Source organism: Herpailurus yagouaroundi, unplaced genomic scaffold (genome assembly GCF_014898765.1).
Source record: "Herpailurus yagouaroundi ecotype Mexico unplaced genomic scaffold, PumYag 28, whole genome shotgun sequence".
NCBI classification, from domain to species: Eukaryota; Metazoa; Chordata; class Mammalia; order Carnivora; family Felidae; genus Herpailurus; species Herpailurus yagouaroundi.
Genome location: NW_024412376.1, coordinates 31,810,502 through 31,882,590, shown reverse-complemented (window position 1 = coordinate 31,882,590; position 72,089 = coordinate 31,810,502). Strand labels below are relative to the sequence as shown.

The 72,089-nt window shown below is 38.6% G+C and overlaps 1 protein-coding gene across 2 annotated transcripts; it reads right to left on the bottom strand.

Annotated features, from left to right (window-relative positions):
* Positions 1–14,189: 14,189 nt before the first annotated feature.
* Positions 14,190–63,280, bottom strand: GASK1B (golgi associated kinase 1B). 2 transcript variants are annotated; one of them, XM_040471593.1, is made up of 5 exons: positions 63,167–63,280; positions 60,759–61,897; positions 44,111–44,325; positions 19,606–19,832; positions 14,190–16,744 (listed from the first exon to the last, which is right to left on the bottom strand). In XM_040471593.1, exons 2-5 carry the CDS (start codon positions 61,654–61,656, stop codon positions 16,537–16,539), a joined length of 1,548 nt encoding a protein of 515 aa, XP_040327527.1. In that variant the 5' UTR covers positions 61,657–61,897; positions 63,167–63,280; the 3' UTR covers positions 14,190–16,536. The 2 variants fall into 2 exon arrangements, with proteins under 2 accessions (XP_040327527.1, XP_040327530.1); XM_040471596.1 differs by lacking the exon at positions 63,167–63,280 and adding an exon at positions 62,634–62,820.
* Positions 63,281–72,089: the final 8,809 nt, after the last annotated feature.

Genomic DNA, 72,089 nt, shown 5'->3' with positions numbered 1-72,089 from the left:
TTTCATGCTATCTTCCATAAAGTCATCTTTAAGCTCTTTGATTGCCACCACCTAGTATCTATAATCTGGGATATTTCCTCAGCTCTATTTTCTGTAGCTTAGGTTTCTGCAGAACAAGAAGCTACTATTTAATTTCCATTGCATTTGTAATTTCACTTGTTATAATTGTCTTTTCAAGAATTCCATCTTCTCCTCTTTTTTTCTGTCCTGGAGTCTCATCCTTCTTCTATATTTGTTTTAATATTTTTAATTATTTTCCACATTACTGATTTATAGTCAGCTTTAGGTTGTTTATTGTTTCAAGTGATTAGAGCAATAATTCTCCTGTGTACTGTGCCTATAAATTTTGTTTCATGACAAATGGGTTCTTTATATTTTAATTTTTAATTCAGTACTCCTGGAAAGGGGCTTGGTTTTTGATGGAGTCTTGTTGTTGACCAGTTGTGGGAATGATCCTCTGAGGAAGTTTTGCCTCACTTCTTCTATTTATCCAAAAGGTATCATAAAGACCACCTTTTACGTTACTTTCTCAGCTGGATGATTCTGGCCTTCTCAGATACTCCAAAGTTAGACTCCAACCAAAATGGGACATAACTTTAGGCTTCTGATTGCTTGGAGTAGCCTTTTTCCCAGACACTAGACCAGTATCAGTTTCCTCATCAAATCCTGGGTCATGGGGCAGATATTTATGTCCACCTTTCACTGAAATTTCAGCCTTCCGTGGTTCATACTTTGTGAAAGAGTATTTTTCACAAAGAGTTCTGAACCTTTGCCTTGCACAGTCCATATAGAAAAACTAAAACTCCAGTCCTGTGCTATTTCACAAGGAGTATGGAACCCCTCTAACTCCAGTATCAGGGCCACCACAGCATCAGTTCTATGTTTATTTACTTAAGTTTCATTCTTCTTTATTATTTATTATTATTCTATTGCTTGGATATTTTCTTTCTTTCTATGTTCTCAGTGTTAAATTTGTGATATTGTTCTATTTTATCAAGCATTTCAAACATGGTGGGAGAGTTTCTGCATCTATTTGTTATACCAAAAGGTGGAACTTAAACTCCCTGGGTGATTTCTTTGACCTGAATGGATTTTAAATTCCCTCTATATTCCATTAATTCCCAAAGTATATTGCTAAATTTGTCATTCTGAATTAGTGGTGCTTTTACCCCCAAAGGACATTTGGCAATGTCTTGAGATATTTTGACTGCCATAGCAAGAGGTCAGTGCTATTGGCATCTAGTGGGTAGAGGCCAGAGATGCTGCTAAATGTTCTGCAATTCCCAGGACTTATCTCAGCCCAAATATCTGTAGTGCCAATGTAGAGAGACCCCTGCTGAGCCCATCCGTCTCATTTGTTCTTGACACCTCCACTCGAATGTACATTGACATGTATCCAACCAAGTATTCTTTTTCTTTTTATCCACAAATTTGTTTCTCACTGATCTTTTCCATTTCAGTTAAGGGCAGCATAATGAACCCAATTATTTAAGTTAGAAATGCGGTGGCCATTCTTGAAACCTTTGTTGCCAATCTTGTTGACTATGCCCTCTAAGATGTACCTGACATCACCAGATTTTCATCTCCACTCGCCTCATCATAGTCTACCATCTCTCACTAGAGCTGCTAAATGGTCTTCTAATCTGTATCCCTTCCAAACTTGCCCATCTCTAGTTCTTTTCCACACAGGGTAATCTCATTGCACTCCTAACAAAATTCAAAATCTTTAGCAGGGCCCTCAAGTCAGGTGTTCATGATCTGGGTCCTGCTGATCTCATTAACCACCTTTGTACTATGCCCTGATTCATCACACTTTAGAGAACTTAGCTTTCTCTTTTTTCCTGGAGGATGACGCTTTTTTCACCTCCACAATTCTGCGCACTGTTCCTTCTACCTGGAATGCTTTTCCTCCAATTCTCAGGGTAAATGCTGCTCAATCTACAAATCTGTTTAAATACCTCTCCTCCAGAAGGCCTTAACTTGTGCCCCAAACTGTAACACATCTTCTCTATTATTTCTCACAACATTTATTCAACTTTCAATGTTATTGTTCATATTTTCCCCTAAATGTAAGTCTCATATAATCAAGAACCATGTCTGTTGAGTTCACTCTTTTTTATTGGGCCTGGAATAGGTATGGCAGGCATTCAGAAAATGTTTGTTGAAGGAATTAATGTATACCAGAAATTTAACAGGAATAATTACTTGGCTAACACCAGCTGTAGAGGTTCTGTGAGACTTGAATGTATAAGGACTTCAAGTTTTAGGTGTATGCCTGAATACAGACTACATATGGACAGGGTATGTACAGCCGCTAAATCGTTAATGCATTATATAATATAGATACATATATGCATACAATATACATATATATATTATAAATGTCTGTATATATTATATGCATACATATATACATATGTGCATCCATGTATATAAGATGTATATAACTTATGGGTATATATGTGTATTAAATATATACATGCACATATATAATATAGTATGCATAATATATATAACAATATTTCTAATATAGTGCCTTAAATTCATATTCATATGTATTCCATAATGTAAATATGTTTTATATATTATAATTTGGTTCTAATCTTCAAAACCAATCCTGGAATTAATAAAACTTTTATATGGCTTTGACATCAGAGGCATTTCTTTCCCATATCTTCGTAAATCTTTTACACTTTGATTGTCCCGGTCCCTAAGTGCCTTGCTCACTTTTTTCCTGTTTCATAAAGTCCTACATCCAATGCCAACATCTTCAAAATAATCACTTTATTTCCTAGTCTCTTTCTTTTCTATTTTCCAAAATTCAGGTTTTCATTGTCATTTGTATTTTTACAGCTTTAGGTATTTTGCTACTCTTACCTGGAAACTAGGTGCTCCAAATCCTTTTTAGAATGACATAGAGAAATACATTAATAAAAATAAGTCAATTACCATATAAATGTATGTCTTGATAGATAAAATATAGAGCTTTGTTTTCCAACAATAGCATTTTATAATGGGTTTATTAACTAGTTCTTTGGTAATGGCTTCTCTCTCTCATTTCCACATTATGGCAGTGAAATAGATTTGAGAGACTCTTTTGGCTTTATAAGAAAGAATATGGTATTCTAGGGGTGCCTGGGTGGCTCAGTTGGTTAGGCGTCCGACTTCAGCCCAGGTCATGATCTCACAGTTTGTGGGTTTGAGCCCCGCTTCGGGCTCTATGCTGACAGCTCAGAGCCTGGAGCCTGCTTTGGGTTCTGTGTCTCCCTCTCTCTCTGTCCCTCCCCCACTCTCACTTTGTCTCACTCTGTCTCTCAAAAATAAATAAATGTAATAAAAATGTTTTTTAAAAAAGAAAGAATATGGAATTCTTAAAAAGCATCTCATAACCCCCCCCCAAGGAACTGGGCTGAAGCCATGAATTTCATATTGTTTTGTGTGTCACAATCTCAGATACTCTATTGACTATAAACTTTGAAGCTGCTTCATGCTCATGATGAGACAGCTGCATGGAGAGTCCCAATGTTCTTGAAAAACCGTGCATGCCTATTTATAAAAGGACATGTGTATATTTTACCTCTCAATCTTCCACAATCCTCAATATAAAGTTCCAAAGCTTTATTAAGCCAACCAAATAGATATTTAATTGTTGACCATGTATGTTGAGGACTTACACCATTTTTAAGAGTGCTGTCACTCATACAACTGGAAACAAGAATGCAAAACAATGTTTCAATTGCAGTAATGGTATAAGAGTTTATCAAGTATCACTGTTTGGTCATGGAAATAAGCTTTTGTATATGACTCTAAGTGAAAGTAAGAATTCTTTCCCAGCACAGAGCTGATTTTATAGGAGTTTAAATGTGTTCTTTATTTTTTTTCAATCTCTTGCTTTAAACACACTAACTAATCAGTTGACCAAAGCTCTAATGGCTATTATATCTACTTGCAAACTAGCAAATTCAATTTTCAACATAACAACACAAAGTAAAATGAAGTGGAATGCTGTGATTTTAAGGGGGCTTTGCCCTCCTTTGTTCTGTGAACTTTACTGGCTTTCACACCACAGCAGTCTCACAGCTCTTTGTTCAAACCCAACATCGAATGTAAAGAATGGCTTTACATTGTGATTTTCTTACCAGAGGAATCCAAATGCATCAAGAAAAATGCTCATCAAGGCTTGGAACAGAAAGAGGTATTTATTTTACATGTGTCCTAGTTCTGTGTAACTCAACATCATGACAAATGAATTGAGATGGCAATTGAGAGTTGAAATTCTCTTTGTCTCCTATGAATCATAAAGCCTCAACATATGGCCCAACATAACACTTCTAAATATTAGTTACTGATAGAGGGAAACATGAAGGATCACCATCTCACATACATAAGTAGGACCAGACATGTCTGAAATATTGCAAACTTGAGTGGCTTCTGCTTATCTCTATCAGATGTCTATTAGTCCATTTTTCCACTTAAACACCTGGCCATAGTTTCTGCAGTTCATCTCAGTGTGTATAAGAAAGACAAATTCTATCAGGGAGGTCAGTCACTGTGACAGAGGGGAGAGGGCTCTGGATGGAATTGGGAAGGCAGTGTGGCCTAATCATAACAAGCATACGTGGTAAAGTCACGTAGATTCGGACATGAATTTCAGTTTGGTCCTCTTTGTTCCTGGACAAATTATTAACTCCATTCTTCTATTTCCTCATTTGTCAGATAGAGTCATGAGGACAACATTGGATGGATAATATTTTTAAGTGCATCAAACCATGCCAATTTCATAGTAGGAACCTGTTATGGGTGACTGTTGTTATTAAATTAGAAGAAATACCCTATTTCTTTCATGCCACAACTCTCTGGAACTCACATGTAATCATTTTCAAAATATAAATGAAAAATTTGTACTAAATAACAACCAGATCTCCAACTGCGTCTGTACAATCCAATATTTGCCTCTTGCTTTATCTCATGCTCTTTCAGTTGATTTAAATGGCATCTATACTTATATAAGAAATTTTAAAGTGTTAAAAGATAAGAAAAGCAAGAGTTTTGTAAAGTATTCAGTGAGAACAAAGCTAATTTAGCTGCCATTTGTCTAAGCAGCAGAAACAAAGCTATGAATTTTTTGAGAACAAAAACATAGAGGGGAAAAGTAGATAGGAGTGAGGAAACCATGAGAACAGAAAGAATTCAAATTCTGCATCTCTGTGTCCTAGAGAAAGGGGGAGGGGGAATCAGCATTATTGAAAAAGAGAAAGAGTCACTGGAGATTTTGCAAAAACGATATGGCTGTATATTGCACAAAATTATTCCAATGGCCAGAAATTACATTGAAGAGGCTTCTAGAAAAGATAAGATAGAAGTGGCAATTCTGCCATGAACTTAAAAACAAAATGTGAAGACAGAAAAGAATACTGCTCACAATAGAGCAATGATCTGAGATGCTGAAGGCTCTTGAAAAGGATTATGTTGCAACAAAGGAAAGCAGGCTTAAGGAGGACAGCTTCTTGAACTATGCTGTCTGGTTCCCATTACTCCTACTCTTCAAAAAATGTCATCCATTTCTTTCAGAGGAGAACATTTGGCCAAATACGCTATTTAAATATTGATCGTAGAACATTTCCTTGATTTGAAAGTAGACTACCAAGATTGGCAAAAATCCAAACTCTCTTTCTGTAGTCTTTGTCATGATTGATACAGGTAGTTTTTCCTACCAAGACAAAATGGAAAAAGAGCAGAATGTAAACTGCGCAATACACACAATTCCTGATGATAAAATACATTGGCTGGAGGTATTGTGAACGATATTGGAGATATTACTCGAAAGATTCTGATTATGTACACAAATATATCTGAACAATCATGCTTCTGTTTTTAACAGGAACATTCAAAAGCAGAAAGGAAAGGTTAAGGAAACCCTGTAAAATTAGTTCTTATGTATGCAAAACTTTGGCTGATGCCTCTGATTTCTGTTATACCACATATACACAAATATCAACCATGCAGTTTAATTTTCAAAGGTTTGAAGAAAGAGGGCTGCTAAAGATTCAGGTGCTCACTTATTTTTCTCTCCTGTATCTTAAGACTTAAGGCAGTGTTTGGCACCTACCTGGCACTCAACAAATATTTGTTACATGAATGAATAAATAAAGCCCTAGAGAAGTCAAATTAGCAAATAAACTCTGTAATCATCACCAACTGAGAACTAATTAGGCCAGAACATCCTGAGATATAAATTTGATCTCATAGTTTGGGGCACCCCAACCTGAGTTCCGAGCCTCAATCCTGATAATAGTAAGTAGTTTGGTTTATAATCAACTGAGAAGAGAAATCAGCTTGTTCATTATGGAAAAAGAAACAATCTAGCTCCTTATCTAGATGTATCGCTTCATGTATTTGCCCACATGTTCGTGTGTGTGTGTGTGTGTGTGTGTGTGTGTTGCTTCATCCATCCTTCTGAATGTTTCTGAATAATACAAACTCAAGTGACCTTCTCTAGTTTAGATAGGCCTCTTTAGATAATACTGGGGTGGTGACTATATTTGAAGAAAATACATCTAAAGCCCTAAGCAGCCTGTTTTATGTAGTGTTTCCAGAATATCTTTTCAAGTTGTCTCCAACAGCAATAACATTTTTTCTCAGAATTGTTAGTTAATTCACTTTGAATCTTAAAATATGCAATGGTCCACAATTATGTGTGAAAAATACTTCAAAATTAGACCCATCCTACCTCATCCCTTGATTATCTTATGCCTAAGTAATTTCTAAAACTTCCTAAATTATTTCTCCATGTCTTCCCCACCTTGTCCTCCCAACACACATGCCCATCAACTCTAAGAAACACTTTTATGACATGGCTTCCTTGCCTAAGAACTTATAATGGCCTGTCAGTAAAACATGACAGGAGAAAAATGGCATGACGTTATTCTTAGGACCACTGAAATTAATACAGAAAATTAAAATATGGGAAAGAATGATATATCTTGTAGAAAGCTGTAAAACAACTACCACCAAACCAGAAAGCACTGTGTAGATTTCTTTGAAAATAAGCAATAGGGTTCTCAAAGACCCAATTAAAAGAAAATGGGATTATATAAGCAATGGCATTGCCAGTTTAGACTAAAAGGGACAAGAGAAAGCAGGACAGATGAGAGAAGGCTATCAGGCTGGCTGACTGCAGATCATGAGACTTCTCAACCTCCATTACTGCATGACCAACAAGATGAGACTATAAAGCTGTTGGGCTGTAAATGTGTCCTATTCTCAGAAAGAAAAGGGAACAATGGTGCTGAAGGTGATTCAGAGATCACTGCTATTTTCACCACAGGCCCAGGGGGCAGAGCTGGTTTCTGCTGGTTTCAGCTGCCTCAGGGGAAGGCTGCCCTCCCAGAGAGTCAGGAGGGCAGGTCCCTTGCAGAGAGCCCTGGGGTGATGGCAAACTAAAGGAGCAAGACCAAGCCATGGACCTGTGAGAGTGATGTTGCCACCCCAATGGCCCTGGGAGGTGGGACATCAAACCAAAGAGGATTGTTCTTGATGCTTAAAGGCCAGTGAAATTTGCCTTTGCTTTTTAATTTTTTTCATGTTTATTTATTTATTTTGAAAGAGAGACAGAGCACAAGCAGGGAGAGGGGCATACAGAGAGAGGGAGAGAAAGAACCCAAGCAGGCTCTGTGCTATCAGCTCAGAGCCCAATGCAAGGCTTGATTTCATGAACAGCGAGGTCATGACCTGAGCTGAAATCAAGAGGCAGATACTTAACCAATTGAGCCATCCAGGTGCCCCTAAATTTGCCTTTCTACCTTTGGACTTACTTGGGACCTGTCACCCCTTTCTTCTTTTCTATTTGTCTCTTCTGTAATGGGAATGTTTCTCCCATGCCTGTCCCACCTCTGTATTATGGAAGCACATAACTTGTCTGGTTTCACACGTTCACAGCTGGAGAAGAATTTTGCTTTAGGACAAATCATAGCTCAAGTCTCCCCTCTATGTGATTTAGATGATATTGAGAAGAGACTTTGGACTTTAGATTTTAGAGTTGATGCTGGACAAAGTTAAGACACTTTGGGCTCTTTGGTATAGAATTAATGTATTTTGTGTATGAGAAGGACATGAATTTGGAAGGGCTAGTCCTATGGACTGAAATATGTCACCCTGAAATTCATACCTTGAAGCCCTCGGTGTGATGGTATTTGGAAATGGGGCCTTTTGAAGGTTCAGATGAAGTCATGAAGGTGGAACACTCATTGTGGGTTTAGTACTCATATAAGCAGAGACACCCAAGAATTTGCATTCTCTCTACCACCACACACCAAGGAAAGGCCATGTGAAGACACTATAAAAAGGTGGCCATCTACAACGTAAGCAGAGAGCCCTTTCCAGACACTGGCCCTGCTGGCATCTGGATCTTGAACTTCCACCATCCAGTATTGTGAAAAATATATTCCTGTTATTAAAGCCACCTAGTCTGTGGTGCTTTGTTAAGGCAACCCAAGATAACTAAGACAGGGACCAAAACCCTAACCTAGATATGCTGCCTGGCAGATAAGGTAAGGGAGAAGAATGGGGGGACCAAGAAACTCCTGCTGAAGACAGAAAAAACAAACCCCACCACACAAGAAAATATACAGAGACCTGTGTTCTACAGCAACACCAGCCAACACACTTTTCTACAAAGTTGGAAATGTTCTACATCTGTGCTATCTGATAATATGGTATCCACAAAGCACACATGGTTCCTGAACATCTGACATGTTGCTAGGATGACTGAGGGAATGAACTTTTTAGTTTAATTTAATTTTAATTTTGATAGTTTCAAAATCTATTCCCTACAGTCTCAAAGAATATTTTTAAAAATTCTTTGAAAAACGAGTTCAAATAAAAAACATGAAAAATGAAAAGTCAATAAAGAGTTAATAAAGCAGCAAAAGATCAAAGCTGAGCTCTCCAAAAAGAAATTTGAAGATAATAAAATCATTAGGAGAAATTAAGACTAATGGGAAGCAGGAAGAAGTAGAACAGATGGGGCTGAAATAAAGTCAGAGATAGAAAGGAAACACTTGAGAAAATAGTACATTTTGTTCAAAAAAATACAGAGGTAAGCAAAAAAGGAAAATACAGTTGATTCAGAGCAGAGTCCATACACACATAATAAATCTCTTTACCTGAACACAGAACAAATAGAATAGAACCAAAAAATATTCAAATATATATTGTAAAAATAGTCCTAAAAGAATATATAAATATGTTGATTCTGTTATGTTCCAGAAAAATGTGATGAAGAACGACCAACTTTAAGACACATTCTGAGAATTTATTAAAATTAAAGTTTAAAAAAAAAAAGAATTCAACATACATCAAAACCAGAAAAGCAAATCACCTACTAGTTAGAGGAAAACACACACACACACACACACACACACACACACACACAGTCTGGCTTCTGAAATCTTATCTGCAATGTTTAATGCCAAGTGACAGTGTTATAATGTCTATAGACTTCCAAGGGTATTTTGTTTTGAAAAAAATAAAAAAAAGAAGTGTGGAATCCAAAATTTAAATCACCAGGCTGTTGTTTACCTATATAAACAAAACAGAATGCTATACACAAATAAGCAAGGCTCACTGAATATGGAACTCAGGGGTAAGTCTGTAAAAATCATTTGATGACAAAGCCAGTAGGCAAAGAGATGAATGAAGAAAACAAACAAAACCCTCAAGAATGAAGAAGCTGTAATTGATGGTGGGCAGGAAATCCATTCAAAAATAGAATTAATTCAGCTGTGACAAAGTGAGAACCAGAAAGTAAATATTAAGAAAATTAACATGTAAGCATGATAAATATTTTAGAAGTTTTTTTGCAAAGGAAAGAAGTTGGTGGGGGAGAGTCAGCGAAATTAAGAGCATGAACATCTTTATCTGTCATAGGAAGAACTCATGATATAATTTCTGAAATTGATAAGTTAGAAAAAGACCTAATTACTTTAGAAATTAATTACAGATTTGCCATGCATTGCAATGATCACAAAAGCTATCCACCTAGATTAAGTTGAAACAAAAAGGTGAATTAAGAAAGAACTTCAAGGGGCGCCTGGGTGGCGCAGTCGGTTAAGCGTCCGACTTCAGCCAGGTCACGATCTCGCGCTCCGTGAGTTCGAGCCCCGCGTCGGGCTCTGGGCTGATGGCTCGGAGCCTGGAGCCTGTTTCCGATTCTGTGTCTCCCTCTCTCTCTGCCCCTCCCCCGTTCACGCTCTGTCTCTCTCTGTCCCAAAAATAAATAAACATTGAAAAAAAAAATTAAAAAAAAAAAAAAAGAAAGAACTTCAAGGAAACCAAAAATTGGAAGGGACCTCCAGAGCAACTAACACAAAGGATTAAAAAGGCACCGGACCTCCCCATCTCATCTACCAGCCCCTCTGAGGGTTTCACTTGATCTGTCCTTTTCCTCTACAATTAATTTTCTCCACTCACATAGAGGAAAGTCTAAAATCTCCAGAACATGACCCATAATTGCTTTAGTCCTGGGTCTTGGTTTCTTTTTATCTTTTTCCATTCTAAAATTCTGAGGCAAGTTTTCTGATTGACCTACTTAGGTCAGGTGTTCAATTTTGAACCAGTCGTGACAGAAAACAGTTGAATAGAGGGAGTGTGACTGGCCCAGCATTAAGTCACATGTACATCATTGAACTTATCAACTATGGCCTAAAAGCCCAAGCAGAGGTGAAGTTGGAGGGGGCAGGAAACAGGAGTATCCCCAAAGAAGAGGGTTATTTGATAGACAATAATAGATATAGGATATGTTTGCCTCAAATATAATCAGAACCACCACTGGAAGTTTTCACCATCCTCTGTAGTTACCAATGTTACTTATCAGACAGTTCAAATTTCCCTGCTCTCCAGACTGTTTTTGTCCAGTTAGCTGTGGCAATATGTAAAGCCCTTCAGAACTTTCTTTCACTCTGGTACAGAAGTGGAAACATCCAGGCTGCCTCATCAGGTTGGGTCTCTAGGTGTTTATGCAAAGCAAAGTTTCCTGCCAAGTTGTGGTGGACATAGGCTGTGAGAAATCCACACTTACTGCTTTAAGCCACTGGGATTTGATGGCATTTTGTTACTACAGCATTACTTAGTCTACCCTGTTGATATTCCATTCTTCTACTTCCCACTGTGATTCTTCACCGTCCATTGGCTACTGACTGTATCACAGTGGAACAATTCCACTCCAATGCACTTTGCTACTCTTCTTCCCATCCTGCTAATAAGGAAACACCCTCCATTTCCTTTGACACTGTCAGAGGAGGCTCCCACACAGCTGTCTGGGTCCTGATGAGAGTATGGCTTCTTTATATTCCAGGCAACTTCTCCAAGACCATAGATATGGGCCTCTGGAACAGAGGAAGGTAGAGCAGATTTTCAAGCACTTCTGCCTCAACTACCATCCATTCCAAAAATTAAACCCCGATACTTAATTATATTCTCCTAGATTTATTCTTCACCTAAAATGTTTATTTCAGAGCCCAATATGTCCCTTCCTCCTATTATACGGCTTCTTTTATTGATCTCTTTCTCCAAACCATAGGACCTCTTAGGTCTCTGAGTGATGCCATGCAATGTGGCAATACAGTCTAATACAGGGAATTTGACAGAGAAAACCTTCATTAGCTGAATGCAAAAGGACAAAAAAATTAAAAGGTTTACCATTTGTGGAAGACTTTCTGTCAACGAATGTACTAAAGCACGAAGAACAAATGGTTCTCAACCGCGGAATGGCATTGCCTCCTAAGGGGATAGTTTGCCATATCAGGAGATATTTTTGGTTGTCACAACTTGGAGGGCATTACTGCCCAGGCTAATGTGAAGATTTAATTAGCAATTTATGTCTTTAATTAGGAATTTGCTACACCAGCCACTGCCATGTCACTCATCTTTAAACACAACATGCTATCTCCACTTGCAACCAATAATAAATAAGACAAAGGAAATGATACAATATGAGCAGCAAATAGTATTGTCACAATAGTCACCAAAACTCACGTCCTATATTGTAACTGGCACTTATTACCTGATTAAGAGTGGAAAACTGACACTTACGAGAGGCTATACATTATTTCATCGTTCTCTTAAGAAAGTCCCGAATCTTGCAAGCTTGATGATAATGTATTTCACAAAGTTGGAGAGGATATCTAAATCATAGTTTTTGTTTTATACAAAGTTACTATGAGGAAAAAAAATAAATGTTGACCTCAATTTTAACACCCCTGAGGGCCTGAAACAAGGATACAGAACAAGATCTCTTGTTCTAAACAGAAGTTGAGCCAATAAAATAGGGTACTTTATGAGCCAAATAATGTCTGGTGTCCTGGAGCTAAAGAAAATGTTGGCACATCTTGCAAAATCACAGCTGTTTCGGTCTCATTTAGTGACTGGTCCCACTCTTTGCAGCCCAGTTTGCCTTTTGAAATATAGCCCAGCTAGCTATGCTGCAGCATGTGATTAAAGCCACTGACAAGGGAGGTTTTATTTTTTAGCTCTTTGTCTCAAAAGCTTTAGAAATCTTGACAAGTACTGCTAAGAAATACAGATTACTTTTTTTAGAAAGGAGATGCATAGAGATTTCTTAATGTGCACATAATTGTGCATTTTTTTATCAGTAAACTAAATGCACTTTGGAATCACAATGGTAAAAAGGTAACTTTCTAAGATGGAAAAAAAAATGATTGAACTAAGTTAACCATATGCAATGTTGTTGTAAGAAAAGACTTCTGTGACTTCATTTACTTACCATGTGCATTTTTAGGTTGCAAAACAGTCTGCCAGCAACCCCTCTGAGTCAGACCTTGAACTAGATAATCAGCTGATAATCTTTAAAAAATTAAAAGATTAAAGGAAAATAAGCTCAAAACGCTAAGCACATGATACCCTTCAGTTCTTAAAGTATATAACAATGTTTTGAAAGAGTATTAAAATAACATTTTCAAAAATTTAAAATCATGACTATCAAGCAAACAGAATACGTAGGACTCTAGTCAAAAGTTTATAAAGGCAAAATTTTCAAAAGAATGAAACTGCAATCCTTATGCAAATATAAAATGAACATATGTCAAAGATTTTATTTAAACAATTAAATTAATGAGAAAACCAGTAAGATGGTAAAAACCATTTCAAAAGTATTTCAAAAGCCAAGTATCTACAGGCAATGTTAGGATAAGATTGTTGGACTAGATATAAAACTGGTCAATGTCCAACAGGGTAATAAACTGCAAAACCGTTAGGGTTGTCTTTTCCACCAGGCAGAAATTATTTGCATCTCTATGGGATAAAAATCTACAAGTTGACCTCTGCCCTACAACATTGTTAAATAGACAATTCAATACAAAAGCAAGCCCAGCATTGCACTGAAAGAACACTCAAAAATCTCTTCTGGCTATTTCAAAGTGTCAGATAACTTTTCTAAGAAGTCAAATTGTCTTTCATGAATAAAAGTTCTTAATTCTTGATGATACTAGTTTTCAGAGGAGGGTCTTTATCGTCTTTATTTGACTCATGTGCAATTTCCATATCTTATTTTCAGACTAGTGCTCTAAATGTGCCCTACCTTGTTCTGCGCTGAGATAAACATTAGAATGTCATAAGACACTGTAGATAAATCTATATCCAGGTTATTTTAGTCATTAGATATAATGTAATGTATACATTGTTAAAAAGCAAAGGTGACTAAAATAAACATGTGTTCCTGGACCTTTAATATTAAGCATGTCAGAATAAACAGGCTATTATACAGGCTCAGAGATCATAAATGTTTTGAACATAAGTCTAAGACATTTTATATTTCAATAAATTCCCTGGGTACCTAATAAACTTAATAAATAAGAATGCTCTATGGAAAACCTTAACTCTAATTCTAAGACTCACCCCCAGCAAACAGAAACAAAAACTAACCTCTCACAGTTTGTGACATCTGTTAACTAATTTGCATACCACCTAAAACAATGTTGTATATGCGCCAAGAGAAAGCATGATATCACTAGTAACAATACCAAATATGCATACATAAACACAATCCAATAAAACTCTTAATGGTTCAATTGTTTCTTTCACCATGGGCAACGGTAGCAGTCTTCTAGATTTAACTTCTGAAGAAGAGTAATCTATCAAAAGAAAACCCATTTACAAAACAAAAGGCACACATCTTTAATTTCTAATATTTTTATTATAGATTTTTCAGATATGCATTTATTTGCATATTATCAGCTTAAAGAAAATAAATCACACAACAATCAGCTTTTGTATGTCTGCCAAGGTAAATTGTTTCATTTTAAATTTATCAAGTTATAAATAAACCACATAATATGCTTACGTGAACCAAACCGGGGCATGATCTGAGTGCATTTGAAAGGCTCCGAGTACTCTCATTGTTTCAGTAAGAGAAAAGAGCATTACTTAACATTAAAAGCCTGGCGCTGCAGCTATCCATTATTCAAAAATAATGCATCATGAATTATTCACTGATTATAACACAAACTGCATTGTTAAAAAGCAAAGGTGACTAAAACAAACATGTGTTCCCGGACCTTTCATTTAATATTATGCATGTCAGAATAACTGGAGGGAAATAAGGAAGTCTAGACCCACGTAAGAGTGAACCCGGCTGCCCAAAAGCAGTGTAGCTTGAGACACAAAATTAAAGCTCCTTTCTGAGGAGATGGGAATCCCCGCCATTAATTTCCCAAATTTAGATAAAGATGATATATTCCATAAAAAGCATATGAAAATGCAAACATGCCAGCTTGATAAGGCAAGGTATAAGGCAACCTCACAAAGAGTTCTTTCAAGTCAATGGCTCAATATAAAACCTGGGTCGCCAAACTTTTGTTAGGCCAATTTTTTTAGTAATATACTGATTAATGAGGGAAAGGGGGACTTAAAAAGCCCAAATACATCAGGTAAAAGAGGAGACTCAGGAGAGTCAGAGTTTGCTGAGTGTGTAGAATCAGAGGGAGGAACTCAGAGCTGTAGAGGGAGAATGGCAGAAAAGAATGGTCTGAAGACCACTTCTCCAAAGGTCAACCCAGCAAATAAGGATGCTAGAAAACAGTACATGAATGTGAGCCTAGAAAAGTTATAATTAGATAATCAAATGACCCCTCTCTCCTTGGCCTTACCAAGGTAACTACCTCTTGTAGTTACCATGTTGTTTTGACATTTTGCCTCGACACATTTGTATAAATTGGAATATATAGTTATTTAAAAAAAAAAAAAGTCTTCATTTTAATGCCTTTAATAGTTCTAATTTATGGTGATATTAATTTGCCCTGGATTAGGACACAGAAAATGCAATGGTATCTTGCCAAAACACAAAGACCCAACACATGAAAACTATATGTCCACGCCCCTATGCCTAATTAAAATGAAGGCAGAGGGAGTTTGGGGAGAATTATTTGAGCCTGTATCCAAATTCACAGTTAGTTCTAGTCATTGAAGAGAATTGAAAAGAGTCAGGTTTTAATTTATTTTGTTCATATTTCTCATATTAGAATAAGCCAAACAATATATTTAAATACATTCGCTATCTGGTTCTATTGTCAATATCTGAGCAAGATCAATTAAATCAGTCTAAGTGTAATTAGAACAAATCTAAAGAAATCCACTATTATTAATAAAATATACAAAAACTATAGTGTATCCACTGTAAAAATGACAAAATTTTTCAAAAGAGCATCCATTAAAAAAGGCATTCTAAAATTATATTTCCAAATAGGTAACTTGTACCTTAAAATTATTTAATTTCTAAGCCACTAGACATAAACTGGACTCAAACTGAGAAAGCAAAACTACCTACTATATAAACCGTCAGATTTGGATGATTTCTATAGTGAAAACAAAATAAATTTATTTAAAAAATGGAAAATGTGATTCTTGCTGCTCAGAATCAGAGATGGCTGATCATTTATAGATAAAATAAAATAAAATATATACTGGTGCTTTTGCAAATAACCCACCATTTCTATGTAGAATTATCGCATACCCTGATGTTTTTGCAGATCGCAGCCTCAGGTTTCCAATGCAGAATCGCCTCTGGGTCATATTGAGGCTGCCCTGTTTTAACAATCAGCAGCCAAAGAATATCAAGAGCCATTCCTATCAGTACTCAGTCAGAGCAGTCAATATGGCATAAAATATGCCTTGTTAAAGGAGTCCGCACCTCTGGTTTACGCTGTTCTGTTAAATGGCATGACAAAGCTAACTGGAATAATAATTGCAGCCACCTGTAACCAGATGTTGAGACTCCTATGATGTGATGTTAGAGAAAAATATAAACAAATATTTTTTGAACAGTATGTTTTTTCAAAGGTTTTAAGCCTGCTTATAGAGCTCAGATCCATCATATACACTTGGTCAAATTCATTTCTTTTATGTATTGCTCCACGCTGCCTCATTCCTAAAAGGACTTGAGGTTTGTGTACCTGATTTCAAAACAAAACAAAACAAAGCCAAATGCGAAAATATATCTAGTATTCTAGCCAGAAGATCCTTTCGTTATTCATTCATAGGTAATACTTTGGCCCCATGTGCGTTGATGTAGGTGAGAAGGATTTTGGCTCTCTGTTCTATTACATCAATAAGCTTTTCAATTCCTTGTCTACCTCCTTGACTTTCCCAATAAACTTTATCAAGAAACAGGGACTGAAGGAGTTTCTGCCGCAAGTGCTGGCTCTTCAAAACAGAAACTGCAGATTCGGGAAACCTGAGAAGATAAAATGATATTTCATTCTTAGTAATTGCTTAGAAATATTATGCCTTACCCAATTGCTTTGCCCTTCATTAATCTGGCATAAATCACACTATCAAATGGTACCTGGAGAATGAAAACATTTTTGTCACTGTCAAACTGACATACTGCTCTTAATAATAATATACTAGAAGAATATGTTTCAAGGGAACTGAATTTTCTATGCTGAATTTTCCATTGAGAACTTGACATACTAATGTCTTACTTAAGGTCATTATCTGTAGGCAAAGAGAGGCACAGAATTAAAGAGTTCTGTTAGCTGGGCAAAAATACTTTCCTCCGTCTTAAGCTCCATTTCACCCATGGAAACCTCTTCAATCTGTCAAGTAGAATAGTATCCTCATAAGTGTCAATGTGGGGTTTTATGCAAGAAAATGTGAGAAGCAAAATGCTGACAAACGCACGCCTGAATTTAATGTGAAATAATCCAAAATGTAGGTAGTAAAAAAAGAAAGAAATCATTACATAATGCCCAATTAAATGAAGAATTGCTTCTGATTCAGATTATACTTCAGGAATTCTGAGAATCTGGGAGCATGTCACTAAACTGGAATATTAAATTGTTTTCAAATAAATTTAGCAAAACTCAAGTTTTAGAGCCAAGGCATACTACAATGAACCATCCCTGGAAAACCTGAGGCCAATCCGGAAGGGTCCTTGCTGAACTATGTTAAGAGGGGCAATATGTCCTGCTCTTCTTTTAGAAAGTAAAAACGGAGGGTCTAGCACATACATTATCGGAAGAACTTTGTCAAGTTTCTGATTCAAAATCTTAAGGAATGTTTGAATCTCCCATTGGCCCCATCCAGCTTTCATTCAAATACTGATGAACGCACAATAAAATCATGGGGGTTTAATAGTAATTTTCAAGTAAACTTAGTTGCTCCTTAAAAACGAAAACAAGAATATACACTTGTTTGAGATGTACAAATAGCCCAAAGTTTCAGGCCTCTGAAACACCTTTTCCAAATTTCAATGGAGTGAGCTAGGGGTGGCATTCAAGGGGCATGAGTGCTGCAGAAAGACCAAAGGCCACAATGCTGGACGTGCTTAATGAATCTGAGTAAGAATGGAATTAAATAATGCTGATAAGATGCTCTTAGCTCCCTAGAGACATGTACGATATAATTTAGTGGCCACAGTATTAATTAAGTAAGCATTTTCCTCTATGAAATATTAATAATCCATGATATATAAGTTCTATGACCCCTCAACTAATTTAGCTGTGTCAGAGTGTATGAGATGAAACTGTTAAAATCATGGATCTCGTTAGTGACTAATCCTTTTCATAAAGGAAAATCAAAAAAATTACCTGTCTGTGCATTATATTGATTAATAGGAATAGTCTATGCATAAATCTGGGCTAGCAAAGTCCTCATTTTTGCTTTGCAAAGTGTGATTTACCTATTCAAAGAAAATTTAACTTTAAACTCATTACTCCTCATATTGCATTTAATGTTAAATCTTCTTTGAAAGCATAAATAAAACAGTATTCACATTAATATGAATGTATAGAATGGATGGACCATATTCTCCAGCACTCCTAATTCCTAAAGAAAATTTAGAGATTTAAGAAGACTCCATGACATCAACTCAGTAAGTGATGCATTTTGTAAATTTTTCTACATATAAAATTTCCTTAGTTTAACACTTTAAAGAAAGAATCTGCTATATATTCACCTAAAATCCACAAAGAGATGTGAAAACGAGTATTAACAGGGCAAGACAGGGCAAAAACTCATGAAATTGGGGCTCATGAAACTCTCATAGGAACAGTATTACCTTTAGTCTTGAAAGTACATAAAATGCACATTAGCTGATTCAGAGTGCTAGGAAGAACTAAAGAAATAGGCCTCAGTGTTATTAACAAGAATAAAAATAACAGCATGAACCACACAAGTTACTGCATGAAAATTATTGGACTTGGATTTGGAAAACTGGAGTTCTACCCTCAGTTTTAGACTCATCCATGTGCTCTCTAGAAGTCACTTAGCTTCACATAGCTGGCTCAGTCTTTCACCAATGCACCCCCTTATTTTCAAGTCTCAAACATACCCCAGTGTCCCGGACACTCTGATTTCTGACTAAGGTAGGAAGACCAAGAAGAGTGGCTACAAGCTGGGGCCTGAAATTCAACCTCAGTGGCTGCAGCCAAGGTTGAATAGCCCAGACTCTACAGGAGGGTTCCCGTTAGTTTCCTTTATTTCCAAATAGATAAGCTTAAGATACTTTTCCCCATAGTCTATGCCTACTGGAAAGATTTCTAAATGTTCCAAAACCTTTCTACCTGAATTAAATGGCCGCTGTCCTTTAATACTGTGTCCTAGTCAGCAGATTAGCTCTAATTTCCTACTGCATCCAGAAGTCTCTTGAGTTTATTGCGCCTTTGGACATCCCGCCATGTCAATATCTGCATGCCTGTTAGTTTCCCTGCCCCATGGCCTGATAATGGAGCTTCTGCCACATGCTCATCCATGCTCTGTCAATTCCTATTACAGAGGTCCCTGCATGCTTCCACCCTTACCCACATGGATTTCCACTGAGGGACAAGCAACACGATAGATGTGAAATATAGCAAGAGTTTTCTAGGTTGCATGGGTTGGTGATAGTGACGCCATGACGGTGATCTTGTTTGTTTTGGCTTAGGTCTGTTTCCCATTACGGGACCTCCATTCCCAGATTCCAGATCCACAATGCCATTCAAGGGTTAAATCAGGATTAAATAGGTTAAACAGGATTTAAGTTTTCTTAAAACTGTACTACTTATGTAACAGAAATGTGATGTCCTGCAGATGTTACTATAGCATAAAACTTACTCTTTGATGCCTTCTAACAATTTGAAGTTTAAGTTATCTTCGCTTCTGTCAAAGAAACCCTTGTTGTGTATAAAGACCAAATGCCTTGGGTCATGCTTTCGCTGGATAACGTGTGCTAGAGCCACAGAATCTTGGTTGTCACACTTTGGCCTCAGTCCATTCTGTACACAGGCATCTTCCTTTCGAGGTCTGAATCCACAGCAATTTATATCTAAGCGATTATAAATCTGAAAATGGAAAACGAAAACAATATCCAAGATGCTGAGCAAAAACAAAACTTGGAAAAGCTAGATTTCCAAAGAATTAGTGTTTTCTAAATAGCTGCCTTGCCAGAATCTAATAAGGTCGGGCTCACTTAATTAAAGGCAACTGTCAGAATAAGTCCAGGGTTCATATCCTTCTGACTCAGCCATGGTTAAAAGCATTTCCAGCTTCTAACAGTTCCAAAGTCAGATCATCCAAGTTAGACATCTCCACCCTTAGTATTAAAAATTCCCACTGACATCATATGTAGACACATGGCCAGAAGAATCTCTGACTGTATTCATGACAAAAGATGGAAACCACTGCACTTTCACATAGCTAAAGGCTGTATCTTGTTTTCTTCCTTGGGTTGGGTTATAGAAAACCTGAGTTATCTCAGTGGCTCTAAAAGTTTACTGCATCCCCTAGTTTCTCTGGACTTTAGTATTACACTATCTAACCTGAAATAACATAGAACAAATCTTTGGAAAAGATGTGACATTCAATAATGATAACAAAAAAAACACTGCCTGCGTGGACCCCACAGTTAGATTCTAAATAAGTGAGCAGAATGAACAAAGCTATTGGGCCCAGTGGGGTTTATTACAGGGATAGGGATTCTACCCTACAGAAGAGGTAAATAGATTAATTAGAAAGGGAAAATTGTGTTATTTTCATTTCTTTGGGGCAGGAAAGAAATAATATTTATTAATCAGGGTAAATTAAAGCCTCAGCTTAGGGGCCCCTGGGTGGCTCAATCAGTTAAGCGTCTGACTCTTGATCTTGGCTCAGGTCTTGATCTCACAGGTTGTGAGTTTGAGCCCCACACTGGGCTCTGCACTGGGAGTGAAGTCTACTTAAAAAAAAAAAAAAGCCTCAGTTTAGGAATTAGATAAATTTCAAGTCAAATCTCTGTTCTCACACTTAGCTATGCAATCTTGTGTAGATTCCTTTACGTCACTGACTCTCAACTTAATTACCTGTATAATGGGAATGATACTATTGTACTATACTTTTTACAGTCAGTAAGAAGATTAATTAAAATATGTATACACCCTCCAGCCCTGACGCAGGCACCCAGAAGATATTCAAAAAAAACCTGAAAACAGTTATAATTGTTGAGACACACACACACACACACACACACACACACACACACACACACACTATATGATGTGATTTACCTCAAAACAAGCTTCGAAGACAAAAGGCAATTTCTCCACGCTAATGAAGAAAAACTGAGCCTCAGAGAGGTTAAATAATCTGCTCTTGGTAGAATATACGTAAGTAGCAAAGATTGACACACAACTATATTTGTCTCCAAAATTCCATGATTTCCCCCCTAACACATCATGGTGAACAGTTTAAGGCTAGTCGAAGAAAGTACATATGCTCATGATTCAAAAAACAGCTGGACTGAACGCTGTCACTTTTATTCCTTTGGCAGTCATTCCCATCCTTTCTCTTCCCTTGTGTTTTTGTAGATCCTGTGGGGCTAGCCACTCGAGGAGGCCAATTGCTCGGGAAGGAATGCAGAGAGAGTAGTGTCAAAATTTAGCCTACTTTGAAATGGTCCCCACTCATTCACTCATTCATCCAACAAATGTTTATTGAACACCTTCTACCACCTATCAGTGGGCTGGGCACCAAGGAAAAGAGTTGCCCATGGTCAGTACCTCCCCACCACCACTACTCCCAGATGGAAATGAAGTGGTCATTTATTTTTGTCTCACTACCACAGCAAACTTTAAGAACTGGACGAATGACCTTCCTCTGTTTTCCGCACATAAGTGGACTTTGTATCAAATAGCAAGATTTTGAGAAACAAGGATTAAAAAAGAGGTCAACCTAAGCCAATTTTCTATGACATTTGCATAAAACCAGTAACATGGGACAGGGGTGGTCAGTGAGCCAAGAGGCATGTGGATAGCTCAGGGGGTATACTGCTGATCCACAAGCAACCTACAGATAAAGGGAGGCCTCTGTCAGGATTGGTTCCAGGCAGCTGATCCATGGGGCTATAAGTCTCAGCAATGATTTCTCCAAAAGGTCACAGAGGCCGACTCCAGAGAACAGTAAGTTCCCACTTCTGGTTAAAGTGTATTTGCCTGGCATGAGGACAGGGGTTCCCCAAAGGTGAGCAAGAGTGCCCCAAGCAAATCACTATAGGTTAGATGAAAAAAGCATAGATCAGAAACTATTAGAAAAATATATTGTGCCCTTTCTCTTCACACAGCCTGATTAATTTTGTGTAGTAACTTGACTGCCTTTGAATATAAGAGAAACCAAGTGACATAAAGAGATTGTATCTGATTGGCAATTATTTAAGCTAAGATCAGGGAATCAGGGGGAACATGAAAAATAGGCTTTCTAGAAGCTGCTTCTCATCCAATCTCCCTTTTTTTTTTTGCTACATTAACTATTAATTCTCCAAAACTCTCTATACCATTGTCCCCTCATCATCATATGTTTATATGCGATTATAATGGCATACACGGGTAAAAATATAATACATGGGAAAAAAATAAATCCTATTTACTTTTGACTACAACATCAAGGTCTGTTATGTTGGATAAATGGTTTAGAACTGAAGTTATAAGGACTAATCTATCAAACTCTTCACAAATGGTGTCCTGAACCCTGAGCTCTCTTCGTTTTTGATTTCACACCAGTGAAGAAAGGACTAAGACCTATAGCTACATTTCTGTCATTTCTACAACAAAGCCATGAGTATCAAATATATTAGTGTTAAACGATAAGCACTTTAGAGTTTAGACCCCAACTTTCGGTACTTCTATAAATATTATACTTTTCTATTTTTAAACTACAAGGAAGCATTAAAAGTTAGAGGTGGAAAAGACCAAGTTAGGTCATTTTTTTATTGACTTCCCAGCATGAGATTGTTTCCTACAGTGTATTTTTAAAGTGCTTTATCTGATCTAATTTTGAATCACTCAACAGTCTGTGATGATTTCACCACTTCCCCGACAGACTGTTGTGCCATTCAAGTCTAACAGACCTTATTATTAAAAACGGGTGTGTGTGTTCAACTCAACTCCTCTTCCATAAGATGTTTACCCCTCCTTTTATTCAGATTTACACTTGAAGTCGGTGGGTACAGTAACACGTGTTGAGTGTGTGTATGTGTGTATGTGTTTGTGTGTACACCTACAGATACAGAACCAGTCTGTAAGGCCTAAATAATCTGGGTTTTACTTTGTCTTTCTTATCCTCTAACTATAGTAAATTATGTCTTTGTATTATTGCCCTTGTCTAGCAAGGGCTTACGTAGCTCTTAAATCTTGTTCCCTAGCTCTTCTCAGAATTTTGTTTATAGTCTTCCTTTTGAATTCACATTCAATATACCCAAAATAATTTGACCACAAAACCGTCATCCACTCCCTTAAATTCAGTGCCATGTGCCTGGCATTTAATTTAGTTATATATTGAATATATATCTGCTTACTGCCAAGAGAGTGTACCTATTTTTAAAGCCTGATAAAGCATATCCTAGATAGCTATGAAGCCATAATATGGTGCTAATATACTTTTCAGTGCACACATTAAAACAATCATTTCATTTAACTATCGCATAATTAAGCACTGTAGTTCACATGAACATGTCTGCATCCTTAGATAATTATCCTACAAAGAAGGCTCACTGGGGGTAAATTGTATCAGGTAAGTGACTATGAGCATTGATCATCATCTCTGCAACTTGTTCAAATTCACAACCTCTCACCCTTTAAACAAGGAAAATCTTTTACAAAATTGAACTTCTGAATCAGAAGATTACTGCCAACCATCATTTTCCATAAAATTACTCTGTCCTCTTTTAGGAAAATATATCTTTTCAATGTTTACCTAACTAAAATTATACTCAGAAAAAATCCAGGTGTTCCAGCCAAATTTTTTTTTGGTTGGTCGTGGCAATATTTTTAGATAGACTGCCTTCTCCTAAAGTTTCTTTTTTTAATTCCATTTTCCTTTTGGTGGTGTTACTTTTGCCTGCATGAAAACATCTCCTGAGTGACTCAGTTATGTTTACAGAGCCTAAACAAGGATGCCTGCACCGCACTGACTAGCTCTCCAGAGCCCCTTAGGAATCTACAGAAATCCAATGACTTTCCACCCTTTTGCACACCACCCATTCTAGCTGTGCCTTCAAAATGTGGGTCTATCAAAGCAATTGAGGTACTTTCTTCACATTTTCTTTTTCCTCAAAATAATGGGATTAAATGACGAATTTCAGGCAATGCCTGAACAAAAGCAAGAAAAAAATATTCTAAAAGTGCTCCTAATATTAATGAAAAACATAACAGCAGTCATTTACTGAGTATTTACTCTGTGCCAGGAACTGTGCGCTGAATGCTTTACACGTGTTGCTTCATTTAATCCTCAGAGCAACCTGAAGATATGGGTGCTACCCACAGTCTCATCTGATAAGCAAAGACAGAGAGGCACAAGGAGGCTGGTTGACTGACCCAAGGTCCCTGTGTTCATAAATGACAGAACTCAGGATTCTAACCCAGATGTCTATGATCTCAAAGTCCATGCTCCTTCCCATCCTGGTTGTATCTCTCAGGTGTAGCCAAGGTGGCAGGCACTGCAAAAAAGCCAAGTGCCTTTGTATAGAATAGTAAATGTTACTGCATTCAGCAAATGCTGGTTATAAGCTTTCAGCAGAAGTACGAAGAACTGCAGTGTAGGAGTTTAGGTAAAAATGCATGAAGGAGGGGCGCCTGGGTGGCACAGTCGGTTAAGCGTCCGACTTCAGCCAGGTCACGATCTCGCGGTCCGTGAGTTCGAGCCCCGCGTCAGGCTCTGGGCTGATGGCTCAGAGCCTGGAGCCTGTTTCCAATTCTGTGTCTCCCTCTCTCTCTGCTCCTCCCCCGTTCATGCTCTGTCTCTCTCTGTCCCAAAAATAAATAAACGTTGAAAAAAAATTTAAAAAAAAATGCATGAAGGAGAAGATATTACAGTTGTGTTTTGAGAGACAGGAAGTCTTAGCTAAAAAAATAAGCAAAGGCGTGAAAATAGGAAATCAAGACACCTTTAGAAAAACTGAGAGTACATTAGACCAGCGCTTCTCAGACTGTCTGTAGTGAAAGACCAAGCGGTTTTGATTTTTCTTTCCCTCAGCCCCACAATTCACATGGGTTGTCGTCTGTTAAATAATAATAATAGGGGCACCTGGGTGGCTCAGTTGGTTAAGCTCATCTGATTCTGGGTTTGGGCTCAGGTCGTGATCTCATGGTTGGTGGGATTGAGCTCTGAGTCCCACATCAGGACCTCGCTGACAGCATGAAGCCTGCCTGGGATTCTCTCTCTCTCTCCTTCTCTCTCTGCCCCTCCCCTGCTTGCGCTTGTGCTCTCACTCTCTGTCAAAATAAATAAATAAACTTAAAAATAATAATTTATTACTAGAGAAAATTTTAGTTTATTTATTTTGAGAGAGAGTGAGCGTGAGTGGAGTAGGGGCAGAGAGAGAGAGATGGAGAAACAGAGAGAGAGAGAGAGAGAGAGAGTGAGAGAGAATCCCGAGCAGGCTCCATGCTCATGGCACAGGGCTGGATGGGCCTCAATCCCACGCAAGATCATGTCCTGAGCTCAAGCCAAGAGTCAGATGCTTAACCGACTGTGCCACCCAGGCACCCTCAGAGAAATAAAATTTTTAAAAGTACAAAATACCAGCCAAATAGTTTGTTAGAATCAACAGATGAAATTACTTTACCAAACTGCTACCAAAGTTTCTAAGTGTTGACTTGCAATTTTTGTACTTGTCACAGACTAGTCAATCAGCAGGGTCCTTGAATCACACTTTGAGTGGCATAGTGCAAGACTACACTGTCGCTAAGGTGAAGGTGAAGGCAGGTAGCAGAGGAAAAGCTGAGGGAGAGGACTGTACCGATAAGGGAAGCCAAAAAATCTGATGTGTCTTCACGTTTCACTATCATTTTCTCATGTAGAGCTGGAAGAAAGGTAAAAGGCAAAGAACAGGGCATCGAGGGAAATGTTAAAAGAACAAAAACTAAAGGGAACCCAGGCAAGCTGAAGAGAGAATAAAATGAAGATGTTCTTCCTAATCTACATGAGAAATTCCTCTGATCCAGATATTTTCCTCACTCAACTTTTTTAGTTAAATTACATAACCCTGTAAATTTTTTCCACCTCAGTTTCCGCATACCTCTTAAAGGGTCTCAGTGAGCATATGTGTGTATGTACGTGTGTTTCTGATTGGGAAGTCAATATCACCATCTCTTTTCAAGCTGTTTGCTTTTTTAACCACTTAAAAACAGAACCTTTATAAAGAAAACTGCATTTTTAGAGAAAGAGTTTAAGAAATACAATAAGACATGGAATAGATGGAATTTCACAATTTACCATAGTAACTCATCCAAGGCCTGGCACCTAGTAGGCACTGGATAAATGTCTATTATGAAAAGAACTATTGAAAGTTGGCATTCACTTTGTTTTTGTTTTTGTTTTTTATGTTTATTTATCTGTTTTGAGAGAGAGAGAGAGAGAGAGAGTGTGCATATATGGGCGGGGGAAGGGCAGAGAGAGAAGGAGAGATAGACTCACAAGCAGTCTCCACACTGTCAGTATGGAGCCCAATGTGGGGCCAAGAACCATGAGTCATGACTGAGCTGAGATCAAGAGTCAAACACTTAACCCGACTGAGCTACCCAGGTGCTCCTGAAATGCAAAAAGACAGTGAGAATTGCTACCATTAACAGCCCCACCCTAGGTACAGAGAAACACAAAAACATATAGACTTACTTACAAGCTATTAACTCACATTGGAAAATCCTTCTATATGAATTTGTCTTGATGTGAACCAGGGTATGATTGCCATGCTATCAGTGAAAAACTAGATGGATCCCTGTAGTGTAATGAACGTGTGAAGGTAGACCAGATCATAAAGAGGAACTTCAAACAAATCCTACAGTCCCCGTGGTAGGATAATACAGTCTTGTTATTACAGACTTAGTGTCTTACCTTGGGAACTACACACAAGCAAAATCAAAAGTGGTCTCACCAACCTACACCGGTATCACTTGGGAACTCTCACCTCATAAAATAATAGGTTTCATTTTTGTTCTGTGCTGCCATGGCAACAGGTGCCTGTTAAATTACTACACATGTAAACGTGACTAGCAGAACATTTGATGAACAATGAGAAAAGTAAAATGAGTTTGCAATACATACATCTAACAGTGGCCACAGGCTCTCTTTTGCCTCTGCCTCTGTGAATAGCAGCCATTGCTCTATACTACCTAATCTTAGAATTCCATAAAGATACCTATCAATATGAACCAAGTGAATGCAGAATCTCTAGTTTCTTCCATGTTACTGAATCATAAGTAAAGAAATAACAGTATTTACACACAAAAGCATTTTTTAAGGCTGCAATATATTTGGATCTATTTCTATGGATGCATGTTTAGAATCCATATACTGTACCTCAGAAAAAGTACCTGAAGTCAAACATCATTCTGCCACATTAAGACTCTGGAGAGAGTCACCAAACAAGTGATTATCTCTTTTTAGACAAAGAAAATTCCCTTTCTGTAATCTGCACAAGCAGGGCTGCAAGGAAGCAGCCTCTGCCAAAGACACACCCACTTTCCTATAAAGATTTATAAAGAACATTCAGACTACGGAAAACAATAATTTTTATGTTTCATGAAGTTCTGATTTATGGAATGAGTTTATATTAAACAAAGAAATGTAAACCAAAAACAAAGTAACCTTGGTATAAGTAAAATGTTTAATTTTTTTTTTCAACGTTTATTTATTTTTGGGACAGAGAGAGACAGAGCATGAACGGGGGAGGGGCAGAGAGAGAGGGAGACACAGAATCGGAAACAGGCTCCAGACTCTGAGCCATCAGCCAGCGGGTTCAGCGGGGCTCGAACTCATGGACCGCGAGATCGTGACCTGGCTGAAGTCGGACGCTTAACCGACTGCGCCACCCAGGCGCCCCAAATGTTTAAAAAGTGCTTTCTTTTGAGGAAATGAAACACCATTTTTAACAATTTAACGTTAAATAGAGTTGTAAACAAGCTTAAGATTACGAACATTTACATCTGAGGAAATACTGTTACTGAAAACTTTTTGCTTGACTTGACTGTACTAGCTTTTAGTATTTTTATGGAATTTCTATCAATTTTAGTTTCCCCAATAATGTGGTATTTTATTATAAGGAGATTGGCAAAAACAAGATCATCTAAATGACTACGCGAAAACACAATTCTGATTACAGTGACAAAGATTCTTTGCTTGATGTAACTTTAGTCAGGCTCCTGAAACTTTCTCTCTGGCCTTCCATATTTTGATATAGTTTTAGCAAAACCCTGTAAATCAGTTTAACCAGAAGCCCCCCACCACTGATACCTGATAACTCTCAATATCTCATCTTCCTCATCTTCCACTGACCCCAGGGCGATGTCTGATCACCCTGGTCTGATCACCCAGCAAGAATATGGTTAGGCCATTTAAACTAGAACTCCTCTTACCCCTGGTGTTTCCTCTTCATAATTTGCCATCCACTGACCCCTATCCTGCTCCTTGGCTACACATTCACACTTGACTATGCTGTATTCAGATTGGAGCCTTATCTGTCTCCCCCACTAGAAAATCCCATTGCAATGGTTCCTATCCCTACAAGGATCATCTTGAATAGTCTTCCTTACTATCTTTAACAGGTGTCACTGACTCTTTCTTTAACCATGATTAACACAAGCTAATATAGCATATCCCAAAGCTATTTAAACTCATATCTTTCAATGGAAATTGGTTCTTTTTATAAAAAGCTAATTAATTCTGACAGATGGATTATTCTCTGGTTATTGAAAAATAAGTACTGCTTGAATGTAGAGTGGTGGTTGCCAAGGGCTGGAAAGTGGGAAGATGAAAGGATGTTGGTCAAAGGGTACAAACTTTGAGCTGCAAGAGGGATAAGTTCTGAGGCTCAGACTATAGATAATAATACTATATTACATACTTGTTGGGAAAAAAGTAAATAAATAAATTCTGCTTTCCTAAATTAAACTTTTTTCAAAGACTATTGCTACATGTACACACAGAAGTTCCTATTTGAAGATAGATTTGCTTTTATGCTCCTTGAGTTAGCAAATAGCTATAAAATAAAGCCCTTTATGGAACTTGGATACAAAACCCAAGTTTATATCATAAAGTCTTTATCAAAATAACCTAAAAGGATACATATCAGTTTTTCCCCACATTACAAGTAAGAAAAAAGCTGAGATCCTAAGTAACTTGTCCAAGGAGATACAACTAGTGTATGACGTGAATTTCTACCAACTTCTGCCTGACTCATCATACTGCCACCTGAGGTAGAAAAGACAAGTTTCTTGTTTTCATGGAGATTACAATCTGGATGCTTCTAAGTATGATTCACTGTGTATCCTCCACATCGATCAATATCACATCTTGCACCGTGCACATACTCAAACTGTTGAAAAAATGAAGGAATGATTGCCGGCTTCACTCAGCTCACCTATTGAAGCCTATCTAATGCAGATAGCTAACTAACAAAAAACCTCTCCTTAGACAAGACCTTCATGTTTTCCTCTATCCATTTTATTGTAAAAAGCTCAGGATCTTAAAATCAAAATCACAGAATCTTAGAATCACAGAGCTGTAATACTTGTGAAGTTATAAGCTACTGATACAAAGGGAAGTTTATTTCAGAACAATGACCCTAGGCCACGCTTCTCAAAGTTTCTTTAAGAACCTTTGACACATACAGTCATTGAAGACACCAAAAGGGATTAATTTATGTGGGCTAATTACTATATAGAATTTAAACATAAAAAACATTAACTACCTATGTATTAATTCATTTAAAAATAACACTGGGGGGCACTTGTGATGAGCACTGGGTATTATATGTAAGTGATGAATCACTAAATTCTGCTCTTAAAACCAACATTACACTATATGTTAACTAACTAGAATTTAAATAAAAGCTTTAAAAATAACAAATAAATAATTTTTGAAAAAAATTAAAATTAAAAATAACACTGATACATCCACCAAATGTTAAACTGTTTGAAAGAAATTGCTACACTTTCCAACAAAATTAATAAGAGAAATGGAATTGTTTTATCAAGTTATAATGGTGTTTAATGAAAAAAGCAGCTAGTTCAGCTCACAATTCAAACAATTGCATAAGCAGTTTTCCTCAAGACAAACATTGCACTGTGGGAGGCATTACAAGTGCCTTAGGCATTCTTCCCATGTTACCACACAGAATTTTTAAAAGATGCATATTTACAGTAGAGATTTAAGAAAATCAATAGTTTTGTTGCTTCATCAAGGAAATTCTTAAGTGAATCAGGCATTTTTTTCCTGTATTTTTTCATGTGAGCACAGTGGCAATGAAGAGTAGGACAGCTGTTGGTACAATTTGGTGCCAGCTTTGATTCATGCTGAGGCACCAACAGATTCACCCACTACTGAGAATATCCACATAATGAAAAAAGCAAAAAACAGTCTCAACATTATTATGGAAATAGTGTTGACCTCACGGACCCCCTGAAATAGCCACAAGAAAGCCATTGCCCTAAACAATCCCATCTGGTAATAATTTTTTTAAGTTCCATTTATCTCTTAGTTATTTATGTCCATAAACAAACACTTGAATATGGTTGCCAAGGGCATGGAACTAACAGCATCTTTATGCACCAGCTCTCACTTAACCCTCTCTGAATCTACTTCATTGGGCAAAATTATTTTTTTTTCATGTTTACTTATTTATTTTGAGAGACGAGAGAGAGAGAGAGACAGAGACAGAGAGGGAGAGAGAATCTCAAGCAGGCTCTGCACCGACAGTGCAGAGCCCAATGTGGGGCTCGAACTCATGGACAGTGAGATCATGACCTGAGCTGAAATCACTTAACCGACTAAACCACCCAGGCACCCGTGGGCAAAATTGTTTTCAAAATAAATCTTTTAAAAATAATTACATCAAAAAACATTGAGCCAGATGAACATCTGCCTGTCCTCTCAAGTGTTCCTATGAAAATATAATTTATATTGAGTTTTCCATGCTTTTCTTATTTGCTTCCTGGTGGCTTTATGCAGGTCCGGTGCTTAGACCTCCTATTTTCCTGGAACACAGCAGTTAAGGTTGGTTTCAAATTGTCTGTGGTTCAGTGGCATAGGATTAGTGGCGAAGCCAATCCCAAAGCTAGCTCAAATGATGCATTAAACAATCTTTGAATATTGAAAGGTTGTTATGGAATCACACAGGCTGCCTCAAATCATTGATCTCTCCAGCCCAGCTATGTATACAAGATTTAGGATTGAGACATAGTAATTATGCACTAATCAATTTCAGCCCAGTCTATAAATTCCATGGCAAGGGTTGAAATAAGTAAAAATGGCATATCATTAAATAACATATACTGTGCTTTTGATTAATAATTAAATTAGAATTGACCCCAGAATGCTCAGTTGGTTGTCACTTAGCAATATGAAGCTTATGAATATAACTTACCTGACCAGACATTTTCCCCTTTGATTCAGACTGATAAAAGAGCAGACTCTGTGAGTCAATTTCCTAGTCCACGTTTTATGCAAATTAGGCTTTAAGTATAATCAATGCCAGAAATCTCTGAGAATAAATGCTAGACAGTAGGCGGAAAGAATATATAAAATTCTAAAAGCTTTTAAGTTGGAAGCAGACATCTGAGGAACCCGTATGATCCTTAACAGGAGGGATATGCTTTGAAACACAGAGCAGTCTTAACGCAGGAAGTGGACCAGGATCCAGAGAAATGCATTCTTGTTGTAAAGGCCAGGTAGCTAATAAGCCATGCTTCTGTGATAAACCAGGGTCAGTATGGCTAGACAACTGTTTCTCTTCAAAGTTGTCTCCATGAAAAATCAAAAATAATAGCTTAAATGCTGTGAAGTAAGAGAACACAGTTTCTAAAAGTCAGGCCTTCACTAGAACAATGATGTCAAAGCCCAAAACAGAGATTCACAGGCCAGTGCCTTTGTGTTTACTTTCTCAATCCTGTCATATTGCTGTAGAAAGTTTTTAGCAGCAGACGTACATTCCACTTGAAGGTCAGAAAAAGTGAAACTATTTGCCTTTTGAAGTACAGGCCAATACAATTCTACTTTCGGTTTCATAATCTCTCCAAGGTTTTGAGGCCTAACTGCTAAGGGGACAGGTACAAGCTAGCAGGTCAGTTTCTTCAGTGAGGGGGACAGATTTCACAGACTTCCAAAGACTTTTATCAGACTGTCTTTGGAAGACAGGATTCTGAAGGAGCGAGCATGTGTAAATGGGATGTATTCCATGAATAGTCAAAGGGGAATTGACTGTGTGGATTAACCAAGAGGACATCTGGAGAGGAATTACACTGAGAAACAAGAGTACAATAGTTCCCAGGCATAGAAATGACATTGTGTCAGATTCAAAGCCAAGTCTCAAAATCTCAAATGATGACTGAGCCTCACAGATTGATTAGGAATTGTCTAGACAGAACACAGAAATTCCTCAATTCAAGTGTGTTGAATTGAATTGAACCTCAAAAGTAGAATCCTGTATGCTTATAATTCCTGGGTTTTGTTTATAAAGTAAAATAAAAAGTACTATGCTATGCAAACAGGAAACAGAACAAATGGTTATAAAGCAAACTATTTAAATAAAACTGCTCCGAAGCCAAGAAAGCCTTTCACATGATGTTGAAGTGGCCAAAAGCAACAAATAAATGCCTTAAGGTATTTGTTACATTAAGAGGCTGTTTCAACCTAGGGAATATTTCTTGGCTTCTGACCTTTACATCGATGTTCTCAGGAATAGAATCTTTCTAATATCCACCTCCCACACCACCCCTTTTATTGGCATCATAAAACCACAGAGAACCCTGCCTCTCTCGAATTTTTAAAAGTATAGGAGTAATATGTGGTCAACTGCATTTAAAGTATCTAAGTTTTTAAAAACACACAAATATCCACTTACTATGCATATAAAATTATTTTTCAATTGGCTGAAAACATGCACACTCATCTCATGACTGTGATCATCTGTTTGGAGAAAGTGCAGGAAGGGGACTTGAAGACATGGCCAAAGGGGACTTGAAGTATTTTTAATGTGTTTATATTTTTAAAGTAAATTATAAAAGCAAATATGCAAAAAAAAAAAGTTGACAGGATAATCCTAAAAGGTGGAAACATTGTGTTTGTTATGTTAGTCTTTGTTCTTTGAGGTGTTTTTGTTTTGTTTTGTTTTGTTTTGTTTTGTTTTGTTATCATTGTCTCAACAAAGGGAATGGAGACATTGAGGAACAGAATCTCAGAATATAATCCCAACTAGTTTCCCAGGTTCTGTAGCCTGAGAACCTTTCAGTTAACAGACATGTAAGGAGGTTTTCCTGAAGTTCCCCCATCTGTGCAAAAAATGACAAGCCTTTTACCCCAACTTGACCTGAGCAGCAGGTCCATGGAAACAACCTCATAGGATTACATGGTTTCCTACAGCATCAAATGCTATATAGTGAGCTGCTCTTTATTGCAGACAATTCACAGAAAAACCTACATGAGCCCTACTACTAAAGACTTGCAGTATTTGGAGATTCAAGAAATCATAGCTATGTGTACATATATACATTCAAATTCTTATAAACAGGGTGATTCTAGATGATATCTGAGCTGATCGAGTACTTGCTATCTGCCAGTGCCTTAGTCCATGTACACTTCCTTAACAAAATACCACAGTCTGGGTAGTTCATAAACATTCATTTCTCACAGTTCTGGAGGCTGGAAGTGTGACAACAGGGTGCCAACATCATCTCTTTTGGGTCAAGGTCCTCTTCCCAATTGCAAACTGCCAACATCTCACCCTGTCCCAGAGACTTGGGAGTTCTGTCAAGACTCTTTTACAACAGTACTAATCCCACTCATAGGGCTCTGCCCTCATGACCTCGTCACCTCCCAAAGGCCCTACCTCCTAATATCATCACCATGGGGGCTGAGATTCAACATATGAATTTTGGTGAGACACAAACATTCAGACCATAGGGAGGCAGGTACCATGATAAGCATTTCATGTGATAAGCATTTCATTTCACATCAGTCTCCAACTAAAGTCACCTTTCTCCATTTAAGTAATAAAGAAAGCAAAGCTCAGAGATTTTGAACTTGCCCAAGATTACAGAGCTAACTATTGAAGAAGCTGGGATTTGAAGCCAACATTATATCAGTACTATTGTTTTACATCATTACTATTCTATGTTGCTGCCCTGTGAATTTAATGTACTCAAAACTTGTGGAAATTTTTTAGAATGATATTGAACATTCAGAGGAAAGAGGAAGCTTAATACGACTGAATTAGTTCCAGAAGACTTTGCAAAGAAGGGATTTGATTGGAGTGTGACGGACAGGCTGCATATTAGCTGAGAGAGCAGAAGCAGTGGCACAGTGGTGAGTAAAGCATGGCGGAGGGTTGGGGAGGGGTCCAATAGACAGTAAATTAACCAAACTATAACACAGACACATGCACACATAACCCTGCAGTTAACCCTTCAGCCTACAGTGCAGAAGTACACATAAGAGATGGAAGATAAGAATGGAAAGGAAGTTAGGAGGTCAAAGCATGGTGCTTTTTTTTTATTATTATTATTATTCTTTTTAAGTTTATTTATCGATTTTGAAAGAGAAAGAGAAAGAGAAAGAGAAAGAGAGAGGCAGAAAGAGTGAGAGGGAGAGAGAGAATCTCAATCAAACTCTGCACTGTCAGCACAGACCACAATGTGAGGCTCGAAACCGCAAATCATGAATCATGACCTGAGCCGAAACTAAGAGTTGGACGCTCAACCAAGAGAGCCACCCAGGTGCCCCAGGTCATAGTGTTTCTTAAAAGTGGTGTTAATATTTTTCTAGATAAATGGTACCACTAGACAACCAGGTATTATGTCAGCCATACCAACTATAACTAGATAAGAGATGAAGGGAAATTACTCCTTAGAGAAGTACTCCAGCTAATAAAGGAAGAAGAGATGAGGAATTAAAATATCTCTGTCTCTCAATGCCTACTGAATTGATGGATCAACATTGAGCATCAGTAGCTGCTACCATTGCAAAAAAAGAAAGACCAAAAGACATTATCTCTCCCAGCAGAAGAACACATGACTATCTATGAAGAAGTCTTGAGAAAATAAGTGAAATCTAAATGTGATCAAGTCTATAAACTCCATACCAGTGTATATGGGATACACATGACAGGAGGACAAATAAGGACACCAGAGAAGTGTTAATTGGCAAACTCCAAAATCTAGAACTTGTAGAAAACAAGACATATGCTTTCTTCAATAAGTAGGCTAATAGGGGGGGAAAAATAAGAGGGGGGGGTGGAATCCATAGATTAAAAGACATATCAACTGATCACAAAGTCTAGGCTTTCTTTGACTCCTGATTCAAAGAAACAACCTGAAATAATAAATACATAAGCAAGCAAGCAAACAAATAAATAAATAAATAATTTATAAGACAAAAACTTGAACATTGACTGGATATGTGACTGGCATTATTGTTAATTTTTCTTTTGGGTGTGTTTTATTTTCTAGTGATACAAACTGAAATATTTACAGATGAAAGAATATGATGTCTGGGATTTGCTCCAAATTAATGTGGGCTTGGGAAGTAGCGTGAGATACAGCTAAAACAAGCCTGGTTATGAATTGATTAATGGTTGAATTTGGATGACAGGTACCTGAGGGTTCATTTATTTTTGTATATGTTTAAATTTCTCCAGTAAGGCACGAAGGCATTTAAAATTTATTTTCCAATCCAATGGAAGTCTTCTGAGTTTTATTTATTTATTTATTTATTCATTCATTCATTCATTCATTCATTCTTGTGAGAAGCAATTAGTACAATTAAAAGGAAAGTAGGAAAAAATAAACTCAGCAATAATTTGCACAGCAAATCGCAGTTGGGGAAGATAGAGACAAGGAGATCAGCTAGAAGTCCCTTACAACATCTGGACCTATATTGATAAGAATCTGATTAGAAAGTATTGGGGCGCCTGGGTGGCGCAGTCGGTTAAGCGTCCGACTTCAGCCAGGTCACGATCTCGCGGTCCGTGAGTTCGAGCCCCGCGTCGGGCTCTGGGCTGATTGATGGCTCAGAGCCTGGAGCCTGTTTCCGATTCTGTGTCTCCCTCTCTCTCTGCCCCTCCCCCGTTCATGCTCTGTCTCTCTCTGTCCCAAAAATAAATAAACGTTGAAAAAAAAAATTTTTATAAAAAAAGAAAGTATTAATAGAGATAAAAAGAAAACCATAATTGGAGTGATTTTGAGGAACAGACACTTGAATTTCATTTTAACGGGCATACTTAGCTTTATACAATTAAAATTCTCTAGAAACCATAATGTTTCAGTTCTTAGCACGCCTACACCTTCAAAGTTTAGAGTTGGTCATTTTTAATGCTTAGAATAAGACACTCCCATGTCTTTTACCTTAGCAAGATATTCTCTGTAATCAAGTGAACAACTGTGATTCTCATCATAAAGAGAAATTGTGAAGATTTTTCAACAAAGAATAAAAAGCAGTAACATATATTTTCCAAACCTTTGGGCCTTGGCCATCTTTGCTCCTTAGGTCCCTGCCAATTCAGCATGTCAACCAGTATTGCCAAAGCTAATCCCAGACTTTCTTCACTACTTGAAGACAAGACAGTATCTGACTTACATCATCTCTTTGTTTGCTAGCAAATGAACAAAAAACTATATTAATTGCTTGCTTGGACTTACCAATAAATACAAGGCTACCAGTCACCAATGTCCTAGTTCATCAAGAAACATGATCAGCAATGTCACTGATCAATGTTTTTCTAACAGTTGATAGATCTGAGCACTCCCATGTGTCTCCAATATCACCGATCACACTATTTTCATCACCAGTGTCTCCTTAACAATGACTTTGGTCACTTGTCTTCAGTCACCAACATCTCTAACCAATAATGTGCCTGATAACCAATGTCACTGATCATGGGATCCTCTTCTATCAAATTTTCTTGACTGTCCGTGTCATTAGCAGTATGCTACTTCTGCAAAACAATAGAACTGATCCAAACTCTTAGAAATCCCAGTGTCCAAGACCCTGGATTGGTATGTCTCTTGTTGTCAGAGCACCTGTCTATGAGTGATCTCTGAAAGTCAGAGGTGAGATCTTTGATCACTGAGTAGTAGGGATAAAAGGTGGGGGATGCTTGGAAGACTCTCATAATCTATCATGGCGGCTACAATGGGAATCTTTCTTTGCCTAGCATTTGGATACTCCTACAGAACAAAATATTCTTTTAGTGAGAACTTATATTTCTCTTGTTTAGGTGATAGTTGGTTGGAAGTTTTACTTTTACTATTATCACATCATTAAGTGAAAAAAAAAGTGATGCATAGAAAAAAGAGTGGAAGGCAACATGTCAAAGATTAACACCTATTAATCTAATGTGTTATATTCAGGAACTAGATCATTAGAAGCCAGGTAAAAGGTAGAAGAGTTGACTAACAAAAGACAACTCTAGGGGGAAAAGACCTACCAGGTCATATTGTTGTTGTTTGCTGAATTTGTGAACATAAGTTTACTACTCACAGCCACCTGGGAGAAAATTACCTACTGGCACAGGAGGTTTCCATAAGCATAATTTTCCCACTCAACTTTTTCATACTTTTAGCCCTTTGTTAGAATCCCTCTCTCTGAAACTCTCTTCCTATCTCCTATACTCACCTGATACTGCAAGATTTTGTTTCTAGATTAAATGTCACGTTTTTCATCCACATTCTCTACCAATCTATAAGAACCAATAGCATCTTACTTATTTCTAAAGAATTTAACATTCAATTATGATGCCTGATACATTTTATTATGATTTTCTATTAATGCTATTAGACTGTATAACTCTTGAGGTCGGGGACACTGTCTCACCCATCTTATCACCAGCACTAAACCTGCCAAGTGTCTAGAACAGAATAGGGACCAAAAAAAGTCTTCAAGTGCAAGTGCAAAGAAATATGTATAACTTATTTGGTTGAAGGTAGAAGCAAACATCTCCCCAAACACATCTCTGCTAGTCCTCCTCTGTCTAAACACTCCTTAATTTCTCATCAAATAAATAGCTATTCTTAGAAAATACAAGTACAGAAAGAACTTCATTAAATAGTAAAAATACTTAATATTTTCTATTCATTTGATTTTTTATTTTCTAAACTTCTAATTCTCTTAACAAACCTTGTTTCTCTATTTCAATTACACTTTTATTTCTTTCACTTCTGACATATTTAATTTGACACTTTTGATTTAATATTTTAATATAACTAGGTAGTTTTCTTTGGCCAAAAATATAACGCCCTGAGTGTGACATTTTCAGATACTCTGCTATTAACTGGAAGGTTACAGAGCTGGATAAGACAGGGACTTGCCCTTGAGAAATTCACAGCTTATTAAAAAAACAGACTAGTCAAAAATAATTAAAACTTAATAGGATAAGATCTATAATATAAGTATGGAAGTCCATAAGAGTAGAAAAAATTAATGATTTGGGAATTACTTAAAATTTAATGAATAAAAATAATGATAAAATATTTTAATTCTTATATTGGTATTGACCTCTACTATTATTTCTGGATGATCACTTTCTTAATATGTAATACTCACTGAACCTATCATGTATAGGCATTATTCTAAATCCTTCATGTGTATAAAAGTATTGAATTCTCTCAATGGCCCCTATATAAACAATATAATTATTCCTGAGGAAACCGAGGCAGAGAGAGATTAAGTAACTTTTCAATGTTAAAAAATTAGTATTGGTAATCAGGGTGGAAATGTAGAAGGCTGGCTCCAGAATCTCAGTTCCTAACCATTATACAGACTATCTCTGAGCTCAAAAAGCAAGTTTTCTATCTCCTAAATCTTTTCCTGTTATTTTATATGAACTTTTGATAGAAATTTCCCAATCTTAGAAATTCAAATGCTCTTTAGAATACTGCCCTTTGTCATCCTCACAGAGGTAAATTTTTGTCTATGTAGTTCATACCCCCACGCTTCAAGAATAAAAGGTTACTTGTGCCTCCGTCACATTTTACAGACCCAGTAAAATGGCATGGCCTTTATGAATGTAGATTTGTTAATTGGGTAAAACAATAAGAATGTTGTGTACAGAAAATTAACAACTGGGTTCTGTACTCTCTTGCCTTGCTGTAGCATCCTAGAACAAGTGATTTTCATTTGCTTCAGGCAGAACTTTCCTAAGATTGTTAACAAAATCCATCCAATGCACTCCCAACACATTCCCAGCCACCATTTAAATGAGGCATATATTTGACTTTAAGGTAAACACTGCAGTGTAATTGATGAGAAGGATTGTTGTAGTAAAGATAATTATTATAGTACTCATGAAAAATGGCCTATGTATGTCCATTTATTCATTTATTTGTTCAGCAAACATTTTCCTTTTTTTTATTTTTAGCAAACATTTTCAACAAACAACTCTCTGTAAACACTGTATAATGCTAAATACAGGAAGTAAAAAGATAAATTAAGATATAATATTATCAGGAGTACCTAGGTGGCTCAGTCGGTTAAGTGTTGGACTTTGGCTTAGGTCATGATCTCGCAGTTCATGGATTCCAGCCCTGTGTTTGGCTCTATGCTGACAGCTCAGAGTTCAGAGCCTGGAGCCTGCTTCGGATTCTGTGTCTTCCTCCCTATCTGCCCTTCCCCTGCTCACACTCTGTCTCTCTCTTTCTCTCTCTCTCAAAAATAAACATAAAAAGATATTTTTAAAGATATAATATTATATGAAAATGTAAAATTTCTCTGGAGTAATATCTACTATGAGAAAAGTCAAATGAAAAACAACAAAGTAAAAAAATTATCTGAGACATACAAGCTTGATAAAGGTTAATTTTCGTGATATACAAAACGTCTTTACAAATCAATAAGGAAAAGCTATGGAATGTAATGAAAAAGGCAATAATTTAAACAGACAACTCACAAAAAAATGAACTGTAAATAATTAATATTTAAAAATATGATATTCTTAATCTCACTTATAATGAAAGAAATAAAAATGTAAACAAGATCTTGTTACCCTCCATTAAATCACTAAAAATATTAATCAGTTTTCCACTTCCCAAGGTTGGCAACACAGAGGGAAATAGACACTCTCACACCTTACTGGTAAAATAATAAAATGCTACAGCACCTATAGGAAATTAGCCTTTTGTCTGTTGCACTTTGGGAAGTAACTAAATATTGGATGAATAAAAAAAAAAAGTAAGTCTATTCTCACAGATGACATCCTCATATGCATAATTTGATATACTCTTTTAGATACTAACCAAATTAACTCTGAACAATCGAATTAACTTCTGACTTTCAGATTCAGTACTTTAGCCGAGCCAAAATTAGAAAGTCCAATCTTGGTGTCATGACTTGAACAGGTTCCAGTAAAGTTTTGCAGAGATCACAGCCTCATGGATTATCAAGAATGTGAAAGACACCCTTACCACCTCCCCCAGGCAGAAGGAGAAAGTAGATAGACTACAAATAGAACTGACCTGCCAATAGAATCAGTTTCTGCAGAGGTAGCAGCAGCCTGATGCCCAATATCTCAAGCCAAATGTGATCTTGCCTCACACAGTTTGAGTGTACTGGAGGGAATCATCCAGGTAATAACTGGCAAAGCCTGAACTAAGATAGGAGCATAAGCCATACCTAAAAGAAGATGGATTGGGTAGATACCAAGGATTTGGTCACTGTATGCACGTGAGGATAAGTATCACGAGGCATATAAATGACTCCCAAATCTTGGCTTGGGAAATTGGAAGATAATAGTGCCATTGTCCTATAAAATGAATGGAAGAAAGCATTGCTTAGAAGTTTGTCTCTTAAGCCAGAACTCATGAGTTGGACTCCAAATTCTATTGGATCCCAGAGATGTGACTCTAGCCAAATTACTTACTTTCTCTTTGTCTTAATTTTCTCAATTCTAAAATATGAATAATAATAATAATAATATCTACTTCATAGAATTGTTATGAGGATTAAATAAGTTAATATCTCAGTGCTTAGTATAGAATGCTTAGAACAGTACCAAGCACATAGAAAGTGTTATATAATAGTTAGATTATTAATAGTTTAAGAACTTAAAATACTTATCTTTGTTGAAAACTTATACTAGTGATGTGCCTAGATTCATCCTAAAGACCACAGACAATGGACATGATGATAGAAGCTGCTGACACACTCAGGAGACCATGGCTCAGTTGGAATTTATTCTCACTCAGTCAAGGTAATGAAGAGAGTGTGACAATGTGAACACACCTTTTGTGAAAAAAAAGCTCTCTTCCTCCGTGATCTATGATCTCTCTTATAGGCAGGGAGTATCACTACTTCCCTAAATGACGCTGTTTCAGACAAATGGTACATTTAGGATGCCCTAAATATCCTATGAACATTACCAACCCCATATTCTTCCTCACATTTGTGTCTATCCTCTTTATCATTTACAGCCTGCAATCTTAGTGAGACTCTTCCCTCTTTACTATTTTATGGCAAAATGCTCTCCCTTGCTAACCTTATAGCAGTAAGAAATTTTATATTATTTCATCCAGCCATTCTTATAGGTATCTATCTTTATTTCATACACTATTCTTTCCTAAGTGATTTAAAAAAAAAAAAAACAGGGATAGGGATGGAGGAATAAACCATCTTTACTAGTTTGCTACCCTGTGTCAATTTCTACAGTATAATGCACGGTAGGAATTGCATAAATACATTATTATTGGTTGAACCATAGTTGTTGTTTCCCTCAGGAGAAAGGAGAATGACAAAAACAGAAGGTAGGTTGAGATTTAGTTGAAGATTCCAGAATTAAAACAAATGTCACTAGAGACAACTTCTAAAGGGTTTGCCCTTTATTCAGTGTAAGTTAGCTCTTAATGTGACTCAGTTGCAAACCTCAGAGTCATTTCTTTCTCATAGACTTCACTTCCAAGCTCATGAATTTCCTCTCCATCCTGCCCCTAGTCATCACCCTCAGGAGCTTCAACATCTATATTGACCACTTCCCAAACACTTGGCCTCATGGTAAATATCTTTACCTACTTAGCCCTAGAAATCTTCACTCATTCTTCATTTTATTGCTAATACATTTTATCACATCAACTCCCTTCATTAACCTAAGGATAACCTGGTAGTTGTCACACAGTAATGGTTAAAAAATACAGAATGTAGCCGAACCTGCTGACCCCAATCTTTGGGAACTTACTAGCTATGTAATACCAAACAAGTTTTAGGTAACTGTTGAGAAACAATTCTCCATTGCAACCTTATGCAATCTGACATCAGATTTTGCTCTGCACTGTCTCTTCAAAGATGTTAGTATAGCAGATAGCCTTGGAAGATATAAAGAGTATCTCCCTCTGATGTGGAAAGCAGATTTGATTTGTCTGCTGACCAAGATAATGTCTCCTTCCAGGGAAAGGTTGGGCAGGTTTGCTAGCAGCCTCTATAAGATTGGGGTTTCCTAAGCTTAGGGTTTCTCTGTAGTGACCCAAACCCACTCTATGCAGCATTCACCAGGGCCACCCTGTATCAACCCAATGGGACTTGAGGGGCAAAGGAACATGAAGCTCATGCCACTTTCTCTACCATGAGTAATGAAGTCATTTGTCTGTCTCTGACCCAGGAATCTTTTGTCACCTGCTAGCATCTATGAACAGGGGGCTGGCTAATTTGTTAGCTTTCAAGAAAGGTAAGATCTCAGATTTTCCACAGTTCTTGATAATAACCTCTTTATGCTTCAGTTTCCTTTTACTCAGCTATAAAATGGAGAAAAGATGCCTATCTCACAGAGTCAGTATGTTAATTAAATGGAATAATGATATATATACAATGCTTAAAACCAGTCTGAGCCTCATAGCTGGACTCAATAACAGTTTTTGGTGACTCTTGACTGCCTCCTTGCCAAATGGCCTGCTCTCTAGGTCAGTTCTCACTGATGGCTTTGCAGAACTGACAACATATATCATCCTCCTCTTGAAAGTTCCTATGCCTTAGACTGTGACTCTGCACTAAACTGGTTTCCTTCTTACAATTTTAACCCTTCTAGTTCCTTCACACACACACACACACACACACACACACACACACACACACACACAGAATTAACAAAAGGAGAGGGGCACCTGCTTTGCTCAGTCCGTTAAGCATCTGACTTTGACTCAGGTCACGATCTCATGGTTCATAGGTTCGAGCCCTACAGTGGGCTCTGTGCTGACAGCTTGGAACCCGGCACCTGCTTTGGATTCTGTGTCTCCCTCTCTCTCTGGCCCTCCCCCACTTGCATTATGTTTCTCTCTAAAAAATAAAGAAAAATTTTAAAAAATTTTTAAGTAAAAAAAATTAAAAACAAAAGGAGAATGTTTTGAAAATGTCCTAAGACAGACCTAAATTTCCACAAAATACTACTTAACAATGCAACAACAGCAGCCAATCAGTTTTTCTAAAATGGAGAAAGGGAAAAGCTGTAATCAGAATGAAGGGATCAAGAGTATTGAGATCCTTATCAAAAGGAGATAAGTTATAAGAAACCTGTAGGATTCTGAGTCATTCAGTTATGTAGATGGCCAATATTTATTACTCTACAATACCCAATCTTAATTAAATATTTGCAAAAAACTACTGGAAAGAACACAAGAGAAATGGTGGCCATAAGCTACATGGCCAAGGGACCAATGAAACACAATGTGGAATGATGGAACTTCAGTGTGGAAAGAAGACAAATTTTTACCATCAACAGATCCCAGGGAAACCCAGTTCCAGCCTCCAGGTTTTAATAGTTGTAAGAACTTGGATGAGTTCCTTGGCCTCATCAAACATCAGTTTATCCACCTCACAAATACGAGAAGACCATTCACCTTGAAGAGCTTTTCATGGGTTTCCTCAACAAATCAGTTCTATGATTATTGCAGAACTGAAGAACTGAAAAATTACTCCTTCGGAAACTAATAAAAGAGCTGAGGGACATTTCTGAATATTTCCCAAAAGAACACAAAATTTTGTAATGTGGTATTATACTTGCCAAATATAGCATTGTAGAACTTAAACTCTGGCTTCACAAAAACTCAAGGTACAGAAAATTCCTTAGTGTCAGACTTCTATAACTCAGTGTCAGTCTTAGATAACCACTAATGTGATTTCATAAACTTACCTGTAACAAAAAATCAAAGAGTGCCAGCTTAGACCACTCATGATGATGTATTTCAGTACAACCCCATTCAGGTTTGGGTACTCGGCCATTCTGCCAGCACTTCTGTTTCAATGACTGTTGGTAAGTTCCCCAGGTGAGCTTAACAGAAGAGTGAGTCTCATTACTTGTTGGAGATAAAGATGAGTCCCAGAGAATGACAGGACAGGGGCGGCCATCTACAGAATCCAAAAAACAAACATACTTTAGCATGATATTAACTCAGTATGTGCCTTCAGACAGTCACTCATAGCTTTAATCTCTCACCTACCAAATGCAGGAGTTTGAGTAGATGATATTTCATGGTCCTTGCTGGACAATGAAAGGAAAGCTTTTTGAAACAGGACGCTTTATAGATATGACCCAGCAATAAGCCACTAATCACCAATAACAACGTCCTCTGGTTAATGTGGTTTTACTCCACATCTAAAAGCCAGCTACCACGAAAAAGGAAAGAAGCCAGGCATTTATAATGGTCTATTCAATGTCTGAGTGGAGCTGCTATTTGTAATAACAACTGTCTGATTTTCTGAGGCCACAGAAAAAGAATTTTTAGAAGTCGCAAATTTAAAAGTGAAATTGTTTGGTTCACATCAGTCACTATATTCTCCAAAGACACAAAAAAGGAGCAAGATGGAAATTTTTTTCTTTTCTGATGGAAACAGCACTCTTCATAATGGACGTTTATTCACACATAACCTCACAAAGTGCTTTTAAGCAAATGTCATTTCTTCAACTGCATCTGTATAGATGATGTTTTCAAAAAAATCTGTCACCCTAATTGCTTTTGTCTCACTCTTGATAGTTTAGAAATTCCACTGCTAAACTATATAAAGAATGATGAGCCTAAGTGAAGTCATCATAAATGGAAAAGACCATGAAGGGTCCATTAAATGACACTTCAAGCTTAAAACCAATAACATCGCTTTCAAGCCCCCGTTTCTGCCAAGTAAAGTCACTGAGAGATGATGTTAAGTGATTTTGCTTATCACTTAAAAATCAGAATGATGCTCTTGGGGAAAAAAAAATAAATAAGTCACAAAGTGCTAAAAAAGCCCACTTAACTCATTCTTAACAGGCCTGGACAAGAGAGGCCTCTGAAATTATGACTGGAATGTCTAAGACACATCACAGGAATTTTTAAAAGCCCTTTCACATAACCTGAGAGATACTCAATCTATAACTGTATTCCTTTTTGTTAAAGACATTTGTTTTACTATCTAGCTTGTTTGCCTTCTTGTAGAGTTCCTATGTCTGTGTGGTCTTTACTACGGGAAACCATCATCTTCTACAACCTCTCTTGAATTTGCTATTACAGTGACCTCAGTAATGTTAGTGGCATTCACTTAATCATTCTGATAACCTGCATTCCAGTTTAGCTCAAAAAAAAGTCTTCCTCCATTTAGCCTGGCAATTTAGTTTAGACCTGGGTATGTAAGAAGTCCTTTAGATTTTGGAAATTATGTAACAGTCATTGACACACAATTTAAAAAAAAATAAATAAACAACATAGATCCAAACTAAGGAACTTCATCTGTAACATCAATCTCCCCTTTTTATTTCCTTTGACTTTCCTAAATGATTTGGGGGCTGCTGGGACCCAACTGTCTTCTTAGATAGAAGATAAATATAATTTTAAATGAATGTACCCCAAATACTGCACCAATGTAAAAAAATCATAGTAATAAAATTCACATAAAAGCAGTCCATCGTGCAGTGGGAGACATGTAGAGACCAGTGTAATCAAATATGAGTGGAAGACACAACATAGCTTTCAAAGACACACGTACTTTAGATTTCTAAAGATAAACACCAAGAAGTTCTAGCCATCAGTGTCCTTAGATAAAAGTTACACAGATAGCACTTTAGATTCTGAGGGCTAGGAAGTACTCAAAAGGGAGTTGAAACCTAATACTGAAGCTCAACAACACAAATCAATACAGGAGACAGGCCAGCAGGTTCCTCAGCAAGTCACAGGAGGCCCTCAGAGAAACACGGAAATGATCTACATAAACAATTGGAACAGTTAACCTTCTGGGCTCTTTTCCTTTCCCTTAGAAACATTTGTTTCTTATTTTTAAAGCAATTAAAAGCAAATCTACTCATTTCAGGAAATGTGGGAAAACATCAAAATGTAAGGCTAAGAAAACAAAAATCATCTATAATCTTCTGTCCCAGTAATTGGTTATATTATTTATATACTGACCTCTGGTATTTTCCCCATCCCTTTCTTTTCACCTAAAAAAATGGAAATTGTTTTTAGAAATTTAAGAAGTATAGCTTATGATCAGAGCCTAGACTCTGGAATCCAACAGATCTTTTGAATTCTGGTCACATTACTTCTTAGCTTTGTAACATTAGACAAGTTAAGCAACCTCTCTAAGCCTTGCTTTTATCCTCTGAAAAAAAGGGGGGTTGGGGGGTGGCGATAACACACCTTCTAAAACTGGCTTTTAGGATGCATTTAAAGTCCTCAACCTGATGCCTAACATATATGCACATCCCAGAAAGCTTTTGCTGTAACTATTATTATTATTACACGTTATTACACATATACATTATAAAATTGCACAGTTCATCAGTCTTCGGCTGCCTTTATTTGTTTTTTGAGTATCTACTGTATGCCAAGCATTGTTCCAGAAACTCCAAATAAGAAAATTAATAAATAAATGCCCATTTCTATTTATTTTCTTAGGGTTTACATTTCCACCAGGAGAAAGAGGCAAACAGGCAAAGAAAATAAACATTTGGGACTGTCTTGTATATACAGTGTGTCACAATTGTTTTACTAAATATTTTACCACAAGAGTTTCTCTTATAATTAAATATTTTTAAGTAGCATCACTTTAACTGCCATACAATAATCTAGCCCAGTGGTCAACAAACTGTCAAAGGTAGATAGTAAAGTATTTTAGGCTTTGACAGCCATCCAGTCTCCATCACAACTATTCCCCCAGCAAGTGTTCAACTCTGCTATAGCACAAAAGCAGTCAAAAACAATATATCAGCAGATGGATGTGACTGTGTTCCAATAAAACTTTATTATTGACATTGAAATTTGCGTTTCATAGAATTTTCAAGTGTCATAGAAATGTTATTATTCTTTTGATTTTTTTCAACCATTTAAAACTGGAGAAAGCATTTGTAGCTCACAGGGCATTCAAAACAGGTGAGGGGCCAGCTTTGGCCCACAGACTGTAGTGAATCAGCCCCTGATCTAGTCTATGAGCATACTGTATTTCATTTACCATTTCTCTACTTTAGCACATCGAATTATTTGAATGATACATTTTCTAAACTATTATTTTAAAAGCTGTTCTCAATCTTCCAAAGGGAGCTTTAAGCTGATAGGAATAATTCATTTTTGATTAGTATTCCGGGTTTTTCTCCACATCCATTCATGTCCCCTCAGCAAAATATTTTGAGTACTGACTATAACATAAAAACATTCCATCCTGCTCTGCTGGAAATCCATGCACCTCAGGCAAGGGGGATTTCTAGAAAGCAAGAAGAAAGTAGGATGAGTAGTACCTCTCAGGCTGAGCGTGGGTGGGGTGGGTCCCATCCACAGACTGGTCTTCTTGCTGAGTCTCTGTGCATATGGCCCTTGAGATAACAGTAGTCAGTATGGCTCCAGATCTCAGGGCTATGAGTACTACTGTGAAAATAATTCCACTTTTTATAAAATATGGCTGTTAAAAGAATTAAATGAACTTTGATAGATCTGAAGGGATGACAGAAAAATAGCCTCTGAAAACAGGAAACTGGTTAAAGCAACTTACCCTGAAGTGTTTCAGAGATGAGGGACATTCATCTCTTCACATTCAGGTTTGTCAAAATGATGCAGTACTGTACTCTCTAGAGAAATCTTAACAGTGAAGAGATAAAATTTTAACTGTCAGAGTGGTGAGAAAGCAGGTTTTCAAAGATATGTGGGTGTTCGTGTGAATTAAAGGTTATACAGCTGCCTTAAAAATGAGACTTGCCAGAAAACTTATTTTTTTCCCCAAAATCTGAATATCTCCTCTACTGCTGGTGTTCTCCCAAGTCATTCTTTATTCGAAAGACAAAGAAGACATTCTTCTGAAAAGATGAACATGAAAATTCACCAAGAATGTGCCATATACAATCTCCTTTGCCTGGATTTATGAAATGCCCTCCACTTGGAACATTGACTGCCTAGTTTTGTTGAACTAAAGGTGAATGCTAAGCACGCTGGGTCAAGTTGTGAGTATCTGTCTGCATTTCTCCCTGGGCAAAAATTAGTAAAGATGTCCTGAGTTCTGAAATCAAAAACCCTTTCTACCATATGGGCCAAGTTCCAAGACTGCTCCAAGGCTCCCCGCAAACAAGGCAAAAAGGGAAGTAGCAATTCGGGTTCAGAGTCCATCATTAAAAATGACGACAAAACCTATCAAAGAAAACAAAGGCCAATCAAAACTTGAGACTCATCTTTGTTATAGGAAATGAATTCTGCCAGATTCCACCACAACTATCCACAACGCATTGAAGACAAACCTCAATGTCTTGGATCTCTAATTGCTAAAAGCAACTGTTGGTGCTGGTGTAATGCCAATGATGATGTAGCAGGTGTCTAGTTGTTAATGATCCCTTAAGTACTGGTTGCTCTAATTTTTTTATCCCAGTAGGGTTTTGGCAATTAAAAATATTAGGCTGAAGGGAAAAAGCAGGTAAGATCTCTTGGCTTAGAGTTGGTCAATGTGAACAAGTCAGTGAATGTGAGGGAGGATAAAACAGGAACACAAGATTCTGGGACAGCCTTGAGGAAGGAGGAAATTTGGAGGATTCGATGAGTCCTTCTGCCCAGGGTTTCAAATGTTGTTAATTTACTTATTCAAAACACAAATTTTTACAATGGTCCCTCAATTGTCCTCAAATAGACCTATTAGTTCATGGGTTTCAGACAGAAAGGATTCAGCGAGGCATAGCAAACACAGAGGACTTGCAAGGTCCCCAGGTCAGGCAAGGCCCAGGCCTCAGACAGTTTAGAGTTTAGTGGAGAAAGACAAGTGTGCACACAAATGACAACCAAACAAAAATATCTGCCAGTTGAATGAGTGTTTGAAGGGAACGAGTGAAGGACTAACATAAAGACTGAGCTTTCAGTGCAAAGAAATGAAGAAAGGCTGTACCCTAGAATAGCTGTGTGCTGAAATGTCACAATTAATAGAGGAAGAGATTTAGCTGAAAAGGAGCTGAGAATACGAGGTGTGGTAGAAAAGGAAATCACAAATGTTGATTCTATCCCTGACTTATCACTGGTCTCCACAGGATGTGAGCCAGGTCCTTCAGTCAGCTTGACTGAGGCACCGAGTTCCCCAAGGTCTGAGAAGAGTACCTTCCAAATCTATCTCAGGGGTGGGTGAGAGTCTAATGATATACTGAAAAATACAGCACTGTCAAATATTTAAAAGAACCAAACTGGGGCGCCTGGGTGGCGCAGTCGGTTAAGCGTCCGACTTCAGCCAGGTCACGATCTCGCGGTCCGTGAGTTCGAGCCCCGCGTCGGGCTCTGGGCTGATTGATGGCTCAGAGCCTGGAGCCTGTTTCCGATTCTGTGTCTCCCTCTCTCTCTGCCCTCCCCCGTTCATGCTCTGTCTCTCTCTGTCGCAACGTTCATGCTCTGTCTCTCTCTGTCGCAAAAATAAATAAACGTTGGAAAAAAAAAAATTAAAAAAAATAAAAAAAAAAAAAGAACCAAACTTAGGTTAGGTTTTTATGATTTAAAAAAAAGAGAGGCAGAAGAAAGGCAGAATTCTTCTGTCTCTCTTTTTTTTTTTTTTTTAAATCATAAAACCTATGCATAGGTACATACATAGGTATAAAACCTAAGTATAGGTTCTCTATAGCCAACCAAATCCTGATTACAGGGACTTGTACCAGAAACAGATTTCTGGGTGATTTGTAACACTCTTATTCAAACAACCAAAAAAGTATTTATTTACTTATATAACTGTTTTTCACTTTATAAGTTGTTTTCTCTAGGTTGGACTGAGTTAAAATAATCTCCGTATTTCCTCAAGAGTTAGCTAAGTGTGAAGCTGAGGAAGCAGGAAAGGAGAATGTCTTGTGACTTCCTCCATCACAAACTACTTAAATAATCTAAATCATCAGTTCTGCTTTAAAAACAAAGTGTCCTTCTCTGTTCTGAACAGACTAATGGACAGGAACTTCTGCTTTCTAGGTCTGCTCTGGACTGCCACTGTATAAATGAAAACTCCCAGAAAATTCCTATCTTGATATTCCATTTAGAAAACAGAAATCAAATGTGACTTCCGGGGCGGGGCAGGTTATGATGGAGCCAGGCTCCACCAACAATCATATTTTGTGAACAAAGTCCTGGTCACATTAGGGTGACCCAGTCCTGGGCAATTTATTAATGTAGATAATAAGGTAGTATTTATTAATGTAGATAAAAGAGCCATGAATTCCTGCCCAGGGTGACCTTCCTACAATGCAAAACTCATCATATCACTCCTCTTCTTCAAACCCTTCAATGATTCCCCATTATCTGCAAGATAAAGTCCATGTCCTTACATGACATAAAACCCAGCCACTCTCCACAGACCACAGCTTTATCTTACTTCATCCCCACCCACAACCCTCCCAAACCCTAGTCTCCTTCTGAACTCTGCAGTTTCCTAAGCACCTCTGCCTTCACAAGTTTTCCACACCTCTATTCTCTCTACCCTTCCAACACCCACCCCATCTCTCACTCCACCCACAGCGACTTAAGATCCAGTTCTGACATTAGCTCTCTGGAAAGTTTTTACAATGCTCCACCCACCACCCTATGCACACATTCTGGGCTAAATTTTCCCTCTCTATGCCTGCAAGTTCTCCTAAAAATATCTCCACTGCAGTCTTATTATACCCATTTTATATGATACATCTGCTTAGCTGTTGCTACCCTCCAAGCTGAGAGAGCTCTGTGAGAACAGGGAATATTTCTTAATCACTTTTGGACCTCCGTCTCTTGACATGATGCCTGCATGAAAGCAAGCATTCAAAAAATGTTAGTGAATGAATGAATGAATTTTTCAGAATCCCTCAAGTTTTATCTATAGCTCTGAAGATCCAAGGAATAGTCAATTGTCTCAGAATCGAAGTTTGGTTGGTGTGATACCCTTGCAGTAAACAGTGATTTCATTGTCCTCACTCTAAATGAGTTAAGAAAGATTAGAGAGAAACCTGAGAAACGGAGGTGAGGATATGCAGAGATTTCCATGACCAGATTCTATCCAGCTTGTGCTCAATAGTCACTCCATGTTTCCATAATCCTGTGAGTCACTGGAATAATGAAAATGGGGGTGGTGGAAAGACCCACCGGCCTCTCTCCTCCTGACCCTGGATCACTGTCGTGAGAAGGGGAATAGTTAAGGCATCACGGCTACATTCAGGAATCAGACTGTGGGACAGTGGGAAAAAGCAGGTTACAATCCCAATGTGTGATTAACTGGGAAAGCCCCAGGCTACAACCTTGGAGACTAACACATGATATGAAGGGCTTATGGGAGATAGTATAGTACAGTGATGAAGAACAAGGTTACGGGGTTCTTCCAACCCCACTACACATGACCTCTCGACCTTTGGAGGACATGTGTTATATTCGGAGCCTCATTTTTTTCCACAGAAAATCTGTCTAATAATATCTGACGCATGGGGCCATTGCGAAATTCAGTGACATAATAAATGTAAAGTGTTCAGTGTTCCCCAGATGGTAGATGTCGTTACAATCCACTGTCAACTCCAAGCACTTTCTTTAAATGACCATGTTAGGTGCCTGTTTACTTAGTTCAAGTAAACATTAATCCAGATAAACAAATTAAGAAAATCTAAGCAAACGCATCACAAAGGGCTAAATCAGCTTTAAACCTGGATGAAAATAAAAGGTAACATGTACTGAGCCTTACGATGTGTTAGGCACTTTTAGAAATATTTTTTTACATGTCAACTCACTTCATTTGCACAACTTCATGAGCTAAGCACTGTCCTCATCATTATTTTCACTCTCATCATCCTTATTATACTAATGAAGAAACAAGGCTCACAGCGATTAAGTTAATTTATCCCAGGTCACACAGCCACTTGATTCACAACTGGTATAGAATCAGGATTCAAACTAGAAGTCTAGATTGCTAGTTATTATGAACTGAATTGTGTTCCTCCAAATTTATATGTTGAAGCTCTCAGTACCTCAAAATGTGATTGTATCTGGAGATAAGGCCTTTACAGAGGTACTTAAACAGTGCCTGGGTGGCTGAGTCAGTTAAGCATCCAACTTTAGCTCAGGTCATGATCTTGTGGTTCATGAGTTTGAGCCCCCCATTGGGCTCTCTGCTGTCAGCGCAGAGCCTGCTTCAGATTCTGTCTCCCTCTTTCTCTGCCCCTTGCCCTCACCCTCTCTCTCTCAAAAGTAAATAAAACATTTTAAAAATATTTTTAAAAAGAGGTAGTTAAGTTAAAGTGAGGCCATATGGTAGACCCTCATCCAAAATGACTGGTATTGTTATAAGAAAATATCAGAATTCAAAGAGACACCAGCGATGGGCACACACAAAGGAAAAGCCATGTGAGAGGGACAAGATAAGGTGGCCATCTGCAAGCCAAGGAGAGAAGTCTCAGAAGAAAGCAAACCTATGGACACCTTGATCTTAGATTACCAGCCTCCAGAACTGTGAGAAAATAAATGTATGTTGTTTAAGCCACCCCGCCTGTGGTATTTTGTGACGGCAGCCCTAGAAAACTAATATGACAATCCACACCCTTAACCACAAAGCTATTTGAATTAGAGAGCTCACAGCTTCTTCCCCATGTTTAGAACAGTGCTTCTAGAAAGTAAATGCTATCAATTACGACTGAATATGACTGCAATATTTGTCCATTCACTGAAATCAGAATGAGGCTGTCTAGTCCTTCTGCACCCATGTGGTCCATAGACCAATCTAAAGATGGAAACAGATTTAGTACTAATGGAAAGATCATAACCTTGAGCTCAGGAAGGTTCTAAGCGGATCCCGAAGGTTCTGAGTGGATCCTGAAATCAGTGGCAAAAGATTCGGGCCACCGAATTCTCACACAGGCCACTGGTGCAGCCCCACAAAGATTCTTGACTTTTGTGTTCACCGATGTAGCCCCCAATGACTAGAAGAGCAGCTGGCACAGAGTAGGTGCTCAATAATGTATTTCTTAAAAGGAGACAAGACGAATGTGAGCAGATTGCGTGGAACTGAGGCACGTGCATGTTTTATGCTGTGGTAACTAGTCATGTCCTTTCTATCGCAGCCATGTGTGGGATCAAGGGACAAGGTGCAGAAGCCTGGCAGACAAGGTTACCAGGTCCCCTCGCTTGTCTGTGAAGGTACGTAGTGAGCAAACAAGAGGACATTGGAACAGAGTGCTGCTTGGAGGGGATGCCAGCAAACTTGTGTTCACCAGTGAATTAAAGTATTAAGCTGACCAGCTCAATTTGATTGCTAACGATAAAACCTTAGGGCTTTTCTGATAAAGAACACAATCTTTTCCATCCAGATTTTTAACAATAAAACGTGATTCCTACACTCCCAAATAAATATTTTAAGGAAGTTGGTACATACGTCCAAGATTTTTAGGATTTAGAGTCCATGTGTTTCCAGGTTGTAGGGACAGCTATATTATGCTCATTACTCCCTACACAATGCTTCTGTCCTCACCTGAGACCCTAAAACCACATGAAATGTGCAGGTGCTGTCCCCCTGCTCTGGCAACTGCCCCATCACTCAGCACATACAGTGCTGTGCACATGGACTCAAAAAGAGAGTGGAAAATACACACTGGATTTCTCCTACTTTATAATAAAATGAGGCAATGCAAGTTGGGAAACAGTGAGCAACTAGGGATCTACAATGAATTTATATGGAAGTTGGTGGGGTGCCTACAGTTTGTCATCTGAGCAGCCTTGACATACAGAATTCCTGGAACCAGGCTACCTTAATTCGGTATGACAGCTCTGTGGCAGTAAGACAGCATTCTAAAAATAAAGCAGACATAATGCATCTTCCATGCTGGGCATGAAAAATAGTATAATGCTTAAATGCTACCAAAATGGTGTCCCTTGGGATTCATTCACATTACTGTGCAGACCGCTAGGGAAGTTTGGGCAAAGCTGCTAAATCGAAGATCACAGAGGGGTGCTGGATCTTCTTATGCTCTTGACTTTTATATGAATGCAGTCTGCTTTTCTAATCTTAGATAAACATTTTAGAATATGTTGTTAAAAAAAATTAAATGTATCAGCACCGTATAGTATCTGGTGACCTTTGAAATGATTTAAGACTTTTGCAATAGTTTGGCAGAAAATACACTACTATGTTCAGTCATGTTTGCATCTACATGATCATTTATGGTAAAACAAGAAAATCTGGTAAGCATTGGTTTGCATTACAAAAAAACAAAAAACAAAAAACAAAAAGCTTGCAGCAATGTTCAGAGTGATATGTCCTACTTTTCTTGCATAAAAATATCATCAATGTTAAATTGTTGAATTGAAGAAAGAAATTAAGTAGACATGTTGGTGTAGTGGCAAATTAGAAATCACCATGCTAAAATTTGCCCATTTTTGCCACTATCCCATAATTATACCAAGTTATATCTGAGAGGCAATATGGGTTAAGAGAATCAACTTGAGGAGGCTTTAGTATCAGAGAGAATGGTTACAAATTCTAGTTCCATTGCTCATTAGCTGTGTGTCCTTGGACAAGTTTCAGAAATCTTGCCAAATTTCAGGATTCCCGTATTTAAAGTATCAGTAGTATCTGCTTTATATAATGGTTAAGTGATACAATAGACATAAGACGCCAAATGCAGTACAGGAATGGTGTGATGCATAACACTAGATTCATTATAAATTCACAATTGAAGAAGGTGTTATTATTTCAGAAAATGATTTTTTAAAGACAGCCCTTTGATGGTATATTCCGATTCAACTGTGCATTTCCCACACAGATAGGCCCAGGATAGGCATCTGCTCCAGGGATAATTGCTAGATTTTGTAGTATGGCACACCACTGGCACGCCCTACCTAATTACAACCTTGCCTTTCCTCAAGTACACTCGTCCTCTTTTCTGGGTTATCTTTGGAGTAGCATCTGTCAAAAACTGGTTGGTATACAGTACAAGGTCAGAGAGTCCACTGATTTCACACACATATTTTTTGTATTCAAGGGGAATCACAGAGAAGTCATCAAATTATACAATCAAGGACCTGTCCCAAGCTAGCCTGAGCTAATGGCTCTGTGCTGAAAGGATCATCCACAACAGTTTTAGTAATTAAGAAACAAACAAAACCTGAAGACAAGCTTTGTAACGGAGACCTTTCGTCTTTGGACTGAATCAACGGAAAGATCAATCTGAGAGGCTGGGGGCAGGTAGATCATTTAATCATAGCATTTGATTCTCTTTTACATCTCTTCTTGCATCTCACGTATCCTTTTTACATACAGGCAATTTACATGACTTTGAGCAAAGTTCGTAATTACTCTGGGCCTCCACCACTGTGTCTACAAAACGTTTTTCATGGAGTACTCGCCTTATAAAATTTTTATGAGGATTTAATGAGATAACTCATGAACAGTACCTAAAACGGTGCCTAGTTGACTCCTTGAGAGAAAAAGAGGCTCTTGTAGCCTGTACTGGTGCATCACTGTGTAAGCCATCTATTTCACTATATTAAACAACCAGATACACTAATATGTTGTGGTGATGGAGGGAGAAGACCTCCTTAAGGGCCCTTAATGGATTTGTTGAAGGAAGCAGATTGATGAAAGTAGGAAAGACAAGGAAGTTCTTTCTGGATATCCAACTCATTGTATGACCGAGAGCAATCTTCTTCTATCTTTTTTTTTTAATTTTTTTTAATGTTTATTTTTGAGAGAGAGAGAGAGAGAGAGGCAGAGTGTGAACAGGGGAGGGGCAGAGAGAGAGGGAGACCAGAATCCGAAGCAGGCTCCAGGCTTCGAGCTGTTAGCACAGAGCCTGACATGGGGCATGAACTCACAAACCGTGAGATCATGACCTGAGCCAAAGTTGGACGCTCAACTGACTGAGCCACCCAGGCGTCCCTATCTTTTATCAACTTAAAGTGAAGGTTAAAAAACTTCTACTGCATAGGTTTTTTGGAAAGATTTACTTAGATAAGCCAAATATCTATATTTGATTCACAATACATACTAGCTGTGTTCTTGGTACTGTGGTATGTTCTTGGTTTTTATTCCCATAAGGTTAGGAATTCCCTGGGCCTGCACTGATGGGTTATTAACAAGGCATAAAGAATCAGAAAGCTAGGGGCGCCTGGGTGGCGCAGTCGGTTAAGCGTCCGACCTCAGCCAGGTCACGATCTCGCGGTCTGCGAGTTCGAGCCCCGCGTCAGGCTCTGGGCTGATGGCTCAGAGCCTGGAGCCTGTTTCCGATTCTGTGTCTCCCTTTCTCTGCTCCTCCCCCGTTCATGCTCTGTCTCTCTCTGTCCCAAAAATAAATAAATGTTGAAAAAAAAAATTAAAAAAAAAAAAAAAAAAGAATCAGAAAGCTATAGTATGCTCACACCCAAGTGTGGGTAAATAAGATTAGGTAAATACGTATAGAGAGGGCAGGGCAAAGGCCCCAATATGAAGGTATATGAGGTAAACAAGATTAGGTATTCAGGGCGGAAATGCCCCCCAGCTTAGTACAAAGGCAGAAAGCTGCTTTCACAGGAAGGAAGAACCAAATTAGGTAAACAGGTAAATAGGGCTATAGACCGGCTGTGGGGCAAGGTTACCCAGAGCAGAGATAATTAGCAAAAGAAAGGTGCCTTGTTGACCTTGAGGTTGCATGCTCTGTCTTTCTTGTCCCCTAGACCAGTTTAGGTTAACAGACATAGTGCCTAAGTCTGCTGTAAACAACCTTCCCCTGGAACCAGGATTTTGTTTCCTATTAACGCAAATCCCTAACCCCACATATCTTCAAAACCCCCCTTCCTTCACGTCCATGAGTTACTGTTCACAGTTTCATTGTCTCTTTGTGCACGTGCATCACCATGTTTGTAAGCCTTCTGATCCTAATAAAAATGGAACAAGGACCCTCAATCGGGGCTCTTGTCTTTTCCCGGACATTAGCCATCTCTCGCATTTTAATCCTGTGTCCCGCTTTCTTGCTAGACAAGAAAGAACTCTAGACCCAGAGTTTACAACGGTACTGAGCATGAATTTATTTTCACAAACATTAATCAAAAGTCAGAACAGAAACAACGCTTAGGACAGGATTACTTACAGGACTTTCTGACTACTCACTCCCCCAGATATTAAAATATCTACTTTTAGACCAAGCCAGATCATCAGAAAAATACATACCTAAACTAAATCCAACACTTCCTCCTACAGAAAACACATTATCGAATAACTATAGTGTGAGGCCAGCAGACTATATTGATGGTCCTCATAAGAATAAGCTCTATCAACCTTATTATTTGCATAATACAGAGACTGCCAAGGACATTTCCCACTACCTCTAGGATGAGCTCTTTGTAAGATACTCCAGGAGAAATCTAGGCCTAAAATTGTTAGTACTAAAACAAATGTTTAGGGCTAAAAATGTTAGTACTTGTCCTCAGTATGGGAAGATGGAAGCAAATACAGATTTACTGTTAGGAGTCAGTGGAACAGGCTCAGACTATATTCCTGCATTCATTCAAAAATATTTAGTGAACACCTACTATGGGCCAGACTCCCCACTAGAATCTAGAAATGATAAAACAAGACAGGAAATATCTCTGCCTTCACACATCTACAGACCTAGTGGGAAAAAAAGATGATTGAATGAACAACCAAAATACAAAGAGATGATACAGAATGAAGCAGAAATAGGTCGTGGGTAACTAGATAAAATCTATCACCTCCTTATGTAGACAGGGAGGCTGAAACAAATCTAAGCTTGGACCAAAAGAAGAATAAGAGGCTCCCAGAGGAAAGTACACACTTCTGTGGAAATCAAGAAAGGGAAGACATGTCAGGAAAAGCCTAGAAATTGGTGGATGGAGAGAGAGGTACCAAGAAGCTAAGACTGTCCACATACATCTCCTACCATGAGCAGAACTGAACTATTTATGTACTTTATATCAATGTAATAGCCTACATAAGTAGAATTATATTGTGTAGAGTGTTCATAACTATATTTAAATCATCTCATAGACTCCCGAGGAAATTGGCTTGATTTTACGTCTTTAAATAACTACATAGGAGAAGTGAAAAAACAAAGAAAGATATAGTATTGTTTGAGATATAATCTTAGGTATTTAACGCATCACATGGAGAGTCATATCAATACAACCTCATTGGTTTCTTTCCATCACTACTTACTTTCGAAACAAGAGAAGAATGCTAGGATATATTGGGATTATAAACCTCTCCTTCAAATCGAATGCAACTGCACTCTTTATTCCCAAAAATGCTGGATATTCAGAGCACAGAATGAAATATATTCAAGGAATCCTGGTTTTGAAAAAGTTTAACTGAGCAATCAAGAAACCAGGGTTTTAGACCTGTTCATGTCACATAAAGAAATGATATCTATGTGAGGACTGGAGGCTATGTGAGTGACTCAGTGAGCTTGGTATCTCATGTGTATAGCGTAGTAACAAAAATAGACAATATTTATTGAAGGTTTACTGTGTGACAAGCACTCATTCCACGTATTTTTCATGGATTCACTAACAATAACCTCATGAGGCAGGTATTATTGTCACTTTATAGTTGAGGAAACTGAGCCATACAGAGATACTGTAACATTTCTGGGTCCCATGGTTGGTAACAGCTCCAAGTTCCTACCCACTATCTTATTCTTTGGACTTTCATCCAAGAGCATCCCAGGGGAGTGCCATATTGGGGTACCATGCCTCAGGATCTATTCAAGAATTCACCTTCTCTACATAGGGGCTTTTATGACAGGATAGGGAATGACAGTATAGGATAATAAGAGTCACTCTATGCTATGTGTTGCTTTGCCCAAGACAGACTTGGTATATACCCATTATCTCAGTGCCCACTAATATCTTCTTTTACTCCAGGGTGTTCCACTTTGGATAATAAGTAACACAGTCACCTAAGCCCAGTGGTTTAGAGCTTATGTTCTGCAGCTTGCCGGGTCTATGTTTGAAACTCAGCTTAGCCATTTACTAGCTGTGGAAGTTGAGGCCGATTATTTTGGCTAAATAAGTCTCAATTTTCATATCCACTAAATGTAAATAATAGTGGTATCTACCTTACAGCACTGTTGTGAGAAACATACAGTCAAGGCATGTATGAATTGTATGAATCAATTATTATCGTGCATGGCCAACAGCAAGCACCCAATAAAAATTAGCTTTTACCAACCTTTTGTTAAATGTTTGAGTTGTATCAGCACAATCATGATGGACTATTTTGTGAACTGGAGACATCGAAACATACCTGTGAATCTGAAGCACTTAGACATGAACCAGGATAAGTAAGGAATACCAAGTACTTCCAAGTATATCACTGGTACTTCAAGAAGTACTGGTTTTAAGACTAAATTATAATCCTAAAGTCATTGGAAATGCAGTTTAGTTCTTGGCCACTCCCAAGAATCTTAATCCACTCCAGTCCAGGCTCCATAAAATGCTAAATTTTATGACACAAAGCAAGAAAATACTCTTTGAGTCTATGACCCCTTTGTGGTCCTTTTTAGCCTGTTGGGCCAACCTAGATTCATACTGGCAATTTCTGGCATTATTCTGCTTGCAAACACGAGCCACTGACCCACCCTACTTGGTATTCAAAGCCTGGAACAGCCTCAGGATTCAAAGAATATCCTTTATATGGCATAAGCATGGCCACAGATCAGCCCCTTTGCCTGCAACTAAAGTGACTAGCTACATATCCCCAGAACCTGCCAAATCGTCCGTCACCTGAGAGAGTCTTAGAAATCGGGCTCAATAAATTGCAGTCACAGGCTTGAAGAAACCGTAGGGCTAGTTAGCATATATACTGAACAAATTACCTATTTTCCCTTCATTTTCTCTGCAAAATAAGGAGGTTAAATCCACTGTAAAAGAATCAAAGGGTCGAAGCTAACATGGTCTGGCTCTGGGCCTTTTAAGAAGATTCCATCTGCTGAAGAAAGATAACCCATTTCCCCTTTCCTTTCAAAAACTCCTAACGAATGAAATTCTACTTACTTCCATAGTAACCTCTCTAATAATATGCCTGACTGTCAGCAAGTTCTTTGCCTCCACCCCGCTTCCTCTTCTCATCATGCAAATTGCCACTGGCTTTAATTAGATTTAATAAGCCACTGGGAAGTGCAGGGAGGGAAATGGAGAGCAAAGATTACACAGTGTGGGCTTACTCTTGCATGTTGAGTACAGCATTTCCCTGGAACTCTCATATCCTCCCAAAGCTGGGAAAGTAAAGAATGCCAAACGTATGGAAAGACATGCTGCTGCTGTCCAAATGTGAAACGTGGGTGGAGAAAATCATTTCGAAAAGGAGAGTGAGGGAAAAGAGAAAAATCAACCCGAATCCCCCACAGCTGCAAATAACGAAGCATGTGAAGCTGTTACCTTGGATGAACTCTGATTTCCTGCTCACAGACGGCAGGGTCCTGTTGAGCCCAAGGATCCTGTCCAGGTGGAAGGCGAACACCTCACTCATGTCCAAGGGCTGCTTGAGCAGTCCACAGGGGCTGGGGCCGCAGCCGGGCACAGAGCCAGCGGCGCTCCCCTCCAGCACCAGCAAGCGGGCTCCGCTCTTAGAGGAAATTGGGTGAAGACCGGCCACGGCACCATCCGCCAACAGGCGCATTCTGAGGATGTCTTCTTTGCTCAGCCACGAGGGGGCGCTCTCGCTGTAGATCCTGATGTTGCTCTCCCTGGTCTCGGGTCGCTGAAAATCTGAGCCACCAACCTGCACCCCTGAACCCCGTATCAACCTCCAGGGTCGTTCCCCAACCTTGCCCAGGTTTCCTCCCTGCACTTGAGCATCAGCTGCCCTTGCAGCTTCCTGTGGCTGAAGGGATGGACCAACCAAAGCCTCCTGACCCAGGGCCGGAGATGCCACTGCATACTTCTTTCTGCGCTTGGGTTTCACGGTGCCACGGATATTGGCAGGCTTGCTGCGCTTGGAGCGTAGGGTAATGTACACCACGTTGAGCGGCAGCGTGGTCCCATTGCCCTGGGACTCTGGAGGGGCCAGGGTACCATCCAAGGGTATCTCAGGGAAGGGCGCCTCGACGGTGTCACGACCCCGGTGCGGCCCCTTTTCTGCTGCCCTTCCTTGCTGGAGAGAGGCACGTCCCACCTGGCTCACCAGAAAGCCCAAGTAGATGGCGCAGGCAGTGCCCAGCAGGAGGTTCCTCCGGGTCCTTGGGCGCCGGCTGCTCCAGAGTTTACGCACCCGCGGGACGCACAGGGAGCAGATGAACCAGTTTATGAGTTGCCCTGGCTTGTCTGGACAGGTCATTTCTCTGCTGCATCCACATGTTGAGCAGACTTTAAAGTCTGCAGCTGGTTCCTGCTGACATGATGCATGGTTTCCTGAATTCGGCTGTCGCCTCTGCTTAGGTATATAAGTGGTCTCCAGTGGGTAGAGTAAAGGTGGAAGTGTAAAGGGTTGGTGATGAAGTTGGGAATGTTTCCGACGCTCGCCACGACAAACCTTTTAAACTCCTATCAGCTTCCCCGAGGAGAAGTGTGGCTTGTGTCTGAGAATGAATGGAAACAGAGTTAACTGAGTCACAATCTCAGACGAGTTCAGTTCCTCTTCAAGAGTAAAGGAAAAAAAAAAGTAACCCTTTCCTTTCATAAATATCACCACCATGAAATTTTTTTTTAAAGAGAGTTTAACAAATAGACACAAGATAGATGTATAGATTCGATACTCAGTTTAGAGTAATGAAAACAAAGCCCTAAAATCCAAGAATATTTTATAACTTGTAGCTGGAGTCATTTAATTTGATTCTGAAAGAAATGTATTGACATTTGACCAACCCAGGCTTTTCCTTTTTGACATTTCGAAATAATTTAAGACAAGTGATAGGTAGTTTTTAAAAACAATCTATTGCCATCCCGTGTTTACTTTTTAAAGTCCTGCATTACAAATTGGGCAGAAGCATCAAGTATTAACATTCAGTTTCAGAAACATATTATCTTAATCTGATGGTACAGTTTTTTTCTTCAGAGTATGTTTCAACATCCTGCATTAGGAATTATTGTAATATGAAACCATAAACATCCATATATCTTAACAGAAGTTACATTGATTCAGCCACACACACACACACACACACACACACACACACACACACACACAAAACACAAATCCAACTGCTTTTCATTCTTTTTCTTCCCACAAAAGTCAGCTGAAAGAAAATAAAAGGATCTTAAGCTCTATTTTTTTCACATTATGAAAAAGAAGAACTCACAAGCAACCTTACTTACACAGCTGGCCCCATGCTTGGCTCCAGGAAGAATGTAATCCCTGACTGTAATGCAAAGAACTTTTAAAGGCTGAAGCATGTAAGTAGAACATATTTCATGGTCAAGAGTGTTCCACATTTCAAATATTTCAGCTCAGCTTTAAAAGCTCCCTTGAAAACTCCTGATTGCAAAGCAAAACAGTTACTTGTGAACTGGCTGCTGCTATCCCAGTTTTCAGATGCCTAAGTTTTTTTTTTTTTTTTAAATAGTTTAAAAAATAAACTTTGATTTTAAATTCTGGAACAACAAAAGCCGTACAGAAGCAGTTTTCATTCAAATAATTTTCCACTTATTCTTAACCTCTGGGAGCCCTCTAGTGTCCTGTTTGGAAACAGACTCAGAAATGTCAGTCTCCTAAGTTAAAAAGGGATTGGGAGTGTTTGCTTGGCAGCAGCCGGATAAATACTTTATAAAATGAGGAATCCCGTCGCCCTGCTGTCCCTCCCATGCAGCTGGGGATTTAGAGCACCCAGGTTCCCGGAACTACGACTCACCTTACCATCTTGACTGTTTACAGAGTAACATGTGTCTGCCAACTCTTCTGAGAAGAAGGGGCCTACAGGTTTATAAAAAGGTAAGAAAGGGTTAATTTCCACGAGGAAAAAAATAGAACAGTGAGATAAGAGTACATACAGATAGGCGAAGACATTTATAGTGTGGTCTTGCACAGTGCAACAGCTCACAAAAAGAAGTCAAGGATTCTCTCTGATTGGAGGTTGTTTTAAAAACAGGTTAGTAATTGGCTTGGGGAGATTGCATGTCCTGGCACAAAGGTAGGGTTGATGACCTCTGGGTGTCATTTAAGCTCCTTTTTTTTTTTTTTTTTTTTTTGCTTCTATGGCAAATAGAGTCAGAAGGCAGGAAGGCTACAGGGAACATGTTCCCCACTGGAAAAGAAGTTTGAGATCCTGGGGTGGGGAGGGGGTAAGAGATTAGCGTATGATATATAATCCTAAAACTACTACATTTTAAAATGCAATAAAAAATAAAAGATCAGGGAATTAAAATATAGAGAAAAGGAAAGAACAATCTTCTAAGTGATAAAATGCCAAAAAAATTCTAATACAACTGTTACTTTAGCACTCGAACTCAGACCTCTCTGTTTTTTTAAAAGTTCTGCCACACAGAGAAAGGAGAGGAACAATTCCACTATTGACAATGGCCTAGAAGTACCTGTGGATTTTGGCTAACCTTCATGAGAATTCAAGAATTTTTCCAAAAGCAGTTTTCTTTGTGTTCCAAAACTCTTAAAGCTCACTTCCATGAGCACAAGATTATTTTCTCGGTGCTAAATGTTAAGTTCTTGAAAGGAGGCCATGACAGCGTTGCTTTATTATAACCATATTATTATTTTCACACATCGAGAAGAACAACTGACCTCTCAAAATTAAAAGTGCACCTCAAATTAAAAGCAGACGCCAGGTTGTAACAAACAGAAGCCTCTGCTGGCTGTTTCTAAAGCAATTTAATTTTTAGTGAAGAAACATTTCAGAGTTAGATTAGAGGTGCATGAGTTAGTAAATTTGCTTGGCTGCCACTCTCCCCAAAAAAGGTCTTTTTACTAGAAGAAGACCAGTGCATTGCTTCCCCTTACAGCCGCAAGAGAGATTAGTAGAGGCTAAAGCGTAGGATATTTAGAAAGTGGGCTCCAGAGAGTGAAAGCCTGGCTTCTAGCCCTTCTTCTCTTCCTAGCTGTGGTCCTTGGGACAGGTAGCCTTACCTCTCTAGCCTCATTTTCCGTCTTTAAGAGAAGACTAATGACAGCATGTACCCTATTGGTTTCTTGTAATGGTTAAAGGAGATAGCAGTGATGGAATGACAATTTGAAATGCTAGTTAATATTCTGTATTCCTCTAGCACTTTTTTGAACTTCTCAGAGGCCCTTCTCCTAGCCCAGGCATCTTAACAAGAATCACCATTGCACCAAGGAGGCAGGGCGTCGGGGGAAGTATCATGGTAGATTTAGGAACACACTCATTGAATTATTGGTATAGTCAATATGTGGATATAACCAACACAGTGGACATGAATGTCCGTCAGATGTAATCAGAAAACACCTTTCATCATTCTCCCCAGTGCCTATTCAAACTTGCTCTGTGGCTTAGTAGTGCTTTCCCACTCCCTTGGGTAAAAAACCCAGATATGACTTTTCTAGTCATACTTAGATTTTTTAAAATGTCTCCACTCATTTTAGTCACACACACACACACACACACACACACACACACACACACATAATCTGCACCTAACCTGATCAAAATGTTTGATCCAAACAGGGTCAAAATTTTCAAATTTTGTTTAACTTTTCCTTTTCCAGAAATCATCTGTTCCTCAAAAAGCATAGCCAAAACCTACTGAAAAGGGGGAGGGAAAATTCATCCTGGATTGCTTTTTTTTTTTCCTGTTAAGACCTTCAATTCCTCACCCACATGCCCACTCACCCCACTCTAGTCTCTCTGGCTATTCCCGAGTTGAAGGGTAGTGGGAACAGAAAAGTAGTAACAGTAGAAATGTGTTGCTACTCCATTACATTGTCGTGAATTGATTTATAAGGTCTCTGGACTTTAGTGCAGGTATATAAAGCTGATCATCTGGTGGGCATCTGCAGTTGCTTCAAAAACACCCCTATTACTGTCTCTCCCGCTGGCTGTTGATGTCTCTTCAGTCCCTTGGGATCTGGTAGCCCTCTGTTCTGTTGAGGTCATCTCTTTTAAATGTGTCTCAGCATTTAAAATGGCCAACACGGTGGCTTTCTCATTTGGGCCTGTATATACCGCCCACAAGTGGCCCGATACACACAACCACGATCTTTGGCCTCAGCAACCCCTGGCTTCCCAAGGCAACAACCTATTTCCCTTGGCGTGGTGGAGCCTCATTCTAGAAGGGGGAAGCAGTGGCAATCTATTGCTCATGGTCACTGTTGACACTGAACAGAAAGGTATATTCTACCATCGGGTGTTATGTGGCTCAAGAGAGAAGTTTAATTTTGTTTTGGAAAAATAAACCTCAATTCCTTGAATGAGTACTGGAATGAAAATTTGTTACCACAATATAACAGTCACATATCCCTATAACATGTGCATATACATATAACACTCAAAATACTTATTACTGGTATTAATATTATGTGATCAGAGAGACTGATCAAATCCTCATACGTAAAGTACTTTCTCTCCATTAAAAAAAAAAAAAATCCGGGGCTCCTGGGTGGCGCAGTTAAGCGTCCGACTTCAGCCAGGTCACGATCTCGCGGTCCGTTAGTTCGAGCCCCGCGTCAGGCTCTGGGCTGATGGCTCGGAGCCTGGAGCCTGTTTCCGATTCTGTGTCTCCCTCTCCCTCTGCCCCTCCCCCGTTCATGCTCTGTCTCTCTCTGTCCCAAAAATAAATAAACGTTGAAAAAAAATTAATTAAAAATAAATAAATAAATAAATAATCCATGAGGAAAACAAAGTGAACAATTATTTTTTTATTTTTTTAATTTTATTTCATTATTTCTTAATGTTTATTTTTGAGAGACAGAGAGACAGAGTGCAAGCAGGGGAGGGGCAGAGAGAGAGGGAGACACAGAATCGGAAGCAGGCTCCAGGCTCTGAGCTGTCAGCGTAGAGCCTGACACAGGGCTCGAACTCACAAACCGTGAGATCGTGACCTGAGCTGAAATCGGTCGCTTAACCGACTGAGCCACCCAGGCACCCCAAAAGACAATTATAAGGCTCACTAAAATTACCTGGGAAACTCTGGGGTGCCTGGGTAGCTCAGTCAGTTAAGCGTGCAACTTCGGCTCAGGTTATGATCTCACAGTTCATGAGTTCAAACCCCGCAGTTGTCAGCGCAGAGCCTGCTTCAGATCCTCTGTCTCCCTCTTTCTCTCTGCCCCTCCCTACCCTCTCCAAAATAAGCATTAAAAAAAATTTTTTTTAATTCCCTGGGAAACTTTTTATACCTTTCTGGAGGCAAGAGAAGGTAGTGAGGAAAAGCAACATGAGCAGGAACTGGAGCCTGTCGTAGCATTTGATTTCTTGACCTGTATGATATTTGTGAAAGGATGTTTATCTTGGGACAATCTATTGGCTACCCATTTATGATTTATGAAAGAGGTGGTAGGTAGACAAATAGTCTTTTTATATTCTTTATATCTTGCATATGCTCTGCCTCTGTCTAGAAAAGGAGGAGAAGTAATAATTTTTACATATTTTTTAACAATTCTTTTTTTTTTTTTTCAACGTTTATTTATTTTTGGGACAGAGAGAGACAGAGCATGAACGGGGGAGGGGCAGAGAGAGAGGGAGACACAGAATCAGAAACAGGCTCCAGGCTCTGAGCCATCAGCCCAGAGCCCGACGCGGGGCTCGAACTCACGGACCGCGAGATCGTGACCTGGCTGAAGTTGGACGCTTAACCGACTGCGCCACCCAGGCGCCCCTACATATTTTTATTTACAATGAAGAGTCTATGATACTTTCAGCATTTAAAATTAAATTTAAAAAGTTAAAGAAAAATATCATTGAGAACTTTTAGAATATATAGACACCTAGGCCCCATCCACCTGCCCAGAGATTCTAATTTAATTGGTCTGAGGTAGAGCCCAGCAATCCATAGTTTGAAAAACTTCCAATGTGCGGATTTATAATTCACTCTTCTAAAAGGGAAATGGCGGGGTTCAGAAGCAAATTAACACCTTTATGCCGTGAAGTGATAAGTCTTAGGTTTCATCAGCAGTAAAACAATCTTTAAATCCTTCAAGGCTTCCAGTGGTAAGAACCAAACGCAATAAAGACTGGTTCTCCCTGACGCTGGGAAAATTCCAGGACCAGATTGGGCAGTGCGTAGGGCTCCAGATTTCCCACTCACATTTCTCATTTCCCCACTCCTGTCACGTGTACCTTTTGCTGCTACTGTGGGCTCAGGCTCATGTACCTCCTCAGAGCCATTCAGAAGGTGAAAAGGAATATAGGAGGACTCCAGTCACGGAAAACCTAAGTATCAAAGCTTTTCCTCGTTGGCCCGTGCTTGTTACATAGATTATACACCTACTACAAATGGACACTTCGTTCCTGGATCTGTGCTGACCAGATCCTTCCACTGGGTTCCTAACCCTTGCTCACAACGTTCCTGACTCTCTAGGACCTATAGCCTTCTAGAACTATAATCCTGGCTTTAGCCTAGGTTCTTGGGTACCCACTCTGTCTTGCTTGTCATACAGAATTTGCTAATACTTTTGCTATCCATTCTAACACCAGGCCTGGGCATCCCCGAGCTGGCCTGTCCTGACCCTGAAAAAACCCTTAGGCTTATAGTCTTTGAAATGTTGTCATAAAGGTGTTTGATTGCTACCAAGAAGTTTGTAGTTCCTTAAATTGTGCTCTATATTATATCTGTCTTTAAAAGTATATGCAAAAGAAGTTACAGTTATTGTGTTATATTTGATTTAAAAACATGTGCACTTTCATCTGATGTTAGATTATTTAGTCACTCCTAAGGACATCTTTCCTGTCGACCCACATCCACTTGCTGTAGGTAGAAGAAACACTCGAAAAGAAAACTGCCTGTCTTCTCAGAGCCCGCCTTACAAATCTGTGAAGTGACGCTGAGTGTCATAACTTGATCTCTCGCGTGTGACCAGGAGGGCACCACATAGGCACATTTCCAAGGGATGAAGGGCCTGACATTTCATTGCATTGGGTATTCTCCCCTCTATCTACTGTTATACCTGGCAAAGAGGAACATGAGCCTCCTTGCCTTTTCCTGCTGTGGAAATCTACCATAATCATCCCTCTAGCCTCATTTCCCTGGGAGGATTTGTTCTATTTACATAAACTTGTGTCTGCGTCAGGATGCCCCTGCCACATGACCAGAAACCAAGCAATGTTTGTATGGACAGAGCATAGCACTAGGAACGAATAAAATATATGACAACCAACCTGACATAAATTTGAAAGAGCATATTTATATGGTTCTTATTTCCCTTCTGGATAATTAGATGATTTACACATGTTATAATAGCCAGCATTTTTTTTTTTCTATAGTTCTAAACCCCAAGAATGCAGAGTCATCATGGAGTCGGAGAAGAATTAGGTAAATCAGAAACTCCCTGAGGTCCCTCTAAAAGCCCCTGGACAGTCTAGACAATTAAGCTCCTCTTTTTCAGCCGTGGGTGCTGAAGGCCTCAATTCCCTACCTCCCACCTCCACTCCCAGGCCACAGACAGAAATGAGGACAGACACGCCAGCCCTAGGTAATTTGTGGCTTGGGATAGGAAAACCAAAACCATTTGAGCCTATGTCGAGGAGTGAAGATTGGATAAAGCCATCTGAATCCTTGGGCTCCTTGCAGAAAATTATGCAGAGCTACAAATTATCTCTTTTCTCCTCACCTAAGGCAGAGTTTGTATAAAAGAAAGAAGCTACAAAGTACATTCAGTGGAAGGAAGTCCCCCTGCTAGACTAGATTAAATTTGGCATTCTAGAAATGCAACGGGATTATAAACAAACACCTTAAAAGTACAGGGGAAGAAGCTAGACAGAAATTTGGGGTCCTTTTTTCATTTGCATCTAGCCGTTCTGAGACTCAGCTGTGTCCCCCCACTGCGATTCAGACATGTGTTGCATATCTGAGAAGTCGTTGGGGTGTGAAAACTGCACACGCACGTTTCATGAACTGATAGAGAAGCCGGGTTAGAAAAGACAGAAAGTGTTAATATCACATTCTCTGCCCAGCCACCCATTCCCACCTTCCCAGTCCTGCAGATTCAAGCCCCAGGAAATAACCACAGACAAACACAGATGGATATATTTTCACATCTTGTTCTGTGATATGTCGAGGCATCAGCAGCCCGCTGTGGTTTCCAGGCAAGGAAATGTGAAGCAGATCAGGGATGACCCCATTTTCCTGACCGCTTTTTTGGGAAGCCCTGGCAGGCGGCACCCCTGGCACAGACCCTCATGCTTCACGTGGAAGGCAGCAGCAGCAACAGCAGTCTCAGCAGTGAGTCAGTCACCCTTACTAGCTGCACAGACAGAAAACATCCATGAGAAGCTGGAATGTGGTAACTGGAAACGACTAGGCGATAAGCATTTGAGTGACAAACCCTGGCATTCTGTGACACAGTTGCATGCTTGTTTGAGAGGTGCTGGAGGTCTTGTTTTATGCAGGAGAGGGTAAGAGTCCGTGCAGTTTAAGTCCTCCCACTAAAGAGTGCTTGGTACCCATAGGCTGCTGAGACTCAGGGAAATGCACAACAACTTACCATTTATTAAAGACCCACTAAAGGCCAGTGATATCCCAATAAATGTTGACTGAATGAGTGAGTGAATGAAATAATGAATAAATGAATGAAAATGTTAAGATGATAAAACACAATCTCCAGACTATCGTCTCTCAAAATGTGGCCCTGGACCATCAGCATCAACTGCACCTGGGAATTTATTAGACATGTGAATCCTTGAACCCCCCAAAACCTACTGGACTAGAAACTCTGGAGGAGAGGGTCTGCAATCTGTATTGTAACAAGCCCTCCAGATAATCTGATGTATGCTAAAGTTTGAGAACCATGGCTCTAGTTGAGGAACCCCAAAAAGAACAGGGCAGGCCAGCAAGAAGATAGGAAAATGCCAAAAAAGGAAGAATCGAAAAGAGCAAAAAGTTGTCGTAAGTGTCAAAACAGCATTTGTAATTTATGTAAAGTTATTCTGTACTTTTTTCCTCTTTATGAGAGTTCATTTCCTCTTTGACACTTCATTCCTTGGTTTGGAAAAGACAGACTGTGCTAATATCATATGTTCTGCCCAATCAGGCACCTGCACCTACCCAGCCGTACTGATTCTAGCCCTTTCCCAAAGCAAGGTCATAGCATGTAGATACTGGGAAAAGAAGAAATTTGAGAGTGACAAAAATTCACAAACCATAGAATGAAAACCAGGAACGCTCCTGGGTGTGGAGGACTGTCTAAGGAAAATTACAGGAAGAAATCAAATCCTCTGCAGGCCATCTCCAGATCTGTACCCATAAAGACACTTTTTATAGGAAAATCACACTGTTTTCCAAAGGCGGTCCTAGGGTTCCCATGGCCACATAATGTGTAGCATAGACAAAAATTATAAGCCAAAAAGCTTTGGTGAGAAGCCTGGAATGGGTTTCTGAAACATAAAAAATGAGCAGATACAAAGTAGTGTGACACAGAGAAGAAAACTAAATATTTGTATAAGAATGAACATGTCATTTCCCTAAATATAACACACCCAATTCTTTTTCTACAGGAAATTACCAATGCTTTGGTTTAAGAAGGCACATTATTTTGCAGTTTTTTGGGCAATAAAGCAAACTTGATTGAAGTAATCATCAGCTCAAAGGCAACACTCCTTTTTTTTTTATCTCTGTACTAATTGCTCATAATATAGAAACAGCCAGAAATACAGTTTATGACAATAGATCTACATTTAATTCCACTGAGTTGAGGAATTTGTAAACAAAATATTCTTAGCTAGGTGCTTTTGGTAAGGGCTATTAACTGAATGTTTGTGCCCCCTCAAAATTCATATGTTGAGACTCTAATTACCAGTATGATATAAATGGAGACAGGAACTCCAGGAAGTAACTAGGTCACGAAGGTAGAGCCCTCATGATAGAATTTTTGCCCTTGTAAGAAGAGACAAAGGAGAGCTTGCCTCCTTTCTCTGGTCTCTGTCATATGACGACCCAGAAAGAAGGTAGCCATCTGTAAACCATGTACTTGCTCTTTTTTTCTTGGAAGGATCATGCTAATGACTAAGCACTCTCTAAAGAGACCAGGGAAAGAAAACATTGATGGAATAAAGCACTGATGAATACATAATTGCAGGTTCAAGAAATAGTGGTCAGTCTTACCAAGTTACCAATGCAGCATGGTATCCAGGATTTGCTCACAATCTCCCTCTGTACGTAACAAAAGACTTCAAAATTAAGCAGGAGTATATTCTGCTAAAATTAGTCATGCTACTTTGGGTTCCAAAACGATACTCGGTGGTCTAGCAAGTCGGGCAGCATGTAGGACCCGACCTTCCAGACTGGATTGCTTTTAAAAACTTTCAGTTCTGTCAGTTCTCCAGCTTCTCGCCCATGTACCACCCTTAGAATCTGCCCACATCTAATAGACACATCTTCTACGTTAAGATTTCAAGTCTTCCCATTGTTTTCTAGATCATGCCTATACCCAGCATCAAATATGGCAATTCTAATCTGGCCAAATTTGTCATCTGCCAAGTAATGGTACTAGACTGGCTTGATTAGTTTCATAGATTTTTCATTTTCATTTAATGAATAATTTACCTACCAATCCATCATAAATTTCAAGCTGAACCAAAGCTTATTTTCACCTATTCTCTTATTGGATCCTGGAAAAGGCATTTTTCTTTTCCTTAAGTAAGAAAAAAAAATCCTTTA

What these genes read in the sequence shown, in the direction of transcription:
- GASK1B (XM_040471593.1), bottom strand. Translation starts at nt 61,656, where the DNA reads ATGACCTGTCCAGACAAGCCAGGGCAACTCATAAACTGGTTCATCTGC. An exon ending in GAAATCAGAGTTCATCCAAG is followed by an intron (nt 44,326 to 60,758) that starts GTAACAGCTTCA and finishes TGGATTCTGTAG; the next exon opens with ATGGCCGCCCCTGTCCTGTC. An exon ending in TTGTTAGAAGGCATCAAAGA is followed by an intron (nt 16,745 to 19,605) that starts GTAAGTTTTATG and finishes TTATCTTCTCAG; the next exon opens with GTTTCCCGAATCTGCAGTTT.